Source organism: Miscanthus floridulus, chromosome 9, assembly GCF_019320115.1.
Source record: "Miscanthus floridulus cultivar M001 chromosome 9, ASM1932011v1, whole genome shotgun sequence".
NCBI classification, from domain to species: domain Eukaryota; kingdom Viridiplantae; phylum Streptophyta; class Magnoliopsida; order Poales; family Poaceae; genus Miscanthus; species Miscanthus floridulus.
Window position 1 is genome coordinate 117039077 of NC_089588.1, and position 72089 is coordinate 117111165.

Here is a 72089-nt window from a genome sequence, read left to right on the forward strand (position 1 = left end):
AAACTGGTTGGCCCATGGCTGTAACCAAAGTATGAGCTCCTAGAATCTGGAAAAAGAGTTTTATGACGTGCCCCCGCTAGTCAGGCTTTGTCCTGTCGCTTCCTTTTAGTGATAGCGGACGTTCACTCGTTCTACCAGTTACCAGCTCGAAAAGTAATAAGCGCAACTGCCAACAGCTGCTCACGCGTTCGTTACTCGCCACTGTGGTGTCTAGCCCAGGACACAGTTATAATGGCCTCAGAGCTTCGAGAAAATGTCCTCGCTCTTCCACTAATTAGGCTCACGAAAATTCGAATCACGTTACTTGACGGATCTCGAAGAAAACCGTGACGCCCTTAGTGCTCGTTAACAAACGACCTGCAATAGGTCACCCTAAAAATCAACTGGCTTAGTGACGCGCGGGCGAAGGTGGTGCACCTATCCCATCCTCATTATTGTTTTACGGCTAGGACTTAATGATGCGCAACCACTAATTACACGCCGGAATACGTCGGGAACCTACTTCTCGAGTACAGCAGTATTTTTACCCTAGCATGGCATCTACGATGTCCTAGAGGCTACGCTTCTAGTTATCGGGTACACTACCCGAACGCGACGTTAACAACGGCCCGAGGGCCACGTCTAGGAAACTACATGTCCTGATATGTGGTGCACCACCCGAGCCAGAAACTTACAACTGCTAGGGAATGACATTCCTTGATGTACGGTGCACCACCGCCTCACTCGATGCTTGAAGAAGAATCTTGCTACCCGAGAAATGCTCTTGGTACTCGAGCGGCAACATACTGGCTCCCCAATACTTGGGAATATCTAGCTGCACTGCTTAGAAACTTCGGCACCCGAAGATGCTCACTATGTACTCACAGTACGCAGAACTTACAGGGGAGATTGCGACGTTCCTAGGGCTTGAAGATTCGTGGTAGCTTATCATTAAGTCCTACGGGGGCTACTGTCAGAGATATGGGCCAAGAGTACCTGCGCCGCCCGTATATATGACCACCACATAGCTATCAGGCCAGCAGCCGTCAACGGGAGGCCCAAAAGCGCGTCTTTAACTAGTTGCTAGCCAACTATGTAGCAAACCATAGCTAATTTGGACTATTTTTTTAGTCCTGCTAATAACTATTTAGGTGTATGCAAACCCACTATTTAGGTGTATGCAAACCCGCCTTTACACGGCAGACGCATCCCACGGAACACATTTTTTTTCAGAAGACCCAGACGGCCCAAACCAAAACAGCCCAGCTGGCTCGGCACAACACCCAAACATTTCCTGGACAAGACTGCCGTAGTAGATGCGTTGTTTTGGATTAGATATCTCAGCCGGACTGAATCCCCACATTAAAAATAACATACCCCAGGCACATATATATACTGGTACAAAAAGGTTAATTATGCTATGTACGGCCGGGAATCGATAGCTTTTTACTGGCGTGCAAGCATGATCGTCCTAAGTAGCTAGTTCATTTGAATGACGACTTGGTAGGGAAACGAATCTGTTGGGATCACATTAATTTATATTGTATAATCCTTTTCTTTCCGAATAGTTTAACCTTACCTATGGAACGTTGGTACACTGCTAATAATAAACACAACGGCAATACGTAGAGTGTGCGTGTTGCCGGCCACGTGAGGCATAAACTACAGTTCTCGACTCCGCGCTTCGTGCTCCGCTGCCGGGCTCCTCCTCCCCGCGTGAGCTCAGAGATCCGCCACTGCCGAGTTCCGAATTCTGCCGCCGCCACCGAGCTTCTTCCCCTAGCTTCCGCATGTGCGGAATCTCTCTTGGTCTTCAACGTCGATATCTTGCTTTCAAAGTTAGCGATGCACCATGTGTGGTTCGGGCCTCTTCCAAGCAGGCTCGGAGAACAATAATAAATTGACTAATTTTGTAGGTATTATACCACCACTTTACTACAATGAGTACTTTCTCGTGTAGAGGCGTTGTAGTTTGATAGTGTCGCTGCCCCCACAAGTTGATCAAGTCATTGGGTAGAGGGGATGGATAGTCATTTCTAAAACTTAATCAAGTCAGCTAACCGACACAAATGCGGAATGGAACTAGTCAGTCTATCCTTGACTACACCCCTCTATCTATATGTTCACAAGCACCTTACAAAAGATCCTAGGAAAACAACCAAGGTGCCGAGATCACTGGTAGAGAACAGAGCTTTACTCCCGGTGGGGAACCCCGTCTAGTCCCGGTTCCCCACCCGGGAGCAAGCATCCGGGACTAAAGGGGGGTCCTTTAGTCCTGGGTCAGGAACCGGGACTAAAGGAGGACCTTTAGTCTCGCTGGATAACACCAACCGGGACTAAAGGTGCCTCCTGACATGCCACGATGGCCGGCACCTTTAGTCCCGGTTGGTAATACGAACCGGGACTAAAGGTTTTTTTTCTTTTTTTTTCTTTTCATTTTTTGTTTTCTTTTCAAAATAGGTTTTTGAAGTCGTATTGTACGCTGCTAATTATACATTTATATGCGCGTATAGTATGTTTCGGTTCAAGCACAATGAACGTATTAAATCACACAATTCAAGCATAGAAATATATATATATATATATATATATATATATATATATATATATATATATATATATATATATATATATATATATATATATATATATATATGCATGCATGCATCATATATATATTTACATGCATGCATGCATATGTGTATTTTACATTATATTATTTCATGTGCATATATTACAAAAGATTGAATTACAGTTGTTGTGATATAACAAGTTTTCTCTCATCCTCTAGCTTGGCTTTCATGACAATGTTAGGTCGAAGTAGAACTCGCCCTTGGAATCGATGACCTGCTCATTAAAAAATCCGGCTATAGACTCTTGAATTGCTTTGATTTGGTCTTGCCGTATGACCTTTTCCTCCAACCATCGAGCCTACAGGTTTGAATTAAAGGAAAATAAATTAATATATGTACATATATATATATATATATATATATATATAAACATAGTAACACAATCAATAATAATAATTAATTGAATATATATAGTGTATTTTTAACGTACTTTGAGTCTCTCTATAGGAGTTCTTTGGGAGACCACCTTGATAAACTTGCAAACATAGTAACCACAGTAGTTGTTCCCCTATTCCTGCCTCACACACCACTTTACGAGAAAAAGATTTGTCATCCAATCTGGTGATCCGGTGAAAGCTATATGTTTAATTAATAAAGATGATGTGATTTAGGGGACTTACTTTCAAAGGGATTACATTCAGTGGCGCTTTGCATTTTCCCATGCGTTGCTTCTCAATAAAGGTTTTCCAAACACTGCCCAATAAAAAATTTGCCACATCATCAGATATAGTTAATCATCATGTTTGTGTGTATATATAGTTGCTAGAGATACCGAAATTACCTCTGGATAATATCTATCATATCTTGGTAGTCTTGTTGTGGTTTTCTCATCGAGTCATAGATTATCAAGTGACTTTTCACCAGATCGATGTCCATCAATATCCAGTGATTGCTGCATGTGTTTATAGGATATAACGCATAACACTCATTAATTAACTAGAATCAACATATGAGCCATTAAGGATGATCGACATTATTAACACTCACTTGAAGTTGTAGGGAAAGAGTATATCCTTCTTGTGGCGTTGGTTCACTAAGAAGTTTATGAGGTTATTCTCTGACTCAGACTTCCAATTAGGCTTTGGAGTAACTGGGTCTTTGAATACTATATGGGGATCAACAAAACCAATTTCATTGCAGCCTTCCTTTCTGAGCTCTGTCATTGTAAATCTGCATATATATAGTACTTGTTAGGATAATTTATATGCATATACACACATATGATGAGTTTAATAATAGATCGAAAGAATTATTACTTACAGGCAATAGCAGCTAATGATAACTTTGTCCAGATCGGTCAGGTGGCATAGTTGATGAAATTCTACAAAGTCAACATACATAACATCATCGCCACGGAACTAATGTTCGTCTCTAATTCTGACACCAATGCAGAAGTCTCCACCGGTAAACGCCTGCATGTACCACTTGTTTAGCAGGTACATTTGCGTCCCCAGATCACATAAGGCTTGAGGGTTGTATAGACTCTAGCCTAGTACAAATTTTTTCTTCCAAATATCAACCTCCGCCGCACTCTCAATGTTTCCATCACCAAACATCTGGTAAAGGTCGAGACCAGTCTCTTCAATAAATTCACCAAGGTGATCTAAATCGACATCCGGAGGTATGTTTGCCTGATGCATTAATCCTAAATTCGAACCATATTCATTACCAACAACTAGCGGGGGGACTCATTGGTGCAATTGTTGTCCGAGTTATGCAACTCCTTTCCCTGCCCGCTTCTTTTTCTTTGCCGCCTCAATTGACTTGGTGAGAGTGCGGTCATAGTCCGTTAATATTGATTTAGATGGCTTACAAGATTCCCGCTGTTGTTGCTGGTAAGAAGCCACCTTTTTTCCTAGAATATCTGGAGCTACGAAGAAGTACGGTTTCTCCAGGTTTCTCCTTGCTTCTTGACCCTTTTTAAGTTTGTCATAGAATCTGGACATATCTTTTTTATATGCATCAGTTACTTCTTCCTTCTCTTCAGATACTATTTTGGGAATAGCCCTTGGTTTCACGGTGGCTTTCTTTGCCGGCGGGGACTGGTTCTTCGTTTGCGGGGCTGGCCTCTTGCTAGTACTTGGCTTCTTGGTAGGCGGGGGCAGGGGAGGCGTTGGAGACCTCCTTGGAGGTGGTGGCAGCGGCGTTGGAGACCTCCTTGGAGGTGGCGGTTGCGGCGTTGGAGACCTCCTTGGAGATGATGTGGATGCAGCCTCGCCTTCCAACACAATGTCATCATACAAAGCACTATGATGATCTGGCGATTGAACAATTGGATTTAGATTGGGGGAGGATCTGCTACAAAAAAAGGAATGACATATTATTATGAGCAGATTGTTAATTATTTAAGCCAATATAAATTAATGATGTAGTGTTTTCATCCGCACCTATGGTGAGGTAGTTCAGGAGGAGGTGGAGCCGACATCCCGGGAATGATGATGTAGCGCTTGCGCCATAGAATAAATGTCTTCTCTGCTTCTCCTAGAGTCTTCTCGCCATCACCTCCAGGAATGTCAAGAGGCAAATCACTAAAACCTTTTTCAGCTTTATCTACCGAAATGGTAGCATATCCTTCTTGGATTATATTCCCATGAATCCTTGGTGTCTTGGTTCGGTCGATAGGATTAACAAGACCGATAGCCACCTTGATTGTGGAATTCTCCTTCGAAATGTGTAGCTCACACGATGTAAAAGGTTCAGTGACGTCATCCACAGGGAAGCACAGTCCTGTGTCCCCTTGATTTGGTATCTCCGTGGAAGCGTAGCTGCTTTTCAACTGAACAGATTGGCTAATATTGATTCGTGGCTCTGATGCCTGCTTGCTTGCACTCACTACTATTTGCACTTGCCTTCTGATTTCCTCCTGCATTCTCGCTTCAAGGTTTTTTCCCGCTCCTGTGCTTCACGCACCGCTTCCTCCAACCTCTGGAGCCGCTGTGCCTCTTCTTCCTTCTTTCTCTGGCGGCTTCTGTAGGAAGGTTTGTCCTGAGGGAATCCATGCTCCCACGAGACACTTCCTTTGCCTCTAGTTCGGCCACCGTGTTCAATAGTCCCGATGGCGTATGTTAGCTCATCCTTCTCTCTGTTGGGCCTGAACGCACCACTAGCAGTAGCTCTCTGAGCATAAAACAATCTTTCTGCTGCTTCTTGCAATCTTGCGCCATAAACGCACTTCCCTGTCTCCTGGTCCAGTGTTCCCCCATGAGCAAAAAACCAATTCTTTGCACGCTCTCCCCACTCGAGTGATTCTGGTGTGATACCCTTGGCAAGAAGGTCTGCTTCCATTTTGTTCCACTTCTTAATGGCAGTCGGGTAGCCACCTGATCCCAAGTTATGGTGGTATGTCTTCTGTTGGGCATTACGTTGGTTCTTTATCACCCGACTCACACCCTCTTCCGATGTCTTGTACTGTACAAACTCATCCCAATAGGGCCTCTGCTTTGAGATCGGGCCTGGGACAGTAAAATCTGGTGCTATGTTCTTCTTGACATACGTCGTGTATAGGTGTTTCTTCCAAGTCTGAAACTGGGTGGCCATCTTCTTCATTGCCCAATCCCTAACTCGCTCCTTCAATTCATCACCATCTATTATATCATCATAATCATCTGTTTGGAGCGTGAAATGTACTAAGACATCTTTCTAAATTAACGTCTTGTCACAATCGGAGACAAAACTGATATGAGGAGCATTGGTCTTCTTCTTCCATTCGCGGGTACTGATCGGGAGCCGGTCCCGTACAACGTAACCACAGTGGTGCACGAATTTCATTTTATTTGCCCCCCCCCCCCCCCCCCCCGGTTCGCCTGTATCCACATTGAACTCCGAGATGATGAAGCGGCCCTCCAATGGCTTTTTGGGACCTCGAACATTTTAACTCTTCGTTGTAGTTGTTGATGTCGATCCAGAGGGCTACAAAACATATGATAATATATATAGCTAATAATAAAAAATATATACTTGGCCAATATGTTGTTGCTCATTTTGTTCAAGAGCTAAGTACTGACTCCCGTCATCTGCATCCTCTTGCACGTTATTTTTAGCACCATCATCGCCGGCAACTTGAGTGCCAGTGTTGATCAAATTCATCATCAACTCCTCCTCATCCATGTTTCTCGGGTCGGCCATCTAGCTTCAAAAAACAAAACCAATATATAGTACGTCAAATATTTGCTTACATGCGTAAAATCTACGAACAATATGCATTATTAAATCTTGCCCCTCAGTCACGGACGCAATTCTAGGGCGGCGGTGCTCCGCCGTATAAACCCTAAACCCTAAACGAGTAGGTTTTGGCGGGTGAAGGTTGGTTTGTATGATAAGAAGAATCAGGAAGTGAGTAGGTTTTGGCGGCGGTCCCGCCTGAAACAAAAGGGGGGCTTCGCTACGCATTAGGTTTTATTAAACGGAAAATAGCGAGCCTCGCCTGAAAGAAAGGGGGCATCGTTGCGCGTCAAGTTTCTGAGAACAATAAACGATGAGCCTCGACTAAAAGAAAAGGGGGGCGTTGCTGCAAACCAAAGTGACAACAAAATCGCACTGCATCCTGACTCGTCGAGTAAACAGCTCCAAATAATGTTTACAATGATTGGAACCCTCGAAGAGGTTCACACCAACACGCCAAATTTACAACAAATACAACAACACACATTACATCGATAAAAAACAGACATCAAGTCGACCCTTGGCGTTGAGCGTCCTCTTCAAAACACACCTCGCATGCCATATCCCTCGCCATCTCCATAACTGTATTTTCAAGCACACTCTCAAACCACTTCATCTGCTACAACATGCGCGACAGAGAATAATGCCCGTCTGAACGCCGTGTGAGACGTGCCATGAAAATTAGTTAAGTATATCCAGTGAAGTGATCAGTACGTTTGGGTTTGTGATCGATACACACATTTGTCTAAACATGTGTTTCGTGCATGGAGATGGAATGGAGCTGATCAGCAAGCACAGCGTGCACCTCATCATCGATCTGTTGCGGTCACGGTAGCCTGGAGATGGAATGGAGCAAGCAGCGTACCTCGGGAATGGAGGAGAGGAAGCCGTGCTCGGCCTCGTCGTCGTCACGAGGGTATGGTATACCGGTGTGGCCCGCGCGTCTGGTCGGGGCGGCCGGGCAGCAGCTGGCACCGCGAGGTCGTCGGCGCGCGGAGTGGCGTGGGGACCGCGGATGCGCGCGAGGCGGTGGCGACGACCGGCGTCGGGCGGGGTGGTGGCGGCGTCCTCGGTGTGGCGGGCCGAGTGGCATGGGCGCAGGGGGAGAGGAATCGGCGAAGAACGCAAGGAAGAAGATAGCACTGGTATATATATATGCCACGCCCCTTTACTCCCGGTCCCAGCCCCCCACCGGGAGTAAAGGTCCTTTACTCTCGGTGCATATTACTAACCGGTTGGTAACACGCACCGGGAGTAAAGGTTTACCTTTACTCCCGGTTGGTAATAAGCACCAGGAGTAAAGGTTTTTTTAGCGGGCCACGAAACTGCAGCCCACCTTTACTCCCGGGTGGGCTTTTAACTCGGGAGTAAAGGTGGGCTGCAGTTTCGTTTCCCGCGTGTTTTAAGCAAATTTTTTTAATAGAAATGCAATAGTCTTGTTAAATACATAGTAAATTAAATAAAAGGCATAAAATTATTTTGTTAAAAATATGGATTTTCTTTTTCTTTATTGCACATAGGAAAAATCTATAACCTAACTTTTTTATTTTTTGTTACAATTATAAAACATAATGTAACTAATATTTATTATTTCGTTAATGCAAAAATGTAGTGTTTAATTAAAATTATTAAAACTATTGGTTTTGGACAGGAAATTTGTTTTCACATCATTTTAACGTTAATATTTTAATTTTTCATCACTCAATATCCTAATTTACCTTTTCGAGAGAGAAATCCCACCAAATCAAACATTGATTTAATTTGAAACATGACATAATAAACATCTGAATTCACAATTATTACATAATATCTCAAACACACACTACATTAAATCACTATATCATCAAGTGGGCACAGTAGTGAACTTCTTCTTTACGTATGTCCCTTGGTTATGATCGCGTCATAACCATGGAGTATCCTCATCATTTACCAAGATGCTAGGGTCTTTGTTCACTTTGAAGGGCGGAATTCGGTCATCCTTTTCATAATCTTCTGACATGTCCGACTTGTCCTCAATTCCCACGATGACTCTTTTTCTTGAAAGAACTATGTGGCGCTTTGGCTCTTTGGTTGAGTCATTATCGTTTTTCCCTCTTTTTGGTTTGGTAGACATATCATTGACATAGAACACCTGATTCACATCCTTGGCAAGGACGAATGGTTTGTCTTTGTACCCAATATTACTAAGGTCTACTGTTGTCATTCCATACTCGTTGTCTATTGTTACCCCGCCTTCGGTCACCTTGACCCATTGGCACTTGAACAATGGGATCTTCAAAGTAGGTGCATATTCTAGTTCCCATATTTCATCTATGCGTCCATAATATGTCTGCTTATTCCCATTCGGGTCTGTGGCATCTATGCGGACACCACTGTTTTGGTTGGTACTCCTTTTATCTTGGGCTACTGTGTAGAATATGTTCCCATTTATCTCGTACCCTTTGTATGTGACGATATGCCATGATGGTTGCATAGCCAATAAATACAGTTGCTCATGGATGCTCTCATCACCTTGACATTTTTTCGCAACCAACCGCCGAAAGTTTCCATGTGCTTACGCGTAATCCAAGCTTCAGTCTTTCCTAGAAACTTGGATCATAAGAGATCCTTGTGTGTCTCAATATACGGATCTACCAAAGAGGAGTTCTGTAGAACTGTGTAGTGCGCTTTATTGAAATAATCATCATCCGTACCAATATATGTTTTCCTCCCTAGTGTCCCCTTTCCGCTTAGTCTCCCCTCATGTCTTGATTCAGGAACACCAATCGAGTCAAGGTCAGGAATAAAGTCAACACAGAACTCAATGATCTCTTCTGTTCCATAGCCCTTGGCGATGCTTCCTTCTAGGCGAGCATGGTTGTGAACATATTTCTTCAGGACTCCCATGAATCTCTCTAAGGGGAACATGTTGTGTAGGAACACAGGATCGAGAATGAAAATCTCCTTGACTAGGTGAACTAGGAGGTGTGTCATGATATCAAAGAAGGAAGGAGGGAACACCAACTCAAAGCTGATGAGACATTGAACCACATCATTCTGTAGTTTAGCTAGATCAGTTGGATCAATTGCCTTCTGAGAAATTGCATTGAGGAATGCACATAGCTTCACGGTGGCTAGACATACATTTGGAGGTAGAATTCCTCTTAATGCAACTGGAAGTAATTGCATCATGAGAACGTGACAGTCATGGGACTTTAAGTTACAGAATTTCTTCTCTGGCACATTTATAATACCCTTTATATTCGAGGAGAATCCAGATGGTACCTTGATGTTGTTTAAGCATTCAAACATAATTTCCTTCTCCTCTTTGCTTAGAGTGTAGCTGGCAGGACGTAAGTAATGGCGTCCATCATCTGTCTTCTCTGGATGCAGGTTGTCTCTTTCTCGTAAACAACGCAGGTCCTATCGTGCTTCAAATGTGTCCTTAGGCTTTCCATACACACCCATGAAGCCTAGCAGGTTCACACAAAGATTCTTCGTCAGGTGCATCACGTCGATCGAGCTACGGACCTCTAGGACTTGCCAATAGGGTAGGTCCCAAAATATGGACTTCTTCTTCCACATGGGTGCGTGACCGTTAGCGTCGTTCGGAATGGGTTGGCTGCCATGTCCTTTTCCAAAGACGACTTTCACATCATTGACCATATCGAGTACATCCTCACCGGTTCGGTTGTGACACTTGGTCAGGTGGTCTACCTTCCCTTTAAAATGCTTGCCTTTCTTTCTTATGGGGTGATTTGCAGGAAGAAATCGACGATGGCCAAGGTACACGACCTTTCGACATTTTTCAAGAATACACCTCTAATATCACCGAAGCAGTGTGTGCATGCATTATATCCCTTGTTTGACTGTCCTGAAAGATTACTTAGAGCAGGCCAATCATTAATTGTTACGAACAACAATGCTCGCAGATCAAAGTGTTCCTGTTTGTACTCATCCCACACACGTACACCTTCTTTATTCCATAAAATGAGAAGTTCGTCAATAAGTGGTCTCAGGTACACATCGATGTCATTGCCAGGTTGCTTCGGGCCTTGGATGAGCACAGGCATCATAATGAACTTCCGCTTCATGCATAACCAAGGAGGAATGTTGTAGATACTTAGAGTAATAGGGCAAGTGCTATGACTACTGTTCTGCTCTCGACAAGGATTGATACCATCTGTACTTAAAGCAAACCTTAAGTTTCTTGCATCATTTGCAAACTCCGGGAATTCTCTGTCGATTGCTCTCCACTGGGACCCATCAGCAGGGTGTCTCAACATATTGTCTACCTTACGGTCTTCTTTGTGCCATCGCAACAATTTTGCATGTTCTTTGTTTCTGAATAGACGTTTCAAGCGTGGTATTATAGGAGCATACCACATAACCTTGGCAGGGATTTTCTTCCGCAGACATTCGCCCTCAACATAACCAGGGTCATCTCACCTGATCTTATACCGCGATGCATGGCATACCGGGCATGCATCCAATTTCTCGTACTCTTTGCCACGGTACAGGATGCAGTCATTAGGACATGCATGTATCTTCTCGATTTCTAGCCCCATAGGACAGACAACTTGTTTTGCTTCGTAGGTAGTGACAGGCAATTCATTGTCCTTCGGAAGCATCTTTTTTTGGATTTTTAGTAACTCTCTAAATCCCTTGTTAGATACACCATTCTTTGCCTTCCATTGCAACAATTCTAGTGTGGTTCCCAACTTTTTCTGCCCTGCATCACAAATTGGGTACAATAATTTCTTGTGATCTTCTAGCATCCGCTCGAACTTGATCTTCTCCTTTTCACTTTCACATTCTCTTTGTGCGTCACGAATGACCTGACAAAGATCATCAGCCGGCTCATCTTCTGCGGCTACCTCTTCTTCAGCTTCTCCCATTGCAATATCATTGAAGCACGCACCATCGGGAATAATATCATTGTCGTCCCATTGTTCTTCTTCACCTTCTTCCATTACAACACCGATTTCTCCGTGCTTCGTCCAACAAATATAGTTTGGCATGAAACCCGACTTGAACAAGTGTGAATGAAGAGTCCTTGAGCAAGGATATTCCACCGTATTCTTACATATGGCACATGGGCAGCACATGAAACCGTCGCGTTTGTTTGCCTCGGCCGCACGTAACAAAGAATGCACGCCATCAATGAACTCTTGGGAGCGGCGATCAGCAATGTACATCCAATGCCGGCTCATCTGCATTACATGACATAAATACCATATTAAAACCTAGATCATAATTAATTATTTATACAACATGCGTGCCACCACAAAAGGTACAAATTTATGAAAGCATCGCTACAATGTAGACAATCCCAACTACCACTAAAAGAACTAAAGCTAAAATACATTTCAGGAGCACAAGGATTTCGCGACCAATCTCAACTAAAACAGACAGATCCCCCGATTATGCAACATCTTTGGGCTTCTTTGGCTGGATCACTGCCTCATTAGCCGCCGTATCTGCTTGTTGTGCAAGATATTTTTGCACGAGTTCAACATACTCTTCCTCATTAGCCGTCGTATCTGCTTGTTGGGCAAGATATTATACAAACGGTTGTTTGGAGATGGATGCAAAAAAACAATATCCATTTGAAATTTATTTTGACTGTCTCTAGAAATATATTGTAGCAGTATTAGTATGCATAATTGCAGCTGTTTATTTATTACTTCCTTTATTCTAAATTATAAGATGTTTTGGTTTCTCAAGGTACATTGCGTTTGCTACGCACTTAGATATACACTATGTCTATATACATAGTAGTAAAATAAATATATCTAGAAATGTCAAAAACTCTTATAATTTGGAACGGATAGAGTATTATCTATGGGAGTTACGCAGCTCGACATCACAGCTTCACGAGCGCCTGCGTTCTGGTTCTTTGTTTTTTTTTCTATAAATAGATGCTCTGAACAAGTAATAACTTAGCTTCGTAGGAAGGTGGAGCACAGCAAGTGCAGGATACAAGGTGCCAGCTGTGCTCGTCAGTCAGAAAGGTAAATTATTCTCTCAGCATCTTCGAGGTAACGATTCGTTGGCACAGGTTGTTACGTCGCAGCAGAGGCAGGAGATCACCGTCGCCCAGGTTTCTCCAGAGGCAATCAACGAAATTATGAGACAAACAAGTCATTTCCCAGGTCAGAATCGGATAAACTGGAGGAGCTTCGCGGTTGGCTGATGGTGCTCGTCACGCTGACGGCCTCCATCACATGGAACGCAGCGCTCAACCCACCGGGTGGTTTCTGGCAAGCCGATGATGCCGCCAATGGGTATGTCCCGGGCGGCTCGGTTTTCCGTGATAAAGACAACAGCAAGTACCGCGTATTCTTCCTCTTCAACTTCGCAGGCTTATACGCGTCCCTGGTTATTCTCGTCCTCGTGTCCATGGACCTCGTAGGCCTCTTCGCATCATCGTTCATTTTTGGCAGCTCTGTTACTGTCAAAACACCTCCGAGTGATACTGCTTTGCTGAATGCATATGTATAGTCATGTTTGTATCCCTCAAGTACCTGATGATGCGAAAGTCAAGGGACTAGTGTGTGTCTATGCGTCTCATTAATCAGCTTTCATTTGATGATCGCGCACATCCAACTTTTTATATGCTTATTATGCGAATACAGACTATTTGCTAGAGGAACACTACTGGATATCATTGCTCTTTTATCACGAATAATTTTTGCTACTTAATTTTTCATTCATGTTACATATATCTATATATCTATATATCTCTCTCTCTATATTATTACTCTATTAAAGAGCCAAAATTTCTGCCCACCTTTTTTTGTCGGACCTTCTAAAAAAAAAAACTCGGCCACACGCGCATGCTATCGAGTCTGGCGCAAATATGGTAGGGAGATGCAACCGTAATCGTTCACAATTTTGCGTCTTGCCCTGCCAAACCGTTTGAGACCTGTATGCTTTTCGACTCGTCTTCGGTTCAGTGCCTTGCCGTTCCACCCGTGTCGTAGATCTTACAAGCAAACGTAACCTTCCAGCTCCTCTTCGCTTTCTGACTCGGCTCCCGGTCCGTGACTCAGGCTCACACAGCCACCACCTCTCCTCCCTATACTGACCCAGCCCCAAATGCAATGGATGCCCATGCCAACGCCCCTCACCCGAATGAGCTTGGCCTCGGGTCTTGCGGCCTCCCGACCGCCTACCGCTGCCCAGGTCCTAGCTCCATCCTCTTTTAAACAGGAAGCCCGAGCACCATGGCCGTAGCTGCATAGAAGAGAGAGGAGCTATGGAGGAACAATAGAAAAAGAGTGCGCTTCAGCATCGGTGGCCTCGGCGGGGTCACTCCGTCCTTGAAATTGACGGAACAGGCTAACCGAAAGACTAAGAAACCAAAGAAAATTCGTTTTAGGACCTAATAAATAAGTTCGAGACCCGAACAATGATTAGGCACCTAAACGACCATTTTGCAACTTTAGGGACTGAGATGACGTAGCAGCGCAAGTTTAGAGACCGTTGGTACACTTTACTCAAAAAAAAACTAAGCAACACTTTCTTTATGGTGAAGGAAATAATTTCCTCATCCCTATATATACTGACCGATTGTACGATTGTACAAAGGAATAATATGGGTGAGCTGGAGGAGCCCAGCAGGCTTATATATCAACCCATCACGAGTGCTATCGGCCCATGCATGAATAAAACTACACGGTCAACACTCTCCACAGCCATAATTACCTGATAGATATCGAAGAGCTGAAGAAGGCAAAAGGCCCGCTGGGCCGGGAACCTCGCGGTGATTGGGCCGCCCTTGCGTTGACTATGGGCTTTCATTGCTCCACGAACAAAATGTTTCCAGCGATCTCAGCGCGGTCGTCGCCGTCAAGCAAACTTCGAATCACTTCTATGTAGTACAGGTCGATCCTCTGTCGGCAGCATATATTTCCGAGTCGCTGGTGCAATATATTCCCTCTCACTGTTTGTAAACTCTAGCAATTGCAATTTCTAGCAAGCTCCAACACCACTAGTGTATTGAACTGCTTCTGCCACAATCTATAATCCCTTTGCAGCCTCTGAATCAACATACTGGAGCAAACTGCTCTTAGGGACTATTTGGTTGTCGAGCCAGCCAATGATGAATGGCAAGGCAGGAATCCTAATATGGATTTTTCTTTTCAAATATAACTCATAATATCCTCTATCACATCACAAAAAAATTGATATCAAAACTCAACTTATACGTGAGGAAACAAAAATAACAAATTTTGTTAAGTGGTAAAGTGGATTAACTCAAATAGTTCGGGAGTAAATCGAACCAAATATTAGTTATCTGGGCAAATATCAAACTTGACGGGAGTAATTTTGACTTTTTCCTGTCTCAAATTGCCTCGGATGAGTAATTTTGACTTTTTCCTGTCTCAAACTTGACGGGAGTAATTTTGACTTTTTCCTGGGCAAATATCAAAAGCAAAGTTGTAGATCATGATGATATCTAAAATTTTGTAGTTGAAGCTTTTTTCATTTGAATTCTTTAGCGCAAATTATTCTATTAAGCGACCCGTTGCACCGGGGCACGACTGGGCGACGCGCCGGCTCACACGCACACACCAGAGAGGAAGAATAAGGCGGCTAGGGTTCCGGCGAGGAGCTCGTCGGCATTAGGGTTTCCATCTCCTCACTGACGGGCTTAAACGTGGGATTTAGGGGGCGGCGGACGCGACACGACAGTGGAGGCAGGTGAGACGGCGGCAAGGCGGGGCGGCGGAAGCACCGCCCGCCGAGGCAGTGGGAGATGGCGGTTGGGCGGGGCTGGTGGCGGGTGTGGCACGGCAGAGCTTGCTGACACCCCGCCCTGGGATTAAGGTGGGCGGTGTCGAGGAGCGAGGGCGAGGGTCAAGGCGACGACGATGCCGGCAGAGGTGTCGCACCAGAGGTTAGGGAGGGCGGGATCGAGGGGCGGGGGAGGAGCGAGGACAAAGGCGTGCATGAGGATAAAGGCGATAGTCGCGGGGCGGAGCCAGGTGGCGCGCTCCCGGAGCGCGCGACCGGTCGCGTTTTATCGTGGTCCTTCTTTAAGACCTTAGGCGATCTACATTCAAAATTTGGTCGAGTGAATATGAGGGAAATGTTTCTGCCTTTATGTTAGATGTGACTCTAGGGTGTAGAGGCGAGGCGGTAATGCGCGAGAGAGACTGGACTTGTGCGTATGTGGCACAAAAATGGAAAAATTGCGAAAAAACACGTGCGGCTGCCTAGATTAGAATATATTCCATGACATGGGAGCCGTGAGAGTGTCGTCACTACGATTTACAATAAATCAATAATACAGTAGCGAAGATCATAGCAACAAAGTGAATGAAAGAGCTACCTTCACCAGTTGGAGAAACTCCGCGAAGCAAATAGCTGTAAACCCGTTGGAGTTCATGAAGATGGGCACGCATGCATGCATGCGGAGGCATACGAAAGCCAAATTTAAGCCTCATTTTACATAACACACATATCATTTATGTTCCAAACATACTTGCAGGTACGCCGACAATAAGTGCTAGAGGGAAAGGAAATATACTAAACAACGGGCATGATCGTCGAGCAATATTATTAGAGGTTTAAAGCACGCAAAGGTCTATCATGAGCACATAGATATGTTGAAAGAAGATGACCGTGTAGTTGATAGACAGGACTACCCAAAATGCTCCCAACGTCTTGAAATCAACCAACTTGAGCCATAAACTCCTCCCACCAAGGATCAAGAGACAAACAGCTGAATCTCTGACGACTGAAATAAAAATCAAGGAAAAATAATTTTGATTAGCATTAGTCTAGCATTTATACAGAAATGATGGAAGTCGGCTAAACCAATCAACAACATATTTACTATACTATGTGAGTTTTGCTAGGGTACTCCAAAGTGAATGTGGACCGTTGATGTAGATATAAATTATCACATACATATACCTCTTATAGGAGGTAATAGAAGAAATAGAGAAAAGATCTTCTTATTAAATACATCTAATATTCATGCATGATTAAACTTTCCTATTTGATGCAATGTGACATGTGGATCAGATCTAAAGTATCTTGCTTTTCCAACATGCATGTTCTTTTCCTGTATATAAGTTGAAAAAATAAAGATGAAACGTGATATACCTGTAAAAAAAAAATTTAATGTGGAAAGACTAACGTGCTCCGTAATGATTTTTTTCATCTATTTTTGACAGCAACATCACGTTAACCGTGTGTACATGATTTATTTGTCGCTAGTCATCTTAGATCACTTTTAAAGCCAACATTATGTTACTAAAAATTACTGTTCTTTCATACTCAAGCATAGTCCGTACGTGACTACAGTAATAGAGGTATATATTTAAGCGTAACTATATTTCTTAGAGAAGTGATAATTACATCATATGTACACTAGGGCACCCACGCAGACAAAACAAGGAAGATGGGACGCCGTGGGGATGTGCCAAGATTTCAGGGATTTGTTTTGTTTTTCTCTGATTCTTTAACTTATTCAATTGTACTAATAATTCTAAAAATCAAGGGCTATGATTTCTTACCCCGTACCTACTGGGAGGTAATCAGAGTATGTACCATATCTCTTGATTTTCTACGCATATTATTACTACAATAATAATAATATAGTAATGCAGAAGTACGTGTTAGTGGAATTGTGAATGGAATGTGGGTATTAAAAACAAGATATGCAAGTGTTTCAGTATCGCGAGTTATGTCACGTACAATTATGAGGAGCTGGTACATACCTCTTCATCGTCCTTGTGTATTGGTCGTGCCACCATTTATTAACGATAATTGAAGTCGAGTTTGGGAGTATTGGGATGGAGTTCTGTTATGCGCCTGAGCTCAACCTGTGTCTTGTTCACGTCATCAGGGAAGGCATCCCTACAGTCGAGACGTGCCCAGACATAGCATAGCAAAGGGAGGCACTCCCTTGTTCGCTTCAACTACTTTTTAGCCGGGTTAGCTTATTTCAACTTATTCTCTCTCACAGAACACTATTGAATCAGCCGAAACTAGCCGGCTTATGTACCAGCCGAGATTGTCACTCCAGGTAGCGTGTCCATCCTTGTAGAAAGCCCTGACTGGGACAGTGAACCAAAGGTCGTGGAGGTTTGGCATCACAGCAACAGGGGCCAGTGCTACTCTGCTACTGCAGCCCCCGTCCTCTGCTTTGGAATTGGAATCAAATACCATAGCATCCTGTCCTCCCCTCAACTGGACCATCCATCCAAACAACATGAGAATTCTCAACTTGTGGAAGAAGACATCATGGGCAGCAATATTAACTACCGCAGCCTGCTTATGAGAAGCCGTCCCATAATTCGCCAGTCAAATACAGAGGTAACGGAGATCTGGCAGAGACCTGCCTCGTCCATATGACGCACATGCAACTCCAAGTAGCAAAGGTTGGGGAGAAGTGTAGGATCTATGAATGATGGCACACAAGGTAACCAGATGCTTTGTATATGCAGAAGCCTAAGATGTTCCGGAAGCACGGCTTTGTCCCCCTCCATTCAGGTAGGGCTACTTTCACGGAACTGAAAAACATGCAGATGCAGATGCTGGAGGTCCTGCAGATTGCCTAGTGACTTCAAAAGTTCTGCCTGCATGCTCTCATCTAGCTTGCCCATGCCAAACCCACGGAGCACCATCAGTAGGCTCTGGTTGCCCAGCTCCTTCAAAAATTGCCTCTTGGACTCAAAAGACAGCATGTCAACACGTAACTGTAGCTCCTCCAGTGACGTCACCTTTTGGAGGAACCCATCAGGCACCCTCGTCTCACCGTCACACTGTAGGCAGACCAACCGCATTAGCTGGATAACACTCGATGGCAGTTGAACTTGCATACCACAGTCCGATACCTTCCAAGTCCAGTGTCCTGTAGAAGCTTTAGAGCTCCTATCGCCTCCGGGAGCTCCCTGAACTTTGTACCTCGTAGTCCAAGGTACCTCAGATGAACTAGTTTCCCAAGATGCTCGAGCCAGCGCTTGTCATACTCATCATTATCAGATGATGTGCACCACTCTAAAGCTAGCACACGTAAGAGTTTAAAGCTCGGATGCAAGACAAGACCACGGATATCACACCCATGGGCAACCAATGACCTCAGTTCTGTCATATCCTTATGACCGTCAGTGGTGTTCCTGGGCCATCAAGGCCCGGCTTGCTAAAATGACTTCACATGTTCACGGTCATTGATGGTGCGGACGGTGGTGTGATAATTGTGAGACCTGTGCTCATGTAGTACTTAGGAGATTTCTCCTTGATTGAATTTCCGAGATCATTGGCGTGAAACTTGGTCAGCTTCCCAATTATATATATGCGCTTGAACTCGAGCGCTTTGTCATGACTACTTAAAATCATTTGCGGGTACCAAACCCGAATGAGTTTCCTAGCCGAACCTGTATCTCGGATGGGCCGAGAATATTGGGCAACAATTAGCCGAGCAACATTCCCCTCAAAAAAAATTAGCCGAGCAACATTATCGAACTAGCTTGTGACTTGTGCAGATGTGCACTTTGCACGTACAAGCTTGCATGGTACACTGGTGCTTTGTATATACTGTACATGTATACGCTTGTTCGCACTTAGCTAGCTTCTGGTGCTTGTACACTGGTGGTGTTCCTGGGCCATCAAGGCCCGGCTTGCTAAGATGAAGAGGAGTTGCCGGGCCACGCCGCTCCGTCGCCGTGGTGGCCATGCTTGCCGTTCCGGCGGCGACGGCGTGTTGGTGATTGCCAGTTTGTTGAGCACGTGTTTAGTTCCACCCCAAAATCCCAAAAAGTGCTACAGTACCCATCACATCGAATGTTTGCGGCCCGTGCATGGAGCATTAAATGTAGACGAAAAAAAATTAATTGCACAGTTTGGTGGGAAATTGCGAGACGAACGTTTTGAGCCAGTTAGTCCACGGTTAAACACTAATTGCCAAATAAAAACGAAAGTGCTACAGTAGCCCCAATTCCTAAATTCACCCAACTAAACACGCGCTGAGAGAGGGAGAAGGTTGGCCTCCTTTTATAGGCCAGCGCTAGCTAGGGTAGGGCAGGCTTGCGGCGGTGCCATCGATCTGTTGCGCAGGAGCGTCCGTCGGCACGCGCGGCGAGTTCGATTTCAAATTTCAAACGGAAGTTGATGGGCCCAGCAACTTGAAGATCCCCACAGCACATACGCACAAACACTAGCTAAAAGCATATATATATATATATATATATATATATATATATATATATATATATATATATATATATATTGGTGTGCACAGCAGGGCGGCGGCGTTTTTGAAGATCCCCAAATAATCTTCACGACCCCGGCCCTGCATGCTAGCGCAAACTGGGCAAAATAATATACAATTCTTATGCCACAATGACTGTGCATTTGTACACGTCTTTGTACACGTATACGCCGGGCAATAGGCTTAATTAGCAACACGCTAATTATTTTACCCAAAAGATCTAGGCCTAGAAGTAGAGATGAAAACGGTGGGAAAACCTCTCAACCGTTTTCTACTTCTACATTTGAATACGAAAATGAAAGCGAAAGCGGTAAAGCCAGACACGAACTTATGGAATATCAAGAATTTCGAAAACGAGCTAATTCGAGCAGAATTATGTCGAACACGGTCGGTATACAAAAAATCAATACGGAATATTGACCCGTAGGATCAAGTGCATAACAATTAACAAGTGCATAACCAAGTGAATAACAATTAACAAGTCCTAGAACTTCCATAAAAAGTATCTCCATTCCACCATTTGACACTATATAAGAAAGATATGATTTTTCTAAGGCAACAAGCGCGTGTACGCGATTAATATACTGTAAAAGCTTTGTTTAATTTTTTTAACATCTTAAAGACCTCAAATGAAGAAACTAAAAACTATAAAGTTGTAGATCTCGTCGAGAGCTACAATTTTCATATAAACAATTTTTCTAAGGCTGTACATTTAGAGGGCTAAATTCGGTTTAAATCGAATTTCTAATTCGGGATATTCCGATTTACAAGTAGAAAAATAGAAAACGGTCAGAAAATGGCTAAACCGTCTTTGTTCTGATTTCGAATTTGATGTTTTGAATTTCGAACCGAATTCGAATTTGTCCAAAAATATGAATTCGATCGGATCAAATATAGAAAATGATGCGGTTCGGTACGGGATATTTCGGTACCGTTTTCATCCCTACCTAGATGTCTGAGCAAGCCACACGTGAGAGAGAACACTTGGATGGGCCATGCATGAGCCCAATATTGTTAATTAGCCATTGTGCTAATTGATGGTTATTAGGCAACTTGTTCATCTTTAAGGCCCAAATGTTTATATAGCCCATATTTTGTAGGCATCACGTAACTGTCAAATTATTTTATAGGCCTCATTCGACTCATGCTGAATAGTCTATGTAATAATATTACAACATGCCAAAATTCCATCATACAGTGGGTTCAAGGGAGGCCAGGTGGGTGGCGCGGCGAGGCGGCGGGAGTGGGGGCCGGGGCAGGGGCCAAGGCGAGGACGACGCTGGCGGAGCCATCGCGCTGGAGGTTAGGGGAGGCTAGGGTTGAGGGGTGGGGGCGGGGCAAGGACAAGCGCAAGCGTGAGGTGGAAGACAACGGTCGCAGGGTGGAGTCGGGTCGCACGTGCTCCCGGAGCGCGTGACCAGTGGCGCTTTATCGCGGTCCTTCTCTAGGACCTCAAAACTACATTCAAACTTTGGTAGAGTGAATACAAGGGAGTTATTTATGCCTTTTCGTCAGAAGTGACTTTGGGGTAAATTGGTGAGGGAGTAACGAGCGAGGGAAACTACACTTGTGCATATATGGCATAGAAATGGATTAATTGTGAAAAAACACATGTAACTGCCCAAATTAAAATAAATTCCATGACACGAGAGCCGTGACAACGTTCGTCACTACAATTTAAATACATCAATAATACAGTAGCAAAGATCATAGCAACGAAGTGAATGAAAGTGCTAGCTTCACCAGTTGGAGAAATTCCGCAAAGCAAACTGGACCCCCGATGGAGCTCTTGAAGATGGGCAGGCATGCATGCATGCGGAGGCACACGAAAACCAAATTTAAGCCTCATTTAACATAAACACACACAAATCATTTATGTTCCAAACATACTTGCAGGTACGCCAACAGTAAGTGCTAGAGCGAAATCTAATATACTAAACAACAGGCATGATCGTCGTCGATCAACATTATTAGAGGCCGGTTTAAAGCACGCAAAGGTCCATCAAGAGCACACAGAGATATGTGACCGTGTAGTAGACTGACACCAGCTCCATGCATGCGGCAATATAGGGGACAGCAGACAGGAGTACCAAAATGCTCCCAACGTCCTGAGATCCACCAACTTAAGTCGCAAACTCCTCCCATGGAGGATCAAGAGGCAAAAGGCTGAGTCTCCGAAGACTGAAATAAAAATCATAAGGAAAAATAATTTTGATTAGCATTATCAGTCTAGCATTGATGATTCATGAAGGTCAATGGAATTGATTGATGAAGTCGGCTAAAACAATCAACAACAGACTACGGTACTTCGAAGTGTGTGTGAACCGTTGATCTAATTGTAAATTATTACATATTACCTGTTCTTATAAGAGGTGATAGAAGAAACACAGAATAAATAGAGAAAACGTCTACTTATTAGATAGATCTAATATACATGCACGCATGATCTAACTTTGGTATTTGATGCAATAATGTGACATGTGGATGAGATATAAAGTATCTTGCTTTACTAACATGTTCTTTTCTTGTAACTTGACAAATAAAGATCAAGAGTGATATACCTGTAAAATTAATTTTTTAAATGTGGAACAACTAACGTTATCCGTAATGATCTTTTCAACATGGGTAGATCCATTTTTAACAGCAAAATCATGTTGATGGTATACGTGATTTATTTGTCACTAGCCATAGCACAACACTTTTAAAACCAACATCATGTTAAAAATTAATGTTCTTGCGTACTCAAACATATAGTCCGTACATGACAACAGTAACAAGTATATACTTAGCTGTATCTATTTTCTTAGCAAAGTGATAATAATTACTTCATATGTATAGCACAGGCAGATGAAATTAAACAAGGAAGCTAGGACGCCCTAGACGAAATTTAATTGTCCTACTAATTCTAAAAATCAAGGGCTATGATTTTCTGGGCATATTGTTACTATAATAATAATATAGTAATGGAGAAGTAGTACATGTTAGTGCCTTAGTGGAATGGGGAATGGAATGTGGTTATTAAACAAGTTAGGCAGCTGGTACGTACCTCTTCATCGTCGCTGTGTACTGTTTGTGCCACCATAAGTACTTCACTAAACTTTATATACATCGACGGTGAGTGCGGAACTATTGGGATGGAGTTCTGCTTGGCGACTGAGCTCAGCCTCTACCTTGTCCATGTCATCAGGGAAGGCATCCAAACTATCGAGACTTGCCTCGACATAGCGTAGCGAAGGGAGGCACTCCAAGTCCAAGCCGAAATTGTCACTTCGGGTAGCGTGCCCATCCTTGTAGAAAAGCCTAACTGGGACAGCAAACTCAAGCGCGTGGAGGTTTGGCATCACAACAACAGGGGCCGGTGCTACTCTGCTGCGGCCCCTGTCCTCTGCTTTGGAATCAAATAACATAGCAGCATCCTATTCTTCCCTCCATATGCTAAATGAAGCACTAGTCGAGTCATCGTTGGTCGCCAGCAGGACCATCCAGCGACACAACTTGAGGCTTCTCAATTTGTGGAAGAAGACATCATGGGCAGCAATATTAACTACCGCAGCATGCTTATGAGAAGACCAATTGTAATCCGCGGCGCCAAAAAGGAGGAAACGGAGTTCTGGCAGCCCACCCAAGGCTCTCAGACCTGCCTCGTCCACATGACCCACACACAACTCCAAGTAGCAAAGGTTGGGGAGAAGCGTGGGATCTATGAATGATGGCACACAAGGGAACTGGGTGTTTTCTAGAAGCAGATGCCTGAGATGTTCCGAAAGCACGGCTTTGTCCCACTCTGTTGAGGCAGGGGTATTTCCTGTGACCGGATCATCACATTCCAGATCCAGATGCTGGAGCTCCTGCAGATTGCCTAGTGACTTCAAAAGTACTACCTGCAAGCTCTCATCATCCCGCATGAAAATATCAGACACAGAGAGCACCCTCAGTTGGCTCAGGTTGCCCAGCTCCTTCAAAAATTGCTTCAGGGAGTCAAAAAGCAGCATGCAAACACTTATCCGTAGCTCCTCTAGTGACGTCAACTTCTGGAGGAGCCCATCGGGCACCATCGTGTATTCGTCACTTCTTATGCAGACCAACTGTGTTAGCAGGCTAACGCTCGATGGCAGTTGGACTTGCATACCATGTCCTCTGACTCTGATACCTTCCAAGTCTAGTGTCTGTAGAAGCTTTAGAGCTCCTATCGCCTCCGGGAGCTCTTGGACACATGTACCTCGTAGCCCTAGGTACCTCAGATGAACTAGTTTCCCAAGATGCTCAAGCCAGTGCCTGCCATACTCCTGAATATTAGGTGGTGTGCACCTCTCTAATGCTAGCACACGTAAGAGTTTAATGCTCGGATGCAAGACAACACCACGGATATCACACCCAAGGGCAACCAATGACCTCAGTTGTGTCATGTCCCTATGACTGTCAGGATGAGATTGATCTAGCAATATTCTGTTCTGGTGTGCTATCCGGCGCACCTTGTGTCGTGAAGATGTTCCTCCATTCTCATTTGAGATAGTGATGAAGTTTTCTTCGCCTGCCAGACCACGAATAAGATCAAGGACCATGTCATGAACACGGCAGCAATATATGAAGCCTTCCACTGACTCTACCCCTTGGATCATGTTTCTATTTATGAGCTCATGGAAGTATTCTTCTCCCCGCTGAAACAGGCTTGTTCCTGTTTTCTTCTCTATAAAACCTTCTGCTACCCACTTCCATATCAAAGAATTTTTCTCGATCTCATAGTCTTCGGGATACACACTTAGGTACAGTAAGCAGGTCTTTAGATGAGAAGGCAGATCATAATATCTAAGGGACAATATCCACACAGTATCATCTACTTGCTTGTTCTCTCTGCCACGATAGAAACCAGGAGAGCTGCAGACCTCAAACCAATCCTCTCTTGATTTGCCCACCAACAAGCTAGCCATTGTGATGATAGCTAATGGCACACCGCCACATTTGTCCAGATTTTTTTGGGATGCCTCTTCAGGATGATGAGCAGGACATTTGTCTTCACCGCCATATAGCCTCATATAAAAGAGCTTCTTTGAGTTATCATGTGAAAGAGGATCAAGCTTGTAATAAACTTCATCGCTGCAGGCTACTTCTTGATTACGAGTAGTTTTGATTATTCTGCTTCCGCTACTCTTCTTATCCAAAGCTGATCCTATTGCTTGCCAGGAATTTATGTCCCATACGTCGTCAATAACGATGAAGTACCTACCAAAAAGACAGTACAAATGAATAGGCAGAGTTAGTAAACCCTGGAGCATCTATCGTCTATACTATACTATACTGTACAAATTAGAAGAAGAGCGGCACTACATCTGTACTATACGAGTATTGAATATGGGTGATGTCTCACTTTTATTTAGTCTTTGAAAATTACATACTAGTGGTACTTTATAGATTTTTAGACAGGATGAAAATCCGGATTCCTCTACTCAAGGTCGAATCTGACACTAGTAGAGAACAGACCTTTGATCCTCGGCCAAAATGGGCTCTAGTCCCAGAATTTTTTGCCCCCGGGACTAGAAATACCTTTAGTCCCGGTTGGTGGCTCCAACCGGGACTAAAGGTCCCTGCCCAACGGCTACTACGCCAGACAGAGGTGGCAGGGACCTTTAGTCCCGGTTGGAGCCACCAACCGGGACTAAAGGTATACTTTTACTCCCGGTTTGTGGCTCCAACCGGGAGTAAAGGTCTACTCCCGGGTCGTGGCTGCGCCCGGGGTTGGAAAGTTACCTTTAGTCCCGATTGGATCTATCAACCGGGACTAAATGTTCTCCCTTTATAAATCGGCCGTCTCCTCCTTCCTCCCCGAGCCCGAGCTCAGCACATTTTGAAGCTCACTGCAGTAGTGTTCTTGCTTCCTCCCTCCCTCCATTGTTCCTCCATCCATTCTTCGATTCCTCCGTCGATTCTTCAGTTGTAAAGGTTACCAATCTCATACTCTCATTTTTTACCATTTTCTTATGCCATTTTATTCACTATATATATTTATGGTTCTTTATTGTGGTTTTTTTTTCATTTGTAAGCAATTTGAGCTCAAAATCACTTTAAGCTTGCATATTTACATGAAAGAAGGTTAAAGTATATATAAATATAAAGTTAGAAAATAGTTAGAAAATTATAGCAAATCCTTACTAGTTGAACTTGCGGACCGTGTTCAGGTCGGCGAGGATGTTCTCTGCCGAGCGGTAACGGACGTCAAGGAGGAGCTTTGATTCTACGAGGGAGAGCGATAACGGTCGTGGAAGACCGTGTTCCCTTCCTCGTAGAATCGGAGCTCTTCCTTGACCAAGTACGGTGCCGTCCGGTGGAGAAATCCTCGCCGAGCTGATCACGTAAGCAAGGTCAACTAGTACGGATGGTTATTTATTCACATGTCCCGATATCGTCGTAGTAGTCTGTCAATCACCGTACCTAAACGTAGTATATATAAATAAAAACTTAGAAAATAGTTAGAAAATTATAGAAAATCCGTACTAGTTGAACTTGCGGACCGTGTTCAGCTCGGCAAGCATGTTCTCTGTCGAGCGGTAACGGACATCAAGGAGGAGCTTTGATTCTACGAGGGAGAGCGACAACGGTCGTGGGAGACCGTGTTCCCTTCCTCATAGAATCGGAGCTCTTCCTTGACCAAGTACGGTGCTGTCCGGTGGAGAAATGCTCGCCGAGATGATCACGTAAGCAAGGTCAACTAGTACGGATGGTTATTTATTCACACGTCCCGATATCGTCGTAGTAGTCTGTTATGTGTGTACATTCCCATTCTTCTGTTAATTTGCGGAAATATCATATGAATTACTTACCTGCCGCAGTAAAAGACGAGAACACAATGACCATTAAAAATATCATTGTTTAGAGATCTAGATAATTTTATAGTTTGTTAATTTTATTTGTTTATAAAAGAAGAAATTTATAGTGTATTAAAAAATGAGTATAGAGAGTAGATGGCAACTGCTTCCGGGTCCTCGGCCTCTCATGGGTTTCCAAAGCGACTTAGGCCGGGCCTTCCTCTCATTCCATGCGGCAAGTGTCGTGATGAGATGAAGATTGTGATGGAGTACCGAGTGAAGAAGGAGGGTCCCAACAAGGATCGTATCTTCTACAAGTGTCCGGATCGCAATGTGAGTTATTTTATCGTATTTAATGATTATGGTTAGTTTATACCTATTTTCATGATGGTTGTGATTAAAGTTCTAGTTTTTTGTTTTAATTTCAGTGGGATGGCAGTGGACGATGTTCAGGCTTCTACTGGGAGGAAGAGTATGTTGAACTCGTGCAAAAATATCTTGCACAACAGGCAGATACGGCGGCTAATGAGGCAGTGATCCAGTCGAAGAAGCCCAAAGATGTTGCACAATCGGGGGATCTGTCTGTTTTAGTTGAGATTGGTCGCGAAATCCTTGTGCTCCTGAAATGTATTTTAGCTTTAGTTCTTTTAGTGGTAGTTGGGATTGTCTACATTGTAGCGATGCTTTCATAAATTTGTATCTTTTGTGGTGGCACGCATGTTGTATAAATAATTAATTATGATCTAGGTTTTAATATGATATTTATGTCATGTAATGCAGATGAGCCGTCATTGGATGTATAATGCTGATCGCCGCTCACAAGAGTTCATTGACGGCGTGCATTCTTTATTACGTGCGGCCGAGACAAACAAACGCGACGGTTTCATGTGCTGCCCATGTGCCATATGTAAGAATACGGTGGAATATCCTTGCTCAAGGACTCTTCATTCACACTTGTTCAAGTCGGGTTTCATGCCAAACTATATTTGTTGGACAAAGCACGGAGAAACCGGTGTTGTAATGGAAGAAGATGAAGAAGAACAATGGGACGACAATGATATTATTCCTGATGGTGCGTGCTTCAATGATACTGCAATGGGAGAAGCTGAAGAAGAGGTAGTCGCAGAAGATGAGCCGGCTGATGATCTTTGTCAGGTCATTCGTGATGCACAAAGAGAATGTGAAAGTGAAAAGGAGAAGATCAAGTTCGAGCGGATGCTAGAAGATCACAAGAAATTGTTGTACCCAACTTGTGATGCAGGGCAGAAAAAGTTGGGAACCACACTAGAATTGCTGCAATGGAAGGCAAAGAATGGTGTATCTGACAAGGGATTTGGAGAGTTACTAAAAATCCAAAAGAAGATGCTTCCGAAGTACAATGAATTGCCCGCCACTACCTACGAAGCAAAACAAGTTGTCTGTCCTATGGGGCTAGAAATAGAGAAGATACATGCATGTCCTAATGACTGCATCCTATACCGTGGCAAAGAGTACGAGAAATTGGATGCATGCCCGGTATGCCATGCGTCGCGGTATAAGATCAGGCGAGATGACCCTGGTGATGTTGAGGGCGAACGTCCACGTAAGAAAATCCCTGCCAAGGTTATGTGGTATGCTCCTATAATACCACGCTTGAAACGTCTGTTCAGAAACAAAGAACATGCAAAATTGTTACGATGGCACAAAGAAGACCGTAAGGTAGACAATATGTTGAGACACCCTGCTGATGGGTCCCAGTGGAGAGCAATCGATAGAGAATTCCCGGAGTTTGCAAATGACGCAAGAAACTTAAGGTTTGCTTTAAGTACAGATGGTATCAATCCTTTTGGAGAGCAGAACAGTAGTCATAGCACTTGGCCTGTTACTCTAAGTATCTACAACATTCCTCCTTGGTTATGCATGAAGCGGAAGTTCATTATGATGCCTATGCTCATCCAAGGCCCGAAGCAACCTGGCAATGACATCGATGTGTACCTGAGACCACTTATTGATGAACTTCTCATTTTGTGGAATAAAGAAGGTGTACGTGTGTGGGATGAGTACAAACAGGAACACTTTGATCTGCGAGCATTGTTGTTCGTAACAATCAATGATTGGCCTGCTCTAAGTAATCTTTCAGGACAGTCAAACAAGGGATATAATGCATGCACACACTGCTTCGTCGATTTCTTCCTGCAAATCACCCCGTAAGAAAGAAAGGTAAGCATTTTAAAGGGAAAGCAGACCACCTGACCAAGCCTCGCAACCGAACCGGTGAGGATGTACTCGATATGGTCAATGATGTGAAAGTCGTCTTTGGAAAAGGACATGGAAGCCAACCTATTCCGAAAGACGCTAACGGTCACGCACCCATGTGGAAGAAAAAGTCCATATTTTGGGACCTACCCTATTGGCAAGTCCTGGAGGTCCGTAGCTCGATCGACGTGATGCACCTGACGAAGAATCTTTGTGTGAACCTGCTAGGCTTTATGGGTGTGTATGGAAAGCCTAAGGACACATTTGAAGCACGACAGGACCTGCGTTGTTTGAGAGAAAGAGACAACCTGCATCCAGAGAAGACAGATGATGGACGCCATTACTTACGTCCTGCTAGCTACACTCTAAGCAAAGAGGAGAAGGAAATCATGTTTGAATGCTTAAACAACATCAAGGTACCATCTGGATTCTCCTCGAATATAAAGGGTATTATAAATGTGACAGAGAAGAAATTCTGTAACTTAAAGTCCCATGACTGTCACGTTCTTATGACGCAATTACTTCCAGTTGCATTAAGAGGAATTCTACCTCCAAATGTACGTCTAGCCACCGTAAAGCTATGTGCATTCCTCAATGCAATTTCTCAGAAGGCAATTGATCCAACTGATCTAGCTAAACTACAGAATGATGTGGTTCAATGTCTCGTCAGCTTTGAGTTAGTGTTCCCTCCTTCCTTCTTTGATATTATGACACACCTCCTAGTTCACCGAGTCAAGGAGATTTTCACTCTCGGTCCTGTGTTCCTACACAACATGTTCCCCTTAGAGAGATTCATGGGAGTCCTAAAGAAATATGTTCACAACCGTGCTCGCCCAGAAGGAAGCATCGCCAAGGGCTATGGAACAGAAGAGGTCATTGAGTTCTGTGTTGACTTTATTCCCGACCTTGACTCGATTGGTGTTCCTGAATCGAGACATGAGGGGAGACTAAGCGGAAAGGGGACACTAGGGAGGAAAACATATATTGGTACGGATGATGATTATTTCAATAAAGCGCACTACACAGTTCTACAGAACTCCTCTTTGGTAGATCCGTATATTGAGACACACAAGGATCTCTTACGATCCGAGTTTCCAGGCAAGACTGAAGCTTGGATTACGCATAAGCACATGGAAACTTTCGGCGGTTGGTTGCGAAAAAAATGTCAAGGTGATGAGAGCATCCATGAGCAACTGTATTTATTGGCTATGCAACCATCATGGCATATCGTCACATACAAAGGGTACGAGATAAATGGGAACATATTCTACACAGTAGCCCAAGATAAAAGGAGTACCAACCAAAACAGTGGTGTCCGCATAGATGCCACAGACCCGAATGGGAATAAGCAGACATATTATGGACGCATAGATGAAATATGGGAACTAGAATATGCACCTACTTTGAAGATCCCATTGTTCAAGTGCCAATGGGTCAAGGTGACCGGAGGCGGAGTAACAGTAGACAACGAGTATGGAATGACAACAGTAGACCTTAGTAATATTGAGTACAAAGACGAACCATTCGTCCTTGCCAAGGATGTGAATCAGGTGTTCTATGTCAATGATATGTCTACCAAACCAAAAAGAGGGAAAAACGATAATGACTCAACCAAAGAGCCAAAGCGCCACATAGTTCTTTCAGGGAAAAGAGTCATCGTGGGAATTGAGGACAAGTCGGACATGTCAGAAGAATATGAAAAGGATGACCGAATTCCGCCCTTCAAAGTGAACAAAGACCCTAGCATCTTGGTAAATGATGAGGACACTCCATGGTTACGAAGCGATCATAACCAAGGGACATACGTAAAGAAGAAGTTCACTGCTGTGCCCACTTGATGATATAGTGATTTAATATAGTGTGTGTTTGAGATATTATGTAATAATTGTGAATTCAGATGTTTATTATGTCATATTTCAAATTAAATCAATGTTTGATTTGGTGGGATTTCTCTCTCAAAAAGGTAAATTAGGATACTGAGTGATGAAAAATTAAAATATTAACGTTAAAATGATGTGAAAACAAATTTCCTGTCCAAAACCAATAATTTTAATAATTTTAATTAAACACTACATTTTTGCATTAATGAAATAATAAATATTAGTTACATTATGTTTTATAATTCTAACAAAAAATAAAAAAAGTTAGGTTATCGATTTTTCCTATGTGCAATAAACAAAAATAAAATTCATATTTTTAACAAAATAATTTTATGCCTTTTATTTAATTTACTATGTATTTAATAAAAACTATTGCATTTCTATTGTATTTAACAAGACTATTGCTTAAAACAGGCGGGAAACGAAACTGCAGGCCACCTTTACTCCCGGGTGGGAAGCCCACCCGGGAGTAAAGGTGGGCTGCAGTTTCGTGGCCCGCCAAAAAAAGCCTTTACTCCCGGTGCGTGTTACCAACCGGGAGTAAAGGTATACCTTTACTCCCGGTTGGTAACACGCACCGGGAGTAAAGGAACCTTTACTCCCGGTTGGTAATACGCACCGGGAGTAAAGGGTTTTTACTCCCGGTTGGTGGCTGGCACCGGGAGTAATTCTCCTCTGCTATATAACCTCCAGCGCCTGGCAGATCGATCTGCTCGTCTTCTTCCTCGTCGAACACCGCCGCCCGGCCTCTTCTTCGACCTCGCGCCGCGTCCGTTCGCCTTCCGTGACACCGGCGCCGCCGTCTTCTTCCTCGTGCGGCCTCCACCGCGCGCGCCCGTGCCCCTCCTCCGCGCTTGCCCGTGGCCCTCCACCGCGCCCTCCTCCGCGCCCGAGGCCCTCCACCGCGCGTTGCCCCACCGCGCCGGCCCGAGGCCCTCCAGTACGTACACTGCCGAGCTTCGAGGTGATATATTCGTCGATCTCTTTGTACATTCGTCCGAGCCCTCCACTGCCGAGTTATAGATCACGTCGAAAACTACAACTTTGGTGTAAGCCATGTCAACGGTCGAGGTCGATTGAAAATTCCAAATTTTGAATCACAAAATCTATAGAAACTAAAAATGAATATTTGGAACTCTAAATGATTTTAAATAAAAATATATCTTAAGGCAAGTTTTGAATATTTGGAACTCTAAATGACAAGTATAATTAAGGATCACCAATGAAATTACTTTAGAAATTAATTAGATCGATGTAAATCCATGGCTTGTATAATAAACACGCTATATATTATTTGGAAACAACGCTACGAACCATCCGCTAATGATCCAGCCCATCAACCGCCATATATTCATCACTATATGATATGCCATTATTTCAAGATGCAGTTTCAATAGAAGAATTTTTTCTATCTTCATAGATCAATGTTTGTTAACGAAATTTTATCCAAATATATTCATGTAGGGTCTTTTTTTTGAAGGATTTGTTGTAGGATATATAATGGTCAAATAGGAACTCAATTTTGATACCCAGTTTATAAACTAAGCGTTTTTTAGTTTATCAAAAATATCACATGTTTCTTCATTTGTGAACTTTGAATATACAGATATAATATATTAATGTTGCTAAAGTAATATGAGCATTACATATTTTTTTCCGGGAAGACTATCTTCAAACTTTATATCATAGCATCAGAGATCGCCTGTAGAAGAAGAAAATAAATTCTTATCATTTCGGAAATAGTAATGGTTATATGAGCAATAAGACACGTATACTTACATTTCATAATGGCTTATACTTATATTATTAACATAGAATTTTCTCATATGATGAATGACTACATGGTTGATCACATGGTACATAGGATCACAACATCACGCACCGACACCGCCCCGGCCCGCCTCACGTCGTCGTCGTCGTCAGCACGCCAGCCCGCCTCACGTCATCGTCGTCAGCACACCGGCCACCGCGCCGACACGTATATATACGTCATTTGTATTCATATGCATTTCGTCCATGTGTTTCTATGTATACGGCGGAGCACCGCCGCCCTCGTTCACCCATGTGTACAGACATATATACGGCGGAGTGGAGCACCGCCACTCTTGTCACACCGCCCTTTCTCGTGCCCTAATTCGCCCTAGTACCGACGTAGTTCGTCCTAGTGTGGCGAATTGCGTCCGTGATCGAGGGGCAAGATTTAATAATGCATATTGTTTGTAGATTTTACGCATGTAATAAGCAAAGATTTGACGTACTATATATTGGTTTTGTTTTTTGAAGCTAGATGGCCGACCCGAGAAATATGGATGAGGAGGAGTTGATGATGAATTTGATCAACACTGGCACTCAAGTTGCCGGCGATGATGGTGCTAAAAATAACGTGCAAGAGGATGTAGATGACGGGAGTCAGTACTTAGCTCTTGAACAAAATGAGCAACAACATATTGGCCAAGTATATATTTTTTATTATTAGCTATATATATATATTATCATATGTCTTATGTGTGCTCATGACATTAAAAATAATGTTTATGTTTTGTAGCCCTCTGGATCGACATCAACAACTACAACGAAGAGTAAAAATGTTCGAGGTCCCAAAAAGTCATTGGAGGGTCGCTTCATCATCTCGGAGTTCAATGTGGATACAGGAGAACCGGGGGGGCCGAATAAAATGAAATTTGTGCACCACTGTGGTTACCTTGTACGGGACCGGCTCCCGATTAGTACCCGTGAATGGAAGAAGAAGACCAATGCTCCTCATATCAGTTTTGTCTCCGATCGTGACAAGGCGTTAATTTGGAATGATGTCTTGGTACATTTCACGCTCCAAACAGATGATTATGATGATATAATAGATGGTGATGAATTGAAGGAGCGAGTTAGGGATTGGGCAATGAAGAAGATGGCCACCCAGTTTCAGACTTGGAAGAAACACCTATACACGACGTATGTCAAGAAGAACATAGCACCAGATTTTACTGTCCCAGGCCCGATCTCAAAGCAGAGGCCCTATTGGGATGAGTTTGTACAGTACAAGACTTCAGAAGAGGGTGTGAGTCGGGTGATAAAGAACCAACGTAATGCCCAACAGAAGACATACCACCATACCTTGGGATCAGGTGGCTACCCGACTGCCATTAAGAAGTGGAACAAAATGGAAGCAGACCTTCTTGCCAAGGGTATCAGACCAGAATCACTCGAGTGGGGAGAACGTGCAAAGAATTGGTTTTTCGCTCATGGGGGAACACTAGACCAGGAGACAGGGAAGTGCGTTTATGGCGCAAGACTGCAAGAAGCAGCAGAAAGATTGTTTTATGCTCAGAGAGCTGCTGCTAGTGGTGAGTTCAGGCCCAACAGAGAGAAGGATGAGCTGACATACGCCATCGGGACTATTGAACATGGTGGCCGAACTAGAGGCAAAGGAAGTGTCTCGTGGGAGCATGGATTCCCTCAGGACAGACCTTCCTACAGAAGTCGCCAGAGAAAGAAGGAAGAAGAGGCACACCGGCTCCAGAGGTTGGAGGAAGCGGTGCGTGAAGCACAGGAGCGGGAAAAAAACCTTGAAGCGAGAATGCAGGAGGAAATCAAAAGGCAAGTGCAAATAGCAGTGAGTGCAAGCAAGCAGGCATCAGAGCCAGGAATCAACATTAGCCAATCTGTTCAGTTGAAAAGCAGCTGCGCTTCCACGGAGATACCAAATCAAGGGGACACAGGACTGCGCTTCCCTGTGGATGACGTCACTGAACCTTGTACAACGTGTGAGCTACACATTCCGAAGGAGAATTCCACAATCAAGGTGGCTATCGGTCTTGTTAATCCTATCGACCGAACCAAGACACCAAGGATTCATGGGAATATAATCCAAGAAGGATATGCCACCATCTCGGTAGATAAAGCTGGAAAAGGTTTTAGTGATTTGCCTCTTGACATTCCTGGAGGTGATGGCGAGAAGACTCTAGGAGAAGCGGAGAAGACATTCATTCTATGGCGCAAGCGCTACATCATCATTCCAGGGATGTCGGCTCCACCTCCTTCTGAACTACCTCACCATAGGTACGTGCGGATGAAAACACTACATCATTAATTTGTATTGGCTTAAATAATTAACAATCTGCTCATAATAATATGTCATTCCTTTTTTTTGTAGCAGATCCTCCCCCAACCTAAATCCAATTGTTCAATCGCCAGATCATCATAGTGCTCTGTACGATGACATTGTGTTGGAAGACGAGGCTGCATCCACACCCTCTCCAAGGAGGTCTCCAACGCCACAGCCGCCACCTCCAAGGAGGTCTCCAACGCCGCTGCCAACACCTCCAAGGAGGTCTCCAACGCCTCCCCCGCCCCCGCCTACCAAGAAGCCTAGCAAGAGGCTAGCCCCTCAAACGAAGAATCAGTCCCCGCCTGCAAAGAAAGCCACCGTGAAACCAAGGGCTATTCCCAAAATAATATCTGAAGAGAAGGAAGAAGGAACTGATGCATATAAAAAAGACATGTCTAGATTCTATGACAAACTTAAAATGAATCAAGAAGCAAGGAGAAACCCAGAGAAACCGTACTTCTTCGTAGCTCCGGATATTTTAAGAAAAAAGGTGACTTCTTACCAGCATCAACAGCGGGAATCTCGTAAGCCGTCCAAATCAACGTTATCAGACTATGACCGCACTCTCACCAAGTCAATTGAGGCGGCACAGAAAAAGAAGCGGGCAGGGAAAGGAGTTGCCCAACTCGGACAACAAGCGCACCAATCAATCCCCCCGCTAGTTGTTGGTAATGAATATGGTTCGAATTTAGGATTAATGCATCAGGCAAACATACCTCCGGATGTCGATTTGGATCACCTTGGTGAATTTCTTGATGAGACTGGTCTCGACCTTTACCAGATGTTTGGTGATGGAAAAATTGAGAGTGCGGCGGAGGTTGATATTTGGAAGAAAAAATTTGTACTAGGCCAGAGTCTATACAACCCTCAAGCCTTATCTGATCTGGGGACGCAAATGTACCTGCTAAACAAGTGGTACATGCAGGCGTCTACCAGTGGAGACTTCTGCGTTGGTGTCAGAATTAGAGACGAACATTGGTTCCGTGGCGATGATGTTATGTATGTTGACTTTGCAGAATTTCATCAACTATGCCACCTTACCTCTCTGGACAAAGTTATCATTAGCTGCTATTGCCTGTAAGTAATAATTCTTTCGATCTATTATTAAACTCATCATATGTGTGCATATGCATATAAATTATCCTAACAAGTACTATATATATGCAGATTTACAATGACAGAGCTCAGAAAGGAAGGCTGCAATGAAATTGGTTTTGTTGATCCCCATATAGTATTCAAAGACCCAATTACTCCAATGACTAATTGGAAGTCTGAGTCAGAGAGTAACATCATGAACTTCTTAGTGAACCAACGCCACAAGAAGGATATACTCTTTCCCTATAACTTCAAGTGAGTGTTAATCATGTCGATCATAGCCTTAATGGCTCATATGTTGATTCTAGTTAATTAATGAGTGTTATGCGTTATATCCTATAAACACATGCAGCAATCACTGGATATTGATGGACATCGATCTGGTGAAAAGTCACTTGATAATCTATGACTCGATGAGAAAACCACAACAAGACTACCAAGATATGATAGATATTATCCAGAGGTAATTTCGGGATCTCTAGCAACTATATATACACACAAACATGATGATTAACTATATCTGATGACGTGGCAAATTTTTTATTGGGCAGTGTTTGGAAAACCTTTATTGAGAAGCAACACATGGAAAAATGCAAAGCGCCACTGAATGTAATCCCATTGAAAGTAAGTCCCCTGAATCGCATCATCTTTATTAATTAAACATATAGCTTTCACCGGATCACCAGATTGGATGACAAATCTTTTTCTCGTAAAGTGGTGTCTGAGGCAGGAACAGGGGAACAACTACTGTGGTTACTATGTTTGCAAGTTTATCAAGGTGCTCTCCCAAAGAACTCCTACAGAGAGACTCAAAGTACGTTAAAAATACACTATATATTCATTTAATTATTATTATTGATTGTGTTACTATGTCTTTATATATATATATATATGTACATATATTAATTTATTTTCCTTTAATTCAAACCTGTAGACTCGATGGTTGGAGGAAAAGGTCATACGGCAAGACCAAATCAAAGCAATTCAAGAGTCTATAGCCGGATTTTTTAATGAGCAGGTCATCGATTCCAAGGGCGAGTTCTACTTCGACCCAACACTGCCATTGAAGCCAAGCTAGAGGATGAGAAGAAACTTGTTATGTCACAACAACTATAATGCAATCTTTTGTAATATATGCATATGAAATAATATAATGTAAAATACACATATGCATGCATGCATGTAAATATATATATGATGCATGCATATATATATATATATATATATATATATATATATATATTTCTATGCTTGAATTGTGTGATTTAATACGTTCATTGTGCTTGAACCGAAACATACTATATGCGCATATAAATGTATAATTAGCAGCGTACAATACGACTTCGAAAACCTATTTTGAAAAGAAAACAAAAAAATGAAAAGAAAAGAAAAAAGAAAAAAACCTTTAGTCCCGGTTCGTATTACCAACCGGGACTAAAGGTGCCGGCCATCGTGGCATGTCAGGAGGCACCTTTAGTCCCGGTTGGTGTTACCCACCGGGACTAAAGGTCCTCCTTTAGTCCCGGTTCCTGACCCGGGACTAAAGGACCCCCCCTTTAGTCCCGGATGCTTGCTCCCGGGTGGAGAACCGGGACTAGAGGGGGTTCCCCACCGGGAGTAAAGCTCGGTTCTCTACCAGTGTGACAGTGGTACTTTATAACTTTGTATTATCAAATATAAATTGCCTAGCAAAAAAAAAAGGAGTATTGTGCCACAACTGCAGCTTTGATTCATAATAAAAAAACAAACATCTTAGATTTGTTTATCAAATATAAATTCCCTAGCAAGAAGAAGTATTAATTGTACCACAACTGCATCATCGATACATAATGAGAAAGAAACATCTTCAAATTAAATGGTAAACGTATGTATGCTCCCCAATAGTATGCACACAGCACATGTAGTGTAGCATATATATAAATAAGTTATTCTGTGGCCACTTTGAGTTACGATAATTACTATACTAATTTATGAGATTATGGTAACTCCCTCATAAGTGATTTACTATAGCATTATGGTAAGTATTATTTTCAATTATAGTAACCCATGTATCGTAAATTTATACAAACATTATCGTAAATCAAGGTGGCCATAGAATAAGTTATTCTGTGGCTAGCTGTAGAATAGCCTTACCGTGTGTGTGTGTATATATATATATATATATATATATAATCATAAATTGAAACAGAGAAACTATAGGTAATCTGGTGACAACTGATTAATGCATACCTCTTGTTTTCAAGGAATTTTCGGAGTTCGCCAATGAGCAGTTGTAGGTCCTTTTTACATCACGAATGGCCTGGTACATACTTTGGTCGAGACCAAAGAAGATGCTGGTGAAGACTTGCACCAGGTCAGGATTGCGGCCAACCGAAACAAAGGCTCGACAGTCATATCTCGTACTCAGCTCGTCGTAAACCGCCTTGGCAAGAGTGGTCTTGCCCAGACCACCAGCTCCGACAGAAACTATCTTGGTCCGGTTGCTGCTCCTGGAGGCGCCAGCATCTCCATGGCCGTTGCTCGATGACTGAAGCATGGCTATGAGCTCCGCCCTCGTCCTCTCCATGCCGATAATCTGTGCTGCCTCTTTGTGCATGTCCACAAGGCGAGGATCCAGTTTGGTGGCCGGCGCAGCCACTGCAACGGGTATGGAGTACCTGTCGCGGCGGTCCGACACCTCCTGGAGTCGCTTCTTCATGTCCTCGATCGTGCCAGCGATGTCGTGGCGCGCCTTGCTCGTCTTCAACAGCTTGTCCATCTTCTCCTTGAGACGTTTAAGCAAGCCTTCTTGCTTTTAGTCTCAGCAGGGGCGGCCCCCTCCACGACATCGACGAGGAAGGCATCGAGGATGTCCTCCATGTCGTAGGACGCCTCTCTGACCTCGCGAGCCCAGAGCGGGACCTGTGGACCCAGCTGCTCCAGCGGCGTTTCACCCAAGTTGCGGAGAGCCATGTGCGCACTCTCGAGCTCATTTTTCAGATACTCGATTTGCTCCGGCAGGCCCTTCTGCAGCTTGTACTCCCCGTGCAGGAGCTGGCCGAGCTTGGTGACGATGCTGCCCACTGCCCCGGCCACAAGATCCATGTCGACGGCAGGATGGAAGATTGGTGACGTTGAAGACCAAGAGAGATTCCGCACATGCGGAAGCTAGGGGAAGAAGCTCGGTGGCGGCAGCGGATTTCGGAACTCGGCACACGCGGGGAGGAGGGACCCCGGCAGCGGAGCACGAAGCGCGGAGTCGGCGACGCGTGGTGAGGAGTCCAGCCTCCAGCGGCCGCGCGCGGGGAAGGAGCTCCGCGGCGGCGTCGGATCTCGGACGCAGCACCGCGCGGGAAGAGGAGCCCGGCGACAGTGGACGATCTCGGTGGCGGCGGCGCCCGGGAGGAGAAGCCCAGCGGCGGCGCCAGTGCCTCTCAAGCGAGCGGAGGGGCGAGCGTTAGCGAGAGGAGTATCTTTGTGTCTTCTAATTGGCGTCTTTGTTTCTATAATACTCACTGTTGAGAGCATCTTTGTGTCTGCAAATTGGCATCTTTAATGAACTAGGCATATGTGTAATAATACTCAACTTCAATTTGGCACTATTAAATTGTAAAGCATCTTCGTTTTAAATGTACGTATTTTTTTAAAGAATTAAATGTACGTATTACTATCTTGCAAAGTTTCGCTTAGAGTCTTAGAAATCACCAAGGCAGGGCTTGCTCGTCTCTCGCTGATAATAACGCATTCACTTGCAGCTGGCACTGCAACGTTTCTGATGTGGTGATGGATACGATCATGTGCGCGCATCGATCGGCGCATGTGGCTTTGCCTTTAAGTGTGGATCTTTGTCATCGTTTCCAGTGTACCAAGCCATGTGGTCGAGTTTTGTAGTTTACGCTTCACGAGTGTGGACGGTGTACTCACGTGGCCGGCAACACGCACACATCTCTACGTATTGCCGTTGTGTTTATTATTAGCAGTGTACCAACGTTCCATAGGTAAGGTTAAACTATTCGGAAAAAAGGATTATACAATATAAATTAATGTGAACCCATGTTCATCCCAACAGATTCGTTTCCCTACCAAGTCGTCATTCAAATGAACTAGCTACTTTGGACGATCATGATTGCACGCCGGTAAAGCTATCGATTCCCGTACATAGCATAATTAACCTTTTTGTACCAGTATATATATGTGCCTGTGGCTTGATATTTTCATTGTGGGGTTTCAGTCCGGCTGAGTATATCTACTACGGCCGTATTGTCCAGGAAATGTTTGGGTGTTGTGCTGAGCCAGCTGGGCTGTTTTGGTTTGGGCCGGCTGGGTCTTCTGAAAAAGGTGTTCCGTGGGATGCGTCTACCGTGTAAAGGCGGGTTTGCATACACATAAATAGTTATTAGCAGGGCTAAAAAATTAGTCCAAATTAGCTATGCTTTGCTAGCTAGTTGGCTAGCAACTAGTTAAAGAATCCTACTATTACTAATTGAAGGCCCTAATGGAGCCTCCACGTTAATTCTCACTAGACGCGCTAAACTACTACACATATGATTTGTAGGGTTGGCTCCTAGCTATTTCTATGTGTCGGATTGTTTTGCTCCGACAATATCGAGCAACATGGTCGTGTAGACGGAATCGCATGGTAGCACACGAGACACAGAGATTTATACTGGTTCGGGGCGTAGTGCGCGCTAATCTCTACTTCAGTGGTGCGGCTGCTCTTGTATTCGTATGCTCATTTACAGGGGTTGTTACTCCTAGCGACGATGTAGATGGAATAGGTGGAAGCTGGATCCCATGCCTGAGGTCCCTACCCTCCTTTGTATAGGCAGGAGAGGTAGGGTTACAAAGAGGGCGATCGAGCTAACAGATTGTGTTCCTAGTTTGTTACAACAGATTGATCCTAGCTATCATCCAGAGAGGGCGATTGTGCCTTGGTTTGCCTTGATCTCCACGTTGGTTGATCGCGTCAGCCCTTGCGGGCCTCCCCTTGATGGCTGGAGGACTGATAGCTTGGTGGTGGTCATATATACGGGCGGAGTAGGTACCCTTGGCCTATATCTCTGACAGTAGCCCCCGTAGGACTTAATGATAAGCTAGCACGTATCTTCAAGCCCTCACAACGTCGCAGTCTCCCCTGTAAGTTTTGCGTACTATGAGTACATAGTGAGCATCTTCAGGTGCCGAAGTTTCAAGCAGTGCAGCTAGATATTCCCAAGTATTGGGGAGCCAGTATGTTGCCGCTCGAGTACCAAGAGCATTTCTCAGGTAGCAAGAATCTTCTTCAAGCATCGAGTGAGGCGGTGGTACATCGTACATCAAGAAACGTCATTCCCTGGCAGCTGTAAGTGCCTGGCTCGGGTGGTGCACCACATATCGGGAAACGTACTTTCCTAGACGTGGCCCTCGGGCCGTTGTTAACGTCACGTTCGGGTGGTGTACCCAATAACCAGAAGCGTAGCCTCTAGGACATCATAGATGCCATGCTAGGGTAAAAATACCGCTGTACTCGAGAAATAGGTTCACGACGTATTCTGGCATGTAATTAGTGGTTGCACATCATTAAGTCCTAGCCGTAAAACAATAATGAGGATGGGATAGGTGCACCACCATCGCCCGCGCGTCACTAAGTCAGTTGATTTTTAGGGTGACCTATTGCAGGTCGTTTGTTAACGAGCACTAAGGGCGTCATGTTTTTCTTCGAGATCCGTCAAGTAACGTGATTCAAATTTTCATGAGCCTCATTAGTGGAAGAGCGATGATGTTTTCTCGTAGCCCTGAGGCCAATATAATAGTGTCCTAGGCTGGGCACCACTGTGGGCGAGTAACGAACGCGTGAGCAGCTATTGGCAGTTGCGCTTATTACTTTTCGAGCTGGTAATGGGTAGAGCAAGTGAACGTCCGCTATCACTAAAAGGAAGCGGCAGGACAAAGCCTGACCAGCGGGGGCACATCATAAAACTCTTTTTCTAGATTCCAGGAGCTCGTACTTTGGTTCCAGCCATGGGCCAACCAGTTTTCTGGTTTCCCACAAAGGGGCACATGTCCGCTGAAATAGGGTACTTTGAGCTCTTCCGTGTATTGAGGGACTTACGTGACACTGAGTGCTAGAGGTTTTAAGATCATACTGGTGACCCCCAGATACCTCCCTGACTCTAGTAGGGGTAGGGTCGATAGTGAACAAGTCACTACCGCTTACACCAGCTGTATGGGTGAGCTGGGCCAAGTACCCGATCCGAGTGTCAGATCACTCGCCTACACCGGCTCGGGTGAGGGTATATTGAGAACGGACCGCTGGGATCCGTGGGTGAGTTTGCTTACCGAGAGCCAGAGCGTTAGTGTTTGTGGCTCGTTTTCCCACGCACAAAGAGTGCACGGTTGGGATGCCATCCGTGGGCCAGTTCCTTCTTATATAAAGAAGGGGGTGGCATAAATAGGCATAATTTTATCTACGCACTGTTGAGCTTACGTCCCTTTCTTTAATTCTTCGTCTTCTTCCGCCTCTATCCCCTTAGATCCGATATGATGGAGAGCATGGGGAGCTCGAGGGCGGGGGTTTCTAGATGGGCGACGGGCGAGCGCTATCTGCCCATCCGTCCTGCTTTTGTCGGGTAAGTTCTTGAAGCAACCTGAATCGGGTGAACTTGGGGCTTTGAACTTCTTCTCACTGGGTGTTCTTCTAGGCTTCCTATGCTTGATGGCGCGAGTCCTCCCGAATCACCAGGCAGTGCTACGGCGGTGGAAGCCGCAACTCCGCCATTGCGGAAACTGAGAGAGTAGAGGATGTAATCCGCTCTACTCCTCATGATGTGTAAATTGCATTAGCCTTAGAATAAAGAGTTTTTGCACTTTATGTTTTGTGTTTTCCTGAGTAATGGCTTCGTGACTTTGTGTGGAGTCGATTGTAGCCCCGGGGTCACCGTAATAGGTTAGCATAACGTATCTCGATGATTGATTGGAGACCCTGACATGGCTTGCCCGAATGCGGTATGCTATCGGAGAAGAGGGCTGCTCGGAGGAACTCCGGGAAGGCAGCCTCCTCCAGTCGCAGTGGCAAGGGCAAGCACCGCGACAGGGCTTCTTCGGAGAAGAGGCAAGTCGACCCCAACGCCTGTCGGCGTTGCGGGAAGATGGGCCATTGGGCATGGGAGTGCCCAAATCGTAAGCAGGAGAAGAAGGCTCAGGCTCACCTGGCGAAAGCCGATGATGAGGATGAGGCCACTATCCTGATGGCGACGTTCTGTGCACTACACGACGTCAAGGCTGAGGAGAGGGAAGAGGCAACAACGGTGGAAGGACCTAGGAAGGCCCTGAAGACCGTCAACCTCAACGAACCACGCGCCCAAGTTCATCTCGGGCATGTGGGCGCCGACCAGGAGCAGCGGTGGTATCTGGACTCCGGTGCCAGCAACCACATGACGGGCTCCAAGGAATCCTTCTCCGAGCTCGACGGCGATGTTACTGGTTCGGTGAAGTTTGGTGACGGCTCAAGGGTGGCTATCCAAGGGCATGGCACCATCATCTTCAGATGCCAGAACGGGGAGCACCGCGTGCTAATGGATGTATACTACATCCCGCAGCTGCGTTCCAGCATCATCAGCATTGGTCAGCTGGATGAGCGCGGTAGCGAAGTTCTGATCAAGGATGGCGTTCTGAGGAGTAGCGACTTCTTGCCAAGGTGAAGAGGTCCCTGAACCGGTTGTACCTGCTCGACCTGAAGGTAGAGCAGTCGGTGTGCCTGGCGGCAAGGCACTCTGAGGAACCATGGATGTGGCATGCCCGGTTCTGGCATCTCAGCTTTGACGCGCTTGGTCGGCTAGGGCAGATGGTCTGAGGGCTACCTCACATCAAGCACGGAGGCGAGCTGTGTGACAGCTGTCGGGCCGGGAAGCAGAGGAGGCTACCTTTCCCAAAGCCGGCCAAGTATCGTGCGAAGGAAGCTCTCGAGCTCGTTCATGGCGACCTCTGCGGGCCGATCACGCCTGCTACATGCGGTGGTCGGTGGTACTTCCTCCTGCTCGTGGACGATTGCAGTCGCTACATGTGGCTGCAACTCCTGACAAGCAAGGATGAAGCGGCGGGGGCAATCAAGAAGTTCAAGACGCGCACGGAGGCCGAGAGCGGCAAGAAGCTCCGTGTGCTGAGAATTGATCGTGGCGGTGAATTCACTTTGGTGGAGTTCGCTGCGTACTGCGCGGATCAGGGTGTGGGGCAACACCACACCGTGCCATACTCACCACAACAGAATGGCGTGGTGGAGTGACGGAACTAGACGGTGGTCGGCATGGCCCGATCCATGATGAAAGGTCAAAGGGATGCCGACAAATTTCTGGGGAGAGGCGGTGACCATGGCGGTGTTCATCCTCAACCGCGCTCCGACCAAGGCCCTGACGGGCAAGACGCCGTTCGAAGCTTGGTACTGGTGCAAGCCGAACGTGTCATTCCTTCGGACATTTGGTTGCATCGACCACGTCAGGAAGACGAAGACGAACCTCACCATGCTGGAGGACAAGAGCACACCCATGGTGTTCCTGGGCTACGCGAAGGGTACCAAGGTGTACCGGCTCTACGACCCACGCGGAGACAAAGTGCTTATCTCGCGTGACGTCGTGTTCGACGAGAAGGCGGCTTGGGACTGGAGCAGTCCAAGCACGGGGGAAGCTGGCGGCTTCACCAGCACCTTCGTCGTCGAGCACTTGGTCATCCACGGCGGTGGAGACGCTGCGGAACAGGTGCCAAGCACTCTGGGAGGAGAGCCGAGCTCTCCAGTGGTAGAGTCGAGCACTTCTAGGGTAGTGCCGAGCACTTCGGGAGGGATGCCGACCACTCCGGGAGGAGTGTCGTGCACTTCTGGAGGGATGCCAAGCACGCCAGGAGTAGAGCCAGGAGGGTCTGAAGAGGTGGCGACCACTTCAGAATGTGTGCCGAGCACTCCCGTGGCAGAGCCAAGATGTCTTGCAGTGGTGCCGACCACTCTAAGACTGAGGCTAGACACTCCTACAGTGTGGCTGAACACTGCAGGAGTAATGACGAGCTGTCCAGGAGCAGTGCCGAGCACTTCAGGTGCTATGCAGGGCACTCCGGCGGAATAGGGAACTCCATTGACGCCGATCGAGTTCGTGTCACCTCCAAGTGACATCACTGAGTTCGTGGACGCCTACCACGAAGGTGAGGAGTTGAGGTTCCGCAGGCTGGACGACATCGTCGGCGGCACAGGTCCCTCAGGTCTGGCGGGTAGGCTGCTCAATGACGCAGAGCTGCTACTCGTCAGTGCAGAGGAACCACCCATGTTCGCGCTAGCCGAGCGCGATGGAAACTGGCGACGGGCGATGCTGGAGGAGATGAAGGCAATCGAGGAAAACGAGACTTGGCAGCTCGTCGATCCACCTCTAGGATGTCATCCGATCAGCCTAAAGTGGGTCTACAAGGTCAAAAGGGACGAGCACGGCGCCATTGTCAAGCATAAGGCGCGCCTCGTCGCCCGAGGCTTTGTACAGCACGAAGGCATCGACTTCGAGGAGGTCTTTGCACCAGTAGCGCGCATGGAGTCGGTCCGTTTGCTACTTGCTTTGGCAGCAGCAAAGGACTGGCTCGTCCATCATTTGGACGTTAAATCGGCCTTCCTCAACGGCGAGCTGGTGGAAACGGTCTTCGTCTGGCAACCTCTAGGGTTCGCCGTCAAGGGAGAGGAGCACAGGGTGCTCCGACTGCGCAAGGTGCTCTACGGGCTGCGGCAAGCCCCTTGAGCATGGAACGCCAAGCTTGACGCCACGCTGGGCGAGCTTGGGTTTCAAAGGTGCGCAACCGAGCATGCGCTCTACAAACGACGACGGGGGAAGGAGGAGCTCGTGGTCGGCGTGTATGTGGATGACTTAATCGTCACCGGCGCGCGCACGGAGGACATCAACAGCTTCAAGCGTGAGATGGCAGCTCATTTTCGAATGAGCGATCTCGGCGCACTCTCCTACTACCTCGGCATCGAGGTGAGACAGGGGAAGGAGGAACTCATGCTCGATCAGAGCGCTTATGCCTCCAAGCTGTTGGAGAGGAGCGGTATAGTGGAGTGCAAGCCATGCGTGACTCCGATGGAGGAGCGGCTGAAGCTGACGAAGGCCAGTACTGAGGCGAAGGTGGATGCAACACTCTACTGGAGCATCGTCGGCGGTCTACGCTACCTAGTCCACACGAGGTCGGACATTGCGTTCGCCGTGGGCTACGTCAGTCGCTTCATAGAGGATCCCAGAGAGGATCACTGGGCTGCGGTGAAGCGGCTACTACGCTACGTAAAGGGGATGGTGAATCATGGAATCATCTTCCCAAAGACCGGCGGGAGTAGGCTGCAGCTCACGGTGTTCAGCGATGTAGACATGGCGGGGGACATCGATGGACGACGGAGCACCTTTGGCGTGCTCGTCTTCCTCGGGTCGGCCCCAATTTCATGGCTGTCGCTGAAAACAGAAGGTGGTGGCGCTATCTACGTGCGAGGCAGAGTACGTAGCAGCGGCCACAGCGGCGTGCCAAGTTGTGTGGCTACGCCGGCTGCTGGGCGAGTTGACCGGCGTGTAAGCTCACCCACCAGCACTGATGGTGGACAACCAGCCCGCCATCGCCCTTGCGAAGAATCCGGTTCTGCACGACCGGAGTAAACACATCGACGTGAAGTTCCATTTCCTCAGGGACTGTGTCGATGGAGGGCAGATCGTCATCGAGTTCGTCGAAACTGGTCGGCAGCTCGCGGACGTCCTCACCAAACCGCTCGGACGACTTCGACTCACGGAGCTGAAGGAAATGATCAGCATGGAGGGGGTACAAGGGTTAGCAGTAGGATTAGGGGAAGATTGTTGGCTACTCTACTATTACCTTGTGTGAACACAGCAAGGGAAAGGCGGCGCCGCACTGGCCCCCTGCTGTGACACTGTAGCGCTGCAGGTGCAGGCGCCGCACCGCTCACCTGCAGCACTGTAGGAACAGGCAGTGGCTGGCGCAGAGTCAGCCCTGTCAGGTTATCTAGTTAATGTTGCAGCATGTGCGCTGTACTAGGACTAGATAGATAGAGTTGTATAAATAGCGTACCATGGCAACTCAGTAAATAGAGTTCAGATTTGCCATCTCACAGACAGGGCTTCTGGTGTCTTGTATTGTGCGTGCTTGCTCTGTCCTCCCTTCTTCTTCTAGTTCCAGACATAGTGTGGGTACGAACAACATCCTGTTTGTGGTCGGCATGACTAGTGGGTGCTCGGCAAGATCGGTGGAGTGGTTCAATCGCCTGAGCCGGTGATCCATGTGGGCCAACATAGGAAATGTGTAGAGGTGTGGTGCGAACTCATGCAACGATTTTGAGCAGCAACAAGTGCCTGTGAAAGGTGGCAGAGGCAGAGAGGAGCAACTGCGGTGACGGGTGGTGCTCAACTCTAGTAAGACCTATGGGATTCTTTGAGCGGTGAGCTGCTCTTGCTTGCTCATGATGAGCTACTGGTGCCAACGTGGTGAAATGTCCATACGTACCATGTCCCTTCTCTCCTGCGGGCAGCCGGCAAACCAACCGCATCAATCTACAGACTTTGTTTATTCGGCAGGAGCCCCCTAGCTAGCACCTGCCGCAATTCTTAATTACATTATCATCCCATTTTGCCAAAGCAGAGATTTCAGTTGCACGCGGCCCTAGCAGATCGACCGAGTTGGCCAATGGGCCGGGCCTCGTGATACAAAATGCAGTAACGTGCCGCTAGTGTTTTCTTAGGGTGGCGGGTCTAGTGGGCCTGCGGACTTCCCCGCTTGCTTGCATCGGCCCTCCCTGTCTGGCCTAAGGAAAAATCAAGGAACACACAGTGGCTTCAAATTTAAACTTACGTTTCAACATACAGAATATGAACCGAATACATGGCAGGTTTCAGACATACAATCGTGCACCACCACTCAAATTCAAAATATGCGCACACAATCCACACAAAAGAGTCAGGAAATAGTTCCACTTGTCAATCTCGCAGTAGCCACAGGTTGTCCAGCACATAGCCATAGCATCAATAATGCAAAATTTTATTTAAAATCTGAATCAAGCAGGGAACTCAAACAACTCAAAATGCAGCCCAGTCCACTCAGTCCAGAAGCCCAACGAGCTCCATCGTAGCACAAGTAGTAACCGCCCGATCAGCTGCGTGAAATAAAACAAAAAAATTCGTTGAATGCATAGTATAATGTGCATGTTGTTTTGAGCATGTGTGTACGTAATATCTGTATTGATTTTTATTAGATATTTGGTGTGATTACTCGATGATGCAAGTGATGATGCATTGGAGCATAAAAAATTACAGAGGTGGATTGAGCTGATGTAATAAAAAGGTATGTAGTAAATGAGTTGCATGAATTGTGACTTGTGAGCGCACAGAAAAACCTTCAACTTCAATAGATCCGAGCATTTTAGGGGTGTATCTGTCTTGTACGTTTATGTATGATTTGGTATTTCTAGGCAAATGATTTAACCATATATATACAGCCTGTTCGTTTGGCTGTGGCTTGTCGTAAACGATCGCCGGAACAGTATTTTTCTCTCACACAAACCAGCCAGCAGTACTTCTTCACGAACCAGCAACGATACGAACCAGCCAACCGAACAGGCTGATAGTTAATGGTGAACAAAATCGGCTTAGTTAAACAGCTCACATGTACTGAGCTCAGTATCTTTCCGTTGGGCAAGATCCACCTGCGTGGTAGAATGTGCAGCTACTAGCCCTATCTGAAACGGCTCCTTTTCATCCAGGTGTCGAAATTTTGGAGCTGCCTCGTTCTTCACCCCACTGAGCCATGTGAGGGCACCTGCAGTAGTATAAGCTAGTTACTAGTTAGTTCTAAGCTAACTTCTTCAATAGTGCTAACTTTTAGCATATGCCTCATAATGACACTCTCACATGATCTTGGAATGTGTATATGAGCCTAGTTATTGATCAAGAGCTAGCTTTTCTCTTTCTTCTATTAAAATATAAAAAAAAATTCTTAGAGCTAGCTTATAAGTCACCCATTGCGGGTGCCCGGGTAGCACTGTGCTACGCTGTGAGCTGCATAAGGTCTACCTCACTGCATGTAATGGTCACTGAAATCCCAAATCCATCTTAGGCCTTGTTTGGCTGCACTTCAATCCACCCCAATCGATATGTACTATGGTGGATTACAATGCAACCAAACAAGACCTGAAAAATGGGTTACCATAGCGAACAGTGGCAGCTGTTGTGGTGATTTGTGCTTGCCGGCAGAGGGTAAGGATCCTGTCATTCGGCATTACGCCGTAACCAAACTCAGACCGTCATTGATTCCATGGTTGTTCAACCTCGATTCAATTGTTTCCATGTTATACTGTCATATGACTTTCCATATTACCCAGATATAAGTCAGGTATTGTGTTTGTTGTTTAATTCAATGTAGAACTATTCATACACAATAATGATTCATACACAATAAGTGTCAAGAATGTCTGTTGTATATTATAGTGGTGTAATAATGATTCATTTCAAACAACAATAGTAAAGGAAATATTATGGTTCTACTATAATATTTATCATGTATCTATACGTTTGACCTAAAGAGCTACGTTTGTTTTGCATGATTCATTGCTACAAAAGAGATTTCTTGAGACAGGGCTACGAATTAACAAAGGCTGTCATAAAATGAACAGGTCTCAAAAATACACAACGATTTTCAGAGACGGACGGTATATTTACAGAGACAACACTGCCTATAAAATCAATTTGGCGGGCATCCTAATACATTCACCTCAGATAATGGGGCCCATTTTTAGAGACAGATTCATTAGGAGCCCGCCTCTATAAAATTTGACCGTAGCACAAACTATTATTAAAACCTAACCGACCTCCCACCTGTCTGTATCTCTAACTCCGACATCTCCATCCCCTAATCATTCACCCACCACTAGCTCCACCACCGTGTCAACCAACCCGCTTCACGTGCATGAAACCACTCCCCCTGCCACCATCCCACCCTGGTGCGACAATCTCTACCACTTCCATCATTGCGGATTCGATCTCTCTGCGAAAATCTCCGCCGTCCCTTCCATCTCTCTCACATTTCTTTTACATCTCCACCCCCATTGCATCTCTCTCTCTCTCTCTCTCTCTCTCTCTCTCTCTCTCTCTCTCTCTCTCTCTCTCTCTCTCTCTCTCTCTCTCTCTCTGCCTGCTAGATTTGAGTACCAGCGGTGGCGCATGGGCGGCAATGCAAGGCCCCTTGGGGTTAGGCTCCCTTTAGTGGCGCTGCGTGGCTTGGGCTCCCTCTAACCGCAACATGCGGCTCAAGCGCTCCTCCAGTAGCGGCATGGGGCGCAGTCACTCCTCATTTGGTGGTATGAAGTCCATGTGCTCATTTAGAGTCGCCGACAACCAGATTCATCGAGACTGTGAAGAAGGACGACGATGACCATGGCGGCCTCCAATAGATCTAGATGCTTTCTAGTTCTCCTTCACCTCGACATCGTTGTCTTGCTCTACTCATACCACTGTCCCTTCTCTGTAGAACCGATGGAGGGGACAATGTGTATGACGGGGATGGGCTACTCTAGTGGCTCTCTGTAGATCTGGTGGAGGCAACTGGTGGCGTATTACGGTGTAGGCGCTACTCCTACAGTGTACGACAAAGGCATGGATAGTGTCGACATTGGGTGCTGCTCCTCGGTGGGCTCAAAGGGCTGATGAGCAAGCTAACGACAAGCTTATTTTTGTTTTTATTTTGGTTTCAAGATGTGGGCAAATGCCCCCGCGTCTTCTATTTCCATTAGTATTGACCATTTCCTAGAGGCGGGTGAGTTTTGCCTGCATGTAAAAACCAGATTTGGCCATCTCTAAAGACTGTTTTATGCAGAAGTGGTTGGTTCTATAGCCTATAAAATTAAGTCATTGAACATGAGGAACACTCCACTTGTGAACTGAGTGTGGTTATCGATGATGATGCAATTGGTCGATAAATATCATCGAGTAAGATAACTTGATTAATCTTGGTGATTGTCTTGGCTTCTATCCATTTGGTGAACTGATCACTAGTGATGAAGATATGAGTGTAGCCCTCGGGCCCAGTTTAAGGGGAGCAGCCATTAACAGACCCCTAACGGCGTGAAGGAATAAGTGATAGATTTAGTGGAACTTTTAAACTAGCACATGTATCTACCATGGAAATAAATGGCACCCCCATAGGTGCATGAAGCTATTCTCTATGGGGAATTTGGTTTCATGGTTTCCAAAAGTGCCACATCATCTTGAGAGAATAAGGTTCATAAATGAAACAATCTATATCGATGCACAGTTTGATTTCACAGTTTTATAGATTTGCGAAAGGTATTTAATTATTTCATGATGTACGATGAGAGCAAAAGGCATGGAAATGAAACAAATTACTCTTAGTGGGCTTTCCTTCCAGTTTCATAGCCTTGTACACCATATTCCATTTTTATAAAACCAAATTATTCTCTTTGGTCATAAATTTCATGCTATGTAACTAATTTTGTCTACGTGGCATGTTATTTAAGTGATTGAAACTCCCATGAAACGTGCATTGGGAATGGCCTATGATGTGTTCTGCATCCAAAATGGCGGTTGTCCAATAAAACTTTAATGACACGCTCTCCCAACTAGCTTACTTGGTGTTACGTGATCCACAAAATCCTGAGTAGCAGTTGTTCCTGTTCGCCATATATACACCTATGCAGTATTGTTGAAGTGCTATTCTTGTAAAGTTCTTTGCCAACCACAAGGTAAGCCTTAGCCTGACGGGCAAGGTGTGCATCTTAGGTTTTATCCTATGGGTTTGTATATTGAAATTTGTAGTTAAGGAAGGGATGAGCCGAGGACATTTGGTTGACTACCACCAAGTCACTATACCAGAGGAGCTGGATGCCACCACACGTGTGGGAGTTTTTGGTCACCGCAACATAGACGTATCCTTGCAATCAGAAGCGACCTAAAAACCTTCCAGAGCATCGTTGATGTCGTGCAATTTCTTTCATGTAAGCAAACAATGGTGCAGGATGTCTGGGCAAGAAGTTCGTGGACGTACTGTAGTTCACCGTGCATCGGCATTGAGCTCTCGGGCATTCCAGTAAATAATGTCAAGAGGCGTGTTGATCATTTGTGAATTTGTGGTCATTGACATTGAGTTGCGAGCTCACCAAACAAATGTAGAGCATGTAGTAGAGAAGAGGAAGACTAGGCTGCCATAGTGCTTGGGGGTAGACATGGGGAATGTGCAATACAGAAAAGTCACAGAGTTGCACAATATTGTACCAATAGCGTGAAGCATCAAGAGTTGTTGGCCTCCTACGCTTCCTAGCCACCAATCTCCACCAATGTGTTGTTTGCCTCGAAAAGGGTGTTTTCATCTAGGTGAAAGATAGTCATCAGCACCTCAATGAAATGTTGCGGCAGCGGCCCGTGAACATGGCGATGGAGTCTTGGATTGCTTGTTCAGTAGGGGTCATGTCATCCTTGATGTTGTTCAGCCTGTGGCAGAGAACAACATTAGTGCGTTCTTCGGCTGGTAAATGCTTGAGTTTCCTTTGCTTCCTGCCTCTTGCTATGATGCAGGTTTGAAATATAGACAACTCGTATCTTCGGTATCCTTTTCTGTCTGATGCAGGCTTCTGGAGGCAGATATGGTGGGGCTGGTGCAATTCCCCCTCAGGGATATTGAAGAAGGTGTCGATCAGCAGGTTGGAAGTCTCCGTAAGGGCCTTTGTCGCATGAGCATTGGGTCTAGGAGAGGATAGTCTCCTGGTAGGCATATCATATATCCTCCTGAGTAGGTAACGTGGGAAGGCCTCGCAACAATACAATAGCAAGTGGAGTATAGCATCCTTCATCTCTAGAGTCAAAAGGGTCAAGTGGACATGTTCCAGTTGCACAACCAAAGTTGAAGTTGGTTGTCAGCGTGTGTGGTGAAACATGGAAAGGGGAAGCTGGTGGAGTTCCCGCGTAGGCCCCATTCTAGCCAACTCTAACCTTTTTAGTGCCCGTTCCACAGCAGCAATCAAAGTCTCTGTAGGCGGGAATGCTGAAAGAATGTGTGAGAAAACATGCTTCACAAGAATCAGTGGTGTAGCTTTGGTGGTGGTAGGCATGCTATGCGTGTAACCTGGAGCGCTGATGGCGATGCCTGTTGTTGTAGACTGCTCAGACCAGGCCTTTTCCCCTTGGCCACCACTAGGTAGAGCTACTTATGGGGTAGCAGCTGTGTGTCATTGTAGGATCTTGACGAAGCTAAAATATAGTCCGACCCGGGGCTCCTTGTCTTGATAGAGTTGTGGCATGTTTGTCGAAGCCCACCCTACCCATCAACCTCATGGCTTTATTGATGTAGTTATTCATGGAGTCCTGAAGGCCAATAACGTCTGCAGCGCATAGCAAACAAGAGGTATTCAGCATCGCGTTGACTGCGATCTAAATTGAGGATGTCTACTTGCAGAAGAGCGCTTGGATTTCTTCCTTGCTTTGAAGCTACAGCTCTTGAAAAGAGGCTAAGGTGTTGATGCTCAACGAGTGAACTGCCATGCCTGCATTACCAATATCCTTGCACCTGCCGCTATTGTAGCCGCTGCTATCCTAGCGCCAAGGGGAGTGCTCCAACTCTCGGTATTGTCTCTGCTCGTATCGCCAATGGCATTGTCTGTCCCCCACCATCCGCACACATCATGGTCGTGGTCATCATCATTATCGTGACGCCAGTAGGTGCGCAGAGCGTCATGGTGGTCATTGTTGTACAGGCAATGCTCGCGGTCCCAAGCGGCCTTTTCATGGCAGTCCTTTCTAGTGTCGTGTCCTGCATGGTCATGGCGGGCCACTGGACTTGGGCGGTCTCCACCTAAGTGCGCACCATGCCTAAGGGGAGGTGGGTGGCTGGAAGGAGGGAAGGCCACAACCAGCCTAGCGCTAGTCAAAGAGCCATTTGACCGGCTCGCTGATCATCATCTCAGGGTTGAAAGGGTCAACTTGATGGCATTGTAGTCGTGGACCTCCCGCAGGTGGAAGTAAAGGTTGTTCTTGATGCCGCACGGACAGTGCTTAGGTGGCATGTCCGACAACTGCACCGACGAAGATGAGCTGTCCCTAGCCCGAGTAGTGAAGTTCAGCCACCGCGCTTTCGGATCCAGCTTGGGTGTCACGGCCTTGCTCGGGGGGCCGGGTCTGGAGCGGCTAGGGCAGGGTGGTGACGTGGGCTGCAGGGGAAGCGGCCTGCTGCACCGGCGGCTGATGGCGAGGGCAGCGGCGTCGGCTAGGGCACGGGAGGCAGCAGCGGCGTGAGCACAGGGAGAGAGGGAGAGGGCGGCAGCAAAAGAGCGAGAGCGAGTAGGGGAATAGAGTTTATTTCCTTGCTTAAGGTTGAAAGGCTACGTAGCCCCTCTATTTATAGTCCTGGAAGACTTAGCCTCTAAGTAATTTAAATTTATCCTCCAAGAAACTAGGAGAAGAGTCCTTATAGATTTGCACTACTTCTTTTACAAGCAACACTATTTGTTTCCTAATAAATCTTAATCTATTTTATCTAAGCAATTCTCTATTTTTTCCTTACCTTTTCTGACTATCCTCTTTATTCTAGATCTCTTTGGATGTCGGGAGTTTTGAGGAGCGGTGGTAGCTCGCCCCCCTGGCCGTGCGCCCCTGCTGCCGCGTGCAGAGGGGTCCTAGGGTCGGCCAGGGCTGGGCCGTGGGCTCCTCCGGGCTCATTTAATCCGATGATGGGCCTCTGGTTTAGGCGCATGACATGGGGTCTGCCGACAACTCGATGTTGCAGGAGGTCGTTGGCAGCAACATGTTGGTATTGATGCATTCAAGCGAGCAAGTCCGCCCAATGAGGCGTTCCACAATCTTGGGGCACTAGGCGTGACGAAGGATGCCGTGGATGACGAGGCTGGACTCAGTAGAACATGGATGTCACCATGGTGCCTAAGAGGCTACTCTAAGGATGCAGAGTGACCTCCAGTGTGGTGGGCTCGATTATGCCCTTCTTGTATGCATCTTCGTAATGTCGGTGTTCGAACTTGACAAGGAACGCTTTAGGGCGGTGCTTGGACACAGCAACCTCACCGATGGCCAAGCGTCCATGTGCTAGAATCGCATCTTTGATAGTGGTATTCGTGAGGGCATGCAGCACAGTGGCCACGATAGCAGTCCCCTCCTAGTCGTGAAATTCACGGTCGAAGTCGGCACAAAGTAGTCATCAGAGTCTGGCCTAAGGGACGGGTCAGCAACCCTAGTCCCCTGCCGTGGCATGGGAGCGTGCTGGGCGACATCCCCAGCATGCAACGCTTGGTGTACCGGGTGGAGTAGGCTTTGCGCCTCGAGTGGAAGCAACGAAGGCACATGACTAGCTAGATCTCAACAGTTAGCGGTGTAGTGGTCGTGGGAGAGGCAAACGAAGCAACGGCCTTTGGTTTTCTTCCTAAAAGGGACGAATCCTGGCGATTTGATTCATAAAACGAAGGCACATGACTAGATCTCAACAGTCATGTCGATTCAAAATCTCCTTAAGAGCCACTCTTGAGAGCTCTGGACGTGTCCACCAATGGTGCCGCTTGACCTCACTCCACTCCATCCCCTAATCTTGTCGCGCAAGAGGGTGCCTTAGGGTTGCGGTCAGCGAGGTTGACAGAATGACGGTGGCGTGTCGCAAAGCGGCTGGGTGAGCTGGTGTGGTCACTGCTCCGCTGTATAAGGGCAATGGTGGATCTGAGTTGGACTGGACGAGTTTGGTGAGGCTGAACTACGACATTGAAATCGGGGCGGAGCTTCGCCACAACAACGTAGGAGAGGTGCCAGCTTTGGTGGGTCCCAGGAACCGGCGAGTCGGTAGCCTCCAGGACCGAATCCAGCGAAGGGCATCTGCAGCCAGCCGACGGAGGGGGTGGCGTGTTGAGGAACGAGTACTGTGTAGGGATGACCAGGGAGCATGAATCTGGGATGGGTGCTGGCTTGTGGAGGTGGATCTGGGTGCGTGGGCGCGCCACCTGGAGTGGTGACATGGGTGGGGTGGTCGGTGGCGTGGTGGGGTCGGGTGGATGCAGAGTCATGGCAGCTCTTTTTTGCCTTGCTGATACATTGGCTGCTGTGTGAGAATATAAGTTATGGTTTCAGATCTTAAGAAGCACAAATTTTGGTTCTCATTGTTCTGGTAGGAAGAAGAGCTCCATGCCGTCCCCACAACCATCTTTGCGTACCTAGTGCCGACCACTATAAGAACCAAGGATGGGATGGGCAGACACCTAACTAGAGAAAGAAGAACTAGGTGGTGCTGTGGGAAGGGCCGAAAGCTCAGGAAGAACTAGGGCTTCTCTCTAGTACAGACTCTCACCTACTGCGCGTGACGCACCCTTGACTAACAAATGGTGTGGTGGCAGTACTGTTTGTTCTAGCTTGTGTCCACAGTGAAAAGGACGAGGATAAAGTAAACGGTCATGACATATATAGACACGCTGACGGGAGGTTTGGGCTAAAAAAGTCTATGAGAGGTATTTTCACTACTGGTTCCAAAGGCATAAAAAAGTATTTCATCTCCTCCACCTATTGTCTGTCTTCCATTCATTCTTTTAGCAGCATCGTTGTTATTTTAATAGAAAATAATAACTTTTTTAGTGTCCAACAGTTATAACCAAGTTATGTTATTCTGCGGCATAATCCACTTATGAATTGTATCCACTTAAAAATTGCCTTTCCTCCTAACCCTCTAATGTGATGTTATTTTGTTAGTTGCAGTTTGGCACCTTCATTTGCAGCCCTAGGTAATATGGTGACACAGTGATAGACAGACACGCACCACTACTGGAGGCGGCCTCTTTGCCGAGGGCCCAGGGCACTCGGCAAAGGCCCAAAAGCCCTCGGCAAAGGCTTTTCCGAGGGCCAACGGCGACACTCGGCAAAGAAAAGCAGCCATCAATGGCGCTGTTCCGTTTGCGGCGCCTTTGCCGAGTGCCGACAGTTAGGGCACTCGGCAAAGACATTTTTTATTATTTTTTTTAAAAACTCTTTGCCGAGTGCCACGGCGGCGCGCACTCGGCAAAGCCATTTTTTAATTTTTTTTAAAAAGCTTTGCCGAGTGCAATGTCCTGGCACTCGGCAAAGTTTCTCAGCTTTGCCGAGTGCCATGACCATTGCACTCGGCAAATCAACCGAAATTGCAATTTTTTTTTGTTTTTTGCATTCCACTGACACAAACAGTTCAAATATATATCATATGTCACATATATATCACAAACATCACAATAATCACATATATATCACAACGAAACCATTTTCACACATTATATCACAACCACAACTCAAATAACAACATATCGCAACCACAAGTCAAATATCACAACCACAAGTCACAAATTCACAACCACAGTCCATCAAGTCCAAGCACAAGTCACAACCACAAGTGAAGCTCAAGTCCAAGCACATGACGAAGCATAACTCCTCAAAAAACGGCCTATGACACGATGGTGAAGCAAAGGCTCCATCATTCGGTGACGCATGAGCGGGGTTATTCGAACCCACCGACGGAAGCTGCAAAAAGGATAAGAGGTTGCATGTGTGAGATTCATCTAGTAAGTTTCTATGTGAAGCATTGGTGTATGTCATAGCTAGTGCAAGCATCTAGTAAGTTTCTATGTCAAGCATCTAGTAAATTGAGAATGTCAAGCTTGGTTGTATGTCATAGCTAGTGCGAGCATGTAGTAAGTTTCTATGTCGAGCATCTAGTAAGTTTCTATCTCAAGCATCTAGTAAGTTTGTATGTCAACCATGGTTGTATGTCAAGGAAGCATCTAGTAAGAGTGAACTTTCATACTTACAGGAGTGGCTGTAGGAGTAGGCGGTGGAGGAGCTGCCAACGGCAAAGGTACACCCCCTTGCTGGACACTCCACATGAAGGCCTCCATTTCTTGCATCCTCCTCTCCTATGCTGCGAACGCTTCCCTCTGGGCCTACAGCTGCGAGCTCTGAGCCTCGACCACGAGCTTCTGGGCCTGCAGCTCGGCCTGCAATACAAACTTCAATGTTTCAGTAATGCAAATGTAACTTAGGTGTGCAAAGATGAACGTACGATGAGTAAAACAGGACGTACCTCGAGAGCGTCGACCCGCTGCAGTGACGGAGTAGGCCGTGGGCGTATGGGCTGGCTAGAGCTCGTGCTCCGTGCTCGGAGCACGTCGAGAGAGGGAACAGTGGTGGAGTCGATGGCGTCGTCTGCAATCCATAGCCGCCCATGCTTCTTGCCTCCTCCTAGCCTCATGATGGTCTCTGCATCAATGGGCTCAGTGCGCACATCGTAATCTTCCCCATGGACCTCCCTCACCTTTGAGGTGTACTCTTGGACCTTAGTGTGCACGGTCGGGTTAGAGTACACCTCGCGTGGGGCAGACGGGTCGAAGGAGACAGAGGAAGACGCACTGCCCATGTGGGACATAGTCCACGCAGAGAACTCCGAGACCTCCACGCCCGGGTGTGCAGCCTCCTGCGAGTAAGACGGCAAGATGGTGAGAAATAAGGCAGAACTTAGCGTTAAATAAGATAAAAGAAATCACTTACATATGCTTGTTTGTAGGCGGGGAGGCTGCGGCTGCCTTGATGGTGAGTAGTACCTCGCCTCAGCAGACGCTGGTCCCGCTGCCTCGCGTGGTTCTCAGCAAAGTCGTTGGACAACCACCTGTCCATGATCATCTCCCAGCACATGGAGTGGGATCAGCACCACCAGGGAATCACCTACAAGTCATCGATTATTTGACATAGAAAAAAGAATAAATTAAACTGGCTTATTCTCAAAACGAATCATTATTAATGTTTTTCGTCTACCTCAAGGTACTGGGCCCGGGACAGCTCCATCTGTCTTGCATCAGGCTTGCTGATGGACTGCTTCAACACCACGGCGTAGTAGTCTCTGTGGGCCTGCACGCGCGCCTCGTGGTGCATGTCGGTGACGTACTTCCTACAGGCGGCGGCAGCCGCCTGATCCGCCCGAGCCTCAAGTCCTTCTTCCGGCTTGAAATACCTCTGCATACAAAACCGATGTATCCATTCATTATTTCAATAAAAGACTTGCCCAATGAAAATGTTGTGCGAGAGAGACTTACCCAAAACTCCGCCAGTACCCGCTCCTGCTTGTTGCGGTACCTGTCGTCAGGGGCCAACTGGTACCTATCCCACATGTAGGCCAGCTCTCGCACGTCCTCGGACACGTTCACAAGGCCGGGGTACCATTTCCTGCACAAAACACCAAGGATGCTCGCGGGGGAGCATGCAGGAGTACCCAACAAAACCAACCAGGCCCTGCACAAGTGATTAAGAACATTTATCAGTTCCTCTTTTGATTTCCAACATTATCATATGAAGTAGTTGTGATAACATCTATAGTTACTTACCTCTTTGCCATAGGGCGAATCAGTGCCCGGTTGTGAGGAAGCGGAGGCTGAGGGCGGCTCGTGGGACCTCGCTAGTACACAGTCGGGGTAGCAGAACTGTCGCCCTCGGCGGCCTCACCCTCGGCGGCCTCGTCCTCCGCCGCCTCGTCCTCGGTCTGTTGGACGTCCTCGTCCTCGACCTCGTCCTCGGGCGTGGCCGTCACGTGCTCCTCCTCCATCACCTCGTCTGAAGGTGGCGGGGAAGGAGTCCGCTGCCTCCTGCTGACCCTGGTCCTCCTCCTCTGACCTCCTGTGGATGCTACCCCTAACCTTGACCCCTCGTCTGAAACGGGAGGGCGTGGTCCCCCGTAAAGGGAGGCCGTCTCACGTTGTGGACGGCTGCTCACCATCACCTGCAATCACAAAGAATGAACAAGACTTATTAGTATATATATTAGAAATAGATTCAAAATAAATAAAGAAAACACAAACTAAAACAAACATAGTATTACATGTATTAGGAATAATCTTCATGATTAGGATCATAGGTGTCGTCATCACTGTCAAAATTGTCCAAATGGGCAACACTATCTGAAGGTTCTATGTTGTCTTCGTCGTCATTGTCTAGCCTTAATCGGTCAAGCATTTCTATGTCCTTGGCATTTTGCACCACATCTCCATCAACCTCGTCATCCTCCGTTTCGTTGTCTACTTCCATTTCGATCGCTTCGGGTAAGACTATCTCAAACGTGCCTGGTAGCCCATCTTCTTGATAGAACTGTCCATCATATGTGTTTGCATTGAAGTTGTAATCGTCATCGTTTGGGGCAAGTAGTTTACCATGTGGAGACACCTGGTGCACAATAGTCCAACCCTTAAGATCCGCTTTGTCTTGGTTGGCATATCGCGTATAGTACACCTGCACGCCCTGTTGAGCCACAATGTAGACATCTTTTCCTGGATAGACGGAATCTTCTTGAATCTCGACTAGCCCAAGATGAGGGGTCCGTCTCGTTTCTCGAGGATTAAACCAGTGGCATTTAAACACGACAGGTTTATGTTTGTGACCATGAAATGAGAGTTCATAGATTTCCTCAACTCTACCATGATAGTCGAGGCCATCAGTGTCGGGCGTGCAAACTCCGCTATTTGTGGTTTTCCGTTTGGGCCGAGTCTGCTCATATCTTGTTGTTTCCATTGTTTGTTTGTTTCGGCCTTAGGTCTTTTCCATTGTTTGTTTCGGCCACTAGGAGGCCGCATCTCTTGCTTCGGTCTATCACACAACGTCGCTAGGTCCACTCTAGCCTTAACGTTGTCCTTAGACTTGTCAGGGTTCATGAGAGTTCCCCAAAGTGCCTCGGCGATATTCTTTTCAGTGTGCATTACATCAATGTTATGTGGCAGAAGAAGGTCATCGAAATAGGGGAGCCTCGTCAAGCCGGACTTATGAGTCCACATATGTTCCTCACCATATCCCACAAAACCACCTCCTTCATTGGGCACGAGAGCATCTATCTGAGCACGCACCTCAGCACCACTCTTCATGCGCGGTTTAGGGTCTATCACTGCAACACCTTTCATAAAGTTCTTGATGTCTTGTCTGAATGGATGGTTAGAAGGGAGGAATTGACGATGCCTGTCGAATGATGAATACTTGCGACCCTTCTTCAACCAAATGAACCTCACAGCTTCCTTGCATATTGGGCACGAGAACTTTCTGTGGACACACCAGGCGGTGAATAACCCATACGCCAAGAAGTCATGCAGGGAGTAGTGGTACCAAACATGCATCTTGAAGGATGATTTTGTAGCTCGGTCGTATGTTCATACCCCCTTCTCCCAAGCGTCGATCAAATCATCAATCATAGGCTCCATGTACACACCCATATTACTCCCCGGGTGTCCAGGAATTATCAACGATAAGAAGACGTTATGCTGTTGAAAGGAGATGCCGGGGGGGGGGGGGGGGAGATTCAGGGGGATAACAAACACGGGCCAACATGTGTATGGGGCAGACAACTGTCCATAAGGATTGAACCCATCTGTTGCCAGCGCGGCACGTACATTACGAGCCTCAGCTGCTTTGTCAGGATGTTTGTCATTAAATTACGTCCATGCTTCGGCATCGGACGGATGCACCATCGTCCATGGCTTGTACCATACACCTTCTTTATGCCATGTCATCTATTTCACGGATTCCTCGGTCATGAAAAAGCCGTTGGATCCTCGGCACAAACGGAAGGTGCCGTAGGACTTTCGCGGGGATCGTAAGCTGCCTCTTCTGGCCATCTCCAGAGTCTACCTCCAGGTACCTTGAGGATTTACACTTTGGACAGTACTTTGCATCCTTGTGATCTTTCCTAAATAAGACGCACCCCTTCGGACAAACATGTATCTTGTCATATGGCATCTTAAGCATACGAAGTAGTTTCTGTGACTCGTGCAAGTTCTTCGGCAGAATGTGCTTCTCCTATAGCATGCTGCCAAACATGGCCAACATCTTATCAAAGCCTTCGCGACTCAGATTTAACTCGGCCTTCAACCCCATAACACGTCCAATGGCATCTAGCTGAGAAACCGTTGTACTCTCATGAAGGGGTTTCTGTGCCGAGTCCAACATTTCGTAGAAGGCCTTAGCGGCTTCCTCCATCTCCTCCTTCTCACGTCCTTCTACGAAGTGAGCTTGGTGAGTGTCATCTAGCATGTCTGCTACTCCGACATCATCATCAAAAGCCTTGAGGCGTGGTCTCACCACCTCCGCTCTTATACGATCTGCTTCACCATGGTGGATCCACCGGTGGTAGCCAGCCGTATAACCATTGTACACAAGATGTTTACCCATGGTCACCTTGTCTACCCTTCTGTTGTTGTCACATTTGCTACAGGGACACCAAAGTTTAGAATGTCCTTTAGCTACACCCGAGCTCCATGCATGTGCCAAGAAAGCATCTATCCCATTCACCCACTCAATGTCAAAGTCACTCCTGCTTCTCCGACCCGTGTACATCCACTGACGGTCTTCCATCCTTCCACATATACAACACATAGTAATGTAACCATCAATTGCATCTACGCGGTGTTCCTACTCCCTAATAGGTGAGGATAGGTCCTAATCCCACCCGCGGATGCGTAGATGAGGTTAGTTTCCATGCTCCGCTCCCTTTCCAAGATAGAATTTCGGCAGCACCTCCCCGCTGTTCTCCTGATGCACGTCCTGCAAGGGAGAGTGTGTATCCAGAGAACAACAGGGGGTGATGCCAAAACACCATCTCGGACCGGAGCGGACCATGGAAACTAACCCATCTACGCATCCGTGGGCTGTCCAAAAAACGTGGACAATCCGAAACAGATACGGTCGCAGATATACAAAGATCTGTATACCTCCAACTGTATCTCTTTCAGACGGGAGACACCTAACTAGGTTATGTGACCAAAGACCATATATGGATAGAGGGGTTATACCTAGGGTGCCGGTGAGGTCAGGGTAGCGGGGCGGTGGAGAGTCGGTGCAGTGGCGAGTCGACGCGGTGCAGGAAGACCCGCAGCGCCGACGAAGATGATCGGGGTCGCCGAGTCCCTCCCACAGGTCCTCCTGCAAAAGAGGGCAAAAATGGTTAGTGTCGACTCAAATTTCGGCAGCACCTCCCCTGCACGGGGAGGTTCCCAAAACCTGCAAAAAACATGGCACAAAGGCCAACAACCACATATATACCAAACATGGGCACGAAGGCCAACAACCACTAATATATCAAGAGGAGCCATGTACTTTAGTTCTCTTTCCATGCAGATGAAAGTATTGAAGTAGTACAACAACAATTACTACTAACCCTACAACTACTACTAACACTACTACTAACAACTACTTAACTACTAACAGTACTAATACTAAGAACTACTTAACTATTAACAACTACTACTACTAACCACTACTACTTACTAACTACTACTACTACTAAGCCTACAACTACTACTACTAACACTACAACTACTACTACTAACCCTACAACTATTACTACTAACACTACAAGGGTAGGGCTTACCTTGGCGGCAAGAACGGCAAGAGCGAGGGCCGGCGACGACGACGGGGATGACCGCAGCAGCGCGAGGATCAACGGGCGGTCGGAACGGCGCGAGGATCGACAGGCGGTCGGGTCGGCACCTTCCTCTTCCTCCTCCCCCTTCTCTTTCTTCCTCTTGCTCCTCTCCTTCTCCCTATGCTGGCCGGCCGCAGGGCACGGCGGGGCCGGTGGAGCTCGGGCCGGCGGGGGAGCTTGGGGCCGGCCGGGTCGCTGTCCCCGGGGAGCTCAGAGCCCGGGGCGCCGGCGAGCTCGGGGCGCCGGCCGGGGACCCAGGGCGTGGGCGCGGGGCCGCCGGGGCGGGGGCGCGGGGCCGCCGGGGCGGGGGCGCGAGCGCCGGGGCTGGGCGGGAGCGCCGGCCGGGCGCCGGGCCGAGCGCCGCTGGGACGGGGGCGAGGGGCGGGGGGCGCGGGGCGGGCCCGGCAGGAACTCGTCAGAGGGGGACAACGGCGGGGTCGGCGGCGGCGGCACGGTGGTGCGGCGACGCGGGGGCAGGTGGGAGACGACTGAGGAGGGGGTGGGGTTGGGCCGGCCCATTCTGGTATTTAGGTAAAAAGATTTGCCGAGTGCCAGGCCCAGCAGCACTCGGCAAAGGTTTTTTTATTTTTTTAAAAAAAATTCTTTGCCGAGTGCACTGTGACCTGGCGCTCGGCAAAGGCTTTCTTTGCCGAGTGCCAAGGTTGGCACTCGGCAAATTAATTTTTTTTTGTTTTTTCGCCCCATTTTTCTTCTGGGGCCTTGCTACAGTAATTAAAACTCCATTTCAAAATTTGGGACAATTTTTAGTTTTTTTACTTTATTTCCTTAATTAGTTTTGTTTCATTGAATTTTTCCGACTATTTCAAATTTGAACTGCATGTACATGAAATAATGGAATTTGGTCATTCAAAAAATGGTATTCATGGTATTTGGTGTATGTTGAGTCTCTATCCACGAACTCGCATCAAATTTCGCGCATCTTCTTCATGTGGTCGCATGTGGAGATATCTGGGTTTTATGCATCTGACGTCGCAACTTGCTCGAAACATTCTCATTTTTTTTACCACAGCCTACACATGCGATAACATGACACCTCGACAAGTTTCATGATTTTCGGACTTCGTATGGACTTTATATAATTTTAAAACACTTTTCCCGCAAGTGGCTCGTCATGTTACGTGAAGAAGATGCGCGAAATTTGATGCGAGTTCGTGGATAGAGACTCAACATACACCAAATACCATGAATACCATTTTTTGAATGACCAAATTCCATTATTTCATGTACATGCAGTTCAAATTTGAAATAGTCGAAAAAATTCAACATAATCAAATTAATCAACCAAATATAACAAAAAAACTAGAAAAAGCACCAAATTTGAACATGAAGTTGTAAACAATGTAGGCGAGCCCAACAACAAAAAATTTGGGGTTAAAAAAACAAAAAAAATTTGAAAATTTGCCGAGTGCCAGCTTGACACTCGGCAAAGACTGTCTTTGCCGAGCGCTGGTCCAGGGGCACTCGGCAAAGAAATTTGTAAAAGAAAATTTTCAAAAACGGTTAAAAAGTCTTTGCCGAGGGCCTAACGGTGATGCCCTCGGCAAATAATTATTGTTGTCGTGTGCTTGTCTTTGCCGAGGGTCAGACCCTCGGCAAAGAGTCTTTGCCGAGTGCCCGAGCATTTGCCCTCGGCAAATCCTCATGCCCTCTGCAAAGATGCTCTGTCCGGTAGTGCACACACTACGGTACATGTAGTGCACGTTAGAATTGCTACTTGTTTTGGAACATGAAAACTTGTACTGCTAGGTGTACGAACCTTGACTACGCGAATTTCAAGGTTGACGTTCTTTAATTACAATGCCCTTCTTCCTATGTTTGCCCACTGGTCTACGCGAGCCCTCACTGCCAGCGAGTCCCTTAGGGCAGTCCCAATAGTGTATTGATGATGGTTTTTATCCTCATTAAATGACTTGTCACGTAGGTAAAACGCTGATATGGCAACATAATTAATGAAGAAAGAGAGCAAAAATCATAGAAATGGTTTCCTAATGAAGAAATCAGGTCTACTCTTGACCCAATGCACTAAGAAACCATAAAATCGCCATTGGGGAGAAACCACCAGTTTCTAGGGAGCTCATGTCAGCACTCCCATTGGAGAAAGAAGATAGAGTTGGAAGAGAGAAAGAGAAAATAATTATTACTCATAGAAACCATGGGTTGGAAAGCAGTACTTTTTTTTGTACGGTATCCTATATTATAGAAACTACTAGTTTCTTTCATTGGGACTGCCCTTTACCCTTATCCTATAAAAAAATTATCAAACATTTACAAAATACAATACTAATTAATTAGATTTTATGTCTACCAAATTCAAGGCAAACTGATTGAATAATAATTACCTTGTGCCTGTCTTTATGATTTTTATCAGCGTCAGCTTCGTTGACCTTACTGCCAACGAGTCCCTTAGCTTTATCCTGTCAAAAATTATCAAACATTCACAAAATACATTACTAATTAATTAGATTCTATGTCTATCAAACTCAAGGCAAACCGATTGAATAATAATTACCTTGTGCGTGTATTTACGATTTTTATTAGTGTCAATTTTGGCGACCTTACTGCTAGCGACTCCCTTGCCTTTATCCTGTCAAAAATTATCAAACATTTACAAAATACAATACTAATGAATTAGTAGATTCGATGTCTAGCAAACTCAAGGCAAACAGATTGAATAATAATTACCTTGTGCGTGTCTTTAGGATTTTCATCAGTGTCAATTTCGGCGACCTTGCTGCCAGTGAGTCCCTTACCTTTATCCTCCTGTCAAAAGTCATCAAACGTTTACAAAATACAATAATAATTAATTGGATCCTATGTCTAGTGTATCGAAGGCAAACGGATTGAATAGTAATTACCTTGCGCATGTCTGTTTGACTTTTGTCACAGACAATATTGTTGACCTTGATGCTGAGCTTGGCGCACCTAGATTCAATTTCGAGGGCCACCTCCACCTCCCTATTATCATCTGGAGGGGTCGTAGTTATACGAAGAGTGGTCCAGTTGGTGGCCACCTGTTTGCTGGCATTTCCCTGACTAGGAGTCGGGGTTTTTTTGGCTGTGGCATAACTAAAACCATCTGGCAGATACTCTGGCATCTGACACATATCTGCATTAATTTGAAGGATCAGATGTTGAGGCTTCCCCAGAGAGAACTTCCCCTTCATATTCCGACTGCGGCACCGTATCCCCAGGTACTCCAGACAATTGAAGCTACTGGGGCAATTAAATGCAACAGTACCATTCGTACCAGCATTGGGGCGGTCAGGAAGATCCAGATCCAGGAAGAGACGTATTAAGCCAGAATAGCGTGCCATCTCAGTCAGTCTCCTCTAGAAGGGCAGCAGGAAATCCGAGTCTGAGCCGTTGAGTAATATTTCACTCTCTCTCCATCACATTAAATCTTTAGACACATGCATGAAGTATTAAATATAGATAAAAAAAATAACTAATTACACAGTTTGATTATAAATTACGAGACGAATCTTTTGAGCCTAGTTAGGCCATGATTGGACAATAATTATCAAATACAAACGAAAGTGCTACAGTGCCAAATACTGATTCCTAACCCCAATCTAAACAAGGCCTTATCTTTGACATCAGAGTCGTTCGCCAACTTACTTTTGCCAGCAGAGTTGTACCTCGACTTATTTTCAGCAGAAGATGTGGAATTGGACTTGGCCTTCTCTTGGATGAGTGTGTTGATTAGCCGCAGCAGGTCGGTCCTCATGGCCTCGACACTTCTGGCGTCCACCTGACTGCTCACCGCCTGGAACCAATCCCCTCGCTCCCCGTCCCCAGTGGTCCTTGCCGCCGTCGTTCCACCAGGTGCAGATGGCCCTGGCGATGGCCATGACGTAGATGCCGCAGTCGTAGCCATTGGTCTGCGTCGGCGTGGGCCCCTGGACGAGTGGAACAGTGGCCGAATCACTGCCTTGCCCTTGCAGCAGGGGGCGGAGCACGTTGGAGAGGCGTTCGGCGACGTGGAGGTTGGGCGCGCCGCGGAGGCTGTCATGGTGGACGAAGCGGGGCGCGGAGGGGCTGGTGGCGGTGTCGAGGACGAGGAGCGTCTAGTGGGAGCCGCCCTCGGCGACGGAGGCGTCGGGGTTGTCGTTGACGGGGAGCAGGACGAGGCGGCGGGAGGCGAGGCGGAGCGGGTCGGCGACGGCGGCGACGGAGTCCCGGTCGGGGGGGTTGGAGAGGAGGTAGGTGATGGAGGGCGGGAGCAGGAGGAGGTCGTCGCCCTGGAGGTCGGCAGAGTGGTGGGCGAAGTAGAAGGCGATGATGCGGTCGTCAATGAAGTGGGGCCCGTGGCGAGGTCAGAGCGGATGAGTACCACGTCGCCGTGGCTGACCACCCTCTCCTCTCCCTCCTTGGAGCTGCAGCCGGATGCGGAGGCGGAGTTGTCCCTCGACTTATTTTCAGCAGAGTTGTCCAACAATGGAACCACACTGAAGCCATTCTCGGCCCTCATTCGGAATTTCACGAGACGCTCCACTATTCGTCCCCATGATCTGGGAGAGAGTATGGGAATTATGTCATTGCCACCACCAAAAATAATAAAGAGAACACAGCTCTTTCTCTTTGGCTAATTTCTCCAGTGATCTTAGTAACTCATCTTCAATGTCATTAGGTGTTTTTTAAGTCAGATATATGCCCATTGTCCTCAACTTGGGAAGTTCACCTAGCTTTCTCAAGAATTCCATGTTATGATTGGAGAGACCAATGGTTTGTAGCTCCTCCGACGACTCCATCTCCTCAATTCCATTTGGCAGTGTACACTCTTGATGGACCAACAGACAGGCTAGCCTGTGAAGCTTAGTAACAGCTTCCTCCAGTTTTACGCCTCCAAGTCCTCTTACGTCCATTGTTCGTAAATTCTTGGCGTTTTCAATTCTTGCTAGGCCCTTTATGATATTACGAAAATCTGCAATCGTATCTGAACCGATAGCACCAGTTGTGTTAGGGACGAGATCCATGAAACCTCGTACAAAAGGAGGAGCATCATAACTTTCCAGGCCCTCTTCCAGCTTCAAGTGCTTCAAGTTGGGTTGAAAGGGCTTCCATAGTACTGTACCATCATTTTTGCATTTCTCCAAAACTAACAAACGCAAAACAGAAGAAGACATTTTCTCAGGAAGTTGTCCAGGTCCAGACATGCTGAATGACCGGAGATGAGATGTATCCACTTCCTTCAGATTGATATCACCAGCACCTTCGGTATTTTTGTGAACAGATATGCGACGAACTTTCCCACGTGATTGCCCCGTAGCATTGGGTAGTGTTATAAAATTATATTCAACTGCTTTCCATACTGTAAAATCATGAACGGTGGGGTGCACTTTGTAAGTGCTCGCATCACCATCGTACTTTATTACTGGAGGTAGGATTAAGTTCCTATTTACTAGGTCTCTAAACATCTTCTTCCCATCTGTTTCATCGGCTACCAAACCTTCAGCAACCCATCTACTCACCAAGCATTTCCTATCAATCTCATCATTCGGAAGTAGGCTTAGATATAAAAGGCAGTCTCTTTTGTGGTAAGGAAGATCCACATAACTGTGAGATATGTCCACTCTCATCATCTGAATCTTATTACTGCTATCTAGTCCAAATTTAGTCATGGTGTTGTACAATTCATTCCATTGAATAATGTGTTTCTGATCCTTTATCAGACCAGATACAGCTTTGAGAGCTAGTGGTGAACCGTCACACTTTGCCAATATCCTCTCAATATAATCTGGGGAACTTTGAGGTTTTGAGTGTACCTCCACCAGGAGTAATTTTCTGGAGGAATCTTTCCCAAGTGCTCCCATTTGGTAAACACGAGCCCCCATGGAAGAGCTCAATTCCTCGGCCACGTTATTGTTTCGTGTCGTCACGATTATTCTGCCTCCTTTGTGTTTTTCTCCGCCAAAAGCAGTCATAATACAAGGAAATGGCTTATAATCCCATACATTGTCCAATACCACAAGGAACCTGTTGCATGAAAATCAAGAAGATATGTCAAATAATCTTCGAAACAAAAGAAGCATGTAATAAGCCAAAGGTATGCTTTTTTTTTTTTTTATCAAAAACAGGAGGGGTTCCACCCCCTACTGTGCTTTATCGCAAACTAAAGGTCTGTGTATTAGACAAGAAATTAACATTATGCTTGCAACTCAATTTAACATCAATATAAATGAAAGCACCTAGGTCATTATTCGATTTTGCAATTAATCACAACATGATCAACATAACCGACATGTCTTTTGCAACCTCATTCTTAAGTTATAAGTCATAGTGACGGGGTTTCATTGGAATTCCCTCACTATACGCCAGAAAAGATATTCACAGTAGGGACAAAACACCCCATCACTAAGTGATAATAAAAATAAGAAATATGTGTCTTCTAGGATTCAAACCTAAGACCTCAATGTCCACGTTTCCTCAAGCATTACCATCTGAGCTACAAGACACTTGTGATTATACAATATATACTATTTTTTTAACTACACGAATCTTATCTTGCATACTTGACACTATAAATGATCTCAAATGAAAAAGTTGTTAACTGCAAAAATTGTTGATCTCGTCGAGTACTATAACTTTGTCTTCATTCGACATTGATAACCATCTCAAATCCGATTCAAAAATTTATATTGAATATTTGGACATTAATTTAAACCTTCTCAAATTAAAAAGTTTTCAACTATAAAGTTTCAGATCTCTATAAACTCTACAATTTTTCCTATAAAGTTTATCTTCATCCAACCTAATATGAAAGAGTAATGATTTATTTTTGTGCAAAATGGTCTATCACTTGCGATTTGTGGCCACAAACTAGCAGTGATAGTCCACCTATCACTGATGGTTGTACTGTCACTGCTGGCTGAAGCCACAAACCTGCAGTGATAGACTATCACTGTCAGTTCTAAAGTAACAAGCACTGATTGCCTGTGCTGGCGTAGTGTCTTGCCATTATATTGGTTTTCATGTTTTTGATGCAAAAGATATGTGTGAGGCTTATATCAGTCTAATCGTTCATTGGAATTGAGACACTAACCATAGTATAGGTCTTTGTTTGGCCTTACTATTAAGAGTAAAATACACAGATGGTCCATGAACTTGTCCCGTAGTGTCATCCAGATCTCTAAATTCTTAAAATGCATTTTTAGGTCCTCGTACTTATCTTTGTGTCTCGTCTAGGTCCCAAACTTTCGAAATGTTATTTCTAGGTCCAGTGACTTGTCTCAGTGTGTCATATAATAGGGACTTGAACTTGCTACATTGTGTTAGTTAGGTCTAAATAGACCTGATCTACTCTGCATCATGACCCAGATGCCACAACGGTTAGATCTATGCGTCATTCTTAACCAGGTAGAAATTTAATGGCATCTACCTCTTCCACCTATGGAGCACTAGTTTTGGCCTTGCCACCACCACTACTAATAACATCGTGGTCCTTCATGTGGATGATGATGAAGGAATGGGACGGGGATGGCAAGTTGGCGACTGTAGTGTGATTTCACACTATATTGGAAACCGGGGAGAGCTGGAGATCATGCAACTATAGAGCTAGAAGAGAGAGGGAGAACATGTAGGTGGAGCGCTAGAGAACAACATGTGGGCTAGTTGGAGCTTCTTTGGACCTATATGACACATTGTGACAAATTCGATTGCTAAATATGAAATTTAGAGAGTTTTGAACCTAGATGACACCCCAAGACAAGTTTAGGTATCTAAAAATGCATTTTGAGAGTTCGAGGACTACGAGACAAGTATAAGGACCCCTCGTATATATTTTACTCTACTATAAAAGTGTGAGGGTTGAGTAGCTTGAGAAAGTTGAAGTCTGGCGAGTGGATGCAATGATGCACGTTCATGAGTTCTATATATCGGTAGCTCAAACAAAACCTACAGATGACAATAATCAAATTGAATATGAAAATCAAAGAAATTGAATTAAACGAGATTAAATGAAAAAACTGTTCATCGGATGAATAGGCTGATCTTGCAAATTAATTGGTGATTATAGTCTGGTGCACTATTAAGAATTCTAAGATCAGACTGAGCCATCAATACACAGGTGATAAAGTTCATTACAAATGATCATTCAATGGAGCCATTGGGCAGGATCTGTGGAGTAATTGTAAATATTAGCACCAAAGAAATTATCCAAGTAACTCTGAACCATTTGCTTATCATGAGTTAAAGTTGAATAGGTTGTCTGTTGATGCAAAGAATAGTGACACCAAATTAATTGATAATTTCTCATTGGCTGTAGGAAAACTAGTTAACGTGGTCCATCGATTTGTCCGATCACGGATTTCATCATGCACCGAACGATCTCTACCTCTGATATTGGCATAGTTTCTTTGCAATGTTTAGCTTCCAGTTGTTTCTTATATATAGTAGTTTCATTGCACATATGGGAGTGATTTGGCTTCTTAAATGAAAATTAAAGACTCCAACAGTGTGTAAGGAGCATCAAGTGTCCAATCACTCTTCTCATCTGGGCTAGGCAGGTCTAACGACAATTCTAGCTTATTCCTCCTCAGC

The 72089-nt window shown here is 45.9% G+C and overlaps 3 protein-coding genes and 1 pseudogene across 3 annotated transcripts; all 4 read right to left on the reverse strand.

Moving 5' to 3' along the window:
- Positions 1 to 23396: 23396 nt before the first annotated feature.
- Positions 23397 to 25253, reverse strand: LOC136480681 (disease resistance protein Pik-2-like). Its single transcript, XM_066478155.1, has one exon. The coding sequence runs from the start codon at positions 25251 to 25253 to the stop codon at positions 23397 to 23399; it is 1857 nt and encodes a 618-aa protein (XP_066334252.1).
- A 13060-nt stretch (positions 25254 to 38313) lies between these two features.
- LOC136480682 (disease resistance protein Pik-2-like) lies at positions 38314 to 38793 on the reverse strand. Its single transcript, XM_066478156.1, has one exon. The coding sequence runs from the start codon at positions 38791 to 38793 to the stop codon at positions 38314 to 38316; it is 480 nt and encodes a 159-aa protein (XP_066334253.1).
- Positions 38794 to 66940: 28147 nt separating this feature from the next.
- Positions 66941 to 68022, reverse strand: LOC136480684 (NEDD8-specific protease 1-like; annotated as a pseudogene).
- A 166-nt stretch (positions 68023 to 68188) lies between these two features.
- LOC136480685 (disease resistance protein RGA5-like) lies at positions 68189 to 69385 on the reverse strand. The gene has a single exon (XM_066478159.1). It carries the CDS (start codon positions 69383 to 69385, stop codon positions 68189 to 68191), a length of 1197 nt encoding a protein of 398 aa, XP_066334256.1.
- Positions 69386 to 72089: the final 2704 nt, after the last annotated feature.

What these genes read in the sequence shown, in the direction of transcription:
- LOC136480682 (XM_066478156.1), bottom strand. Translation starts at nt 38,793, where the DNA reads ATGAAGAAGCGACTCCAGGAGGTGTCGGACCGCCGCGACAGGTACTCC.
- LOC136480681 (XM_066478155.1), bottom strand. Translation starts at nt 25,253, where the DNA reads ATGCTCCAGGGTTTACTAACTCTGCCTATTCATTTGTACTGTCTTTTT.
- LOC136480685 (XM_066478159.1), bottom strand. Translation starts at nt 69,385, where the DNA reads ATGGGGGCTCGTGTTTACCAAATGGGAGCACTTGGGAAAGATTCCTCC.